Consider the following 72089-nt stretch of genomic DNA (forward strand, 5'->3'; position numbering starts at 1 on the left):
CCTCTTGTGCGGCCGTTTATGAAATCTGAGAGTTGGCCAGTCGTCGGCTTCTACCCCCTCGTAGCTAGTACAGGGGTGTTCGGAATAAATCTAAACACTCTTTATCCAAATTTTTGGTCCTTTAAGGAGGTGTTTAACGCAACGAACAAGGCAATCAGACTATACAGCTTTATCACCCTCACTTAGCCATAGGAGTTCTATAATTTTAAATTTTGGAGTAGCCCCTGGTATTCGGAAGGCCGAAGTTGGGGCGCTATACACGCCTAATCGGACAAAAACCGATTCCTCACAGGAAGCAGAAAAAATCTCTAGCGATTTGAAAACCTCTCGAACAGCTGACCAGCTCTCGCCGCATCATGACAGTCAGTTTTCGGTTTTCTCTACTGAGGCGCTCGTCCGGAAGAACCGGGACACAATCGCAGTAGTTCTCCCTTTACTACCCTAGCCGATATAGCGGAACGCAGGGTAGCAAGCACAGGAGCCGGGCAACCCAACTATTGACCAAAGACATGATTCGGAGCCGATGCATATAATGCTATAAGTTCGGGGTGCCGAACTATACTGTAAAAGTGTTCGGACTTTCTTGCCGTGTTATGGGGTACAATGAAGCCCCTGGCGAATTAAGGCGTACCAGGATGTACGGGTGCAATTGAAAATAAAATAGACAAGGAAAAGTTTAAGTAATGAGCAGACGCTGCAGATTATTTTTCATTGTAAGTTGATTGATACGTCAAGGCGTATCTGTGCAAAGTAGTGCAATAAGCAAATAAGGTTATTTAACATGCCAGGACCAAGAGCGAGCTGCGTGCGGGTATATAAAACAAGTATGGCGATCGTTTAGCAAAGACCACCTAGGTATTCCCTTGTACGTCCGAGCCCCTAGCTTTCTTGGTGTATACGTCCCACGATGGGTCCGGCCGGTGATCAGGTTTATCAGAAAAAGCCTTGAGAGGTGAAAAAACCTGAAAGAAAAAGGAACGGTGAAGGTCTAGCAATGCCTCCGTCCATGCCCATGGTATTTTAAGTGCATAGTTGTGTACGCGCGGCACGAATGTCCCCGCTTTATTGGGGCTAGGACGAAGGCCGAATTGCTAGCTGAGCTCTGGACGAGCCGGACGGTTCTGTTGCAGAGTAGCTCGGACTCGCTTGAAGGAGTCTAGGGGCTTTATTGCCGAATTAAGGTTTTGCCTAAAAAGGCTATTCTGTACCTCTGCTGCAAGGGCCGCAGTGTGCTCCTCAGTATGGAGGGAGCGCTCCATATTTCCATTGACTGTTATAACACCGCGAGGTCTGGGCATTTTGAGCTTAAGGTAAGCATAGTGCGTCACCGCATTGAAACGAGCGAATGCGGTTTGTCCGAGCAGTGCGTGATAACCACTGCGGAAGGGGACGATGTCGAAGAGTAATTCTTCGCTTCGGAAATTATCCGGGGATCCGAAGACCACTTCCAGTGTGATTGAGCCCGTACAGCAGGCCTCTACACCTGGTGTGACACCTTTAAAGGTGGATTTTGTGGGCTTGATCCTTGAGGGATCAATACCCAGTTTGCGCACTATATCCTGATAGAGCAAGTTCAGGCTACTACCGCCGTCCATGAGGACACGTGTGAGGTGGAATCCGTCAATGATAGGGTCTAGTACCAGCGCGGCTGAACCACCATGACGGATACTAGTCGGGTGGTCCCTTCGATCAAAAGTGATCGAACAGGAGGACCACGGGTTGTATTTTGGGGCGACTGGCTCCATGGCGTAGACGTCCCTTAGTGCGCGTTTCCGTTCCCTTTTGGGGATATGGGTAGAATATATCATATTCAACGCTTTAACTTGGGGAGGAAACTTCTTCTGTCCCACTATGTTCGGCGGCCGGGGTTCCTCGTCGTCGTCACTTTGCGATCCCTTTTCCTTGTTTTCAGCATTTAACTTGTCGGCCTGTTTGAAGACCCAACATTCTCTGTTGGTATGATTGGCTGGTTTATCGGGGTGCCGTGGATTTGGCATGGACGATCGAGTATGCGGTCCAGACTGGACGGGCCCGGCTTGTTTCGTTTAAATCGATTTTTCCGCTGACCGGACTTGGAGCCACTGAATCCGGTATTGACGGTCGTGTCTTCGATGTTATCGTCATTATTTCGACGCTTGTGTCTGTTGCGTTGGGGCTTGCCGTTGCTATCTCTGGCTTCAGAAGTGCCAAGTTTGCTTGAGGTGCTGTTGCTACGAGCTAGCCAGCTATCCTCGCCCGCACAAAAGCGAGTCATGAGCGTCGTAAGGGCTGCCGTGGACTTCGGCTTCTCTTGCCGAGGTGTCGGGCGAGCCACTCGTCGCGGATGTTATGCTTAAAGGCCACTAGGGCTTCGGCATCCGGACAGTCGACGATTTGGTTCTTTTTAGATAAGAACCGAGTCCAGAATTTCTTGGCTGACTCTCCGGGCTGTTGGATTATATGACTTAGGTCATCGGCATCTGGAGGTCGGACATAAGTGCCCTGGAAGTTGTCAAGGAATGCATCTTCCAGGTTCTCCCAACTGCCAATATTGTTTTTGGGCAGACTGTTCAACCAGTGCCTAGCTGGTCCCTTGAGTTTTAGCGGGAGGTACTTGATGGCATGGAGTCATCGCCGTGGGCCATATGTATATGGATAAGGAAGTCCTCGATCCATACCGTGGGATCTGTTGTTCCATCATATGATTCAATGTTTACGGGTTTAAACCCTTCTGGGAATTCATGCTCCATTACTTCATCAGTGAAGCAGAGGGGGTGTGCGGCACCTCTGTGTCGGGCTATGTCGGGACGTAGGTCGGATGGAGCCGGTCTGCGGTATTCGGCCCGGACAGTTTTGTGCTTGTTATATCCGGCTTGGTGGCCGTCGTTGCACGTTGGGGCGCACCCCCGTAATCCGTAGATCGATCTGGTTTGTCCTGCTCTATTTTCCAAATCGTACCGCAGGTCATGTGTGTATCCCCGAGCTGTTGTGTTTATATTTGTTCGGCGAGGCAGTGCCGGCTGGTGCTCGGGCTGAATTGCCATTTTATCTCGGCCACGCGGTGGTCGATCAGCCGCATTATGCGCTAGTAGTGCTGGCTCCAACGCCTCGTCATCAAATTGAGGTAGCAATTTGCGCTTCGGGTAAATTTTGGTTGGGCGTTCGAGTCCGTATTCCTCGGCTGCCAGGACTTCGGTCCATCTACCAGTGAGCAGATCTTGATCAGCTCGAAGCTGCTGCTGCTTCTTCTTCAGGCTTTTTGTAGTGGCTATAAGCCGGCGCTTGAAACGCTCCTGCTCAAGGGGATCCTCAGGGACGATAAATTCTTCGTCGCCGAGGCTCACCTCGTCCTCGGAGAGGGGCATATAATTGCTGTCTTCCGAGTCGTCGTTCACGGCCTGTTCATCGGGGCTGGCTCACCCATCTTCCCGTCCAGCCTGTTCGAAACTTGGCCTGGCGGGGTCTTCATTTTCTTCGGCATCGTCCGGAGTGCTATTCTCTCTTGTGCCGGTATCGCTGTTTTTACCATGGCGTGATTTAGAGCGGCGTCGCTGACGTCGGCGCTTAGACTGCTTCTCAGGAAGTTTATCCTCCACTGGATCTTTTATGTCATCGCCATTGTCTTCTTTGGGTATATCCACCATGTATATATCGTATGAGGAGGTGGCTGTCCACCGCCCTGTGGGCGGTGGTTCCTGTTCTTCTCCGGCATCGTCGTCCATACCGTCGATGTTTTCGGAGTCGAAGTCAAGCATGTCGGTCAAATCATCGACAGTGGCTATCAAGTGGGTGGTGGGTGGGTAACGAAGTTCTTCGTCGTCCGCTTCCCACTCAAGCCGGACATAGTTCGACCAAGGATCTCCTGACAAGGAGAGAGACTTTAATGAGTTTAACACATCGCCTAAGGGTGAGTGTTGGAAGATGTCTGCGGAGCTGAACTCTAAGATCGGCGCCCCGTCAGATTCGATGGGTGCGGATACACGCGGTCCGGAGCCTATGGCCGGAGATGAGTCCGAGGTTCCGATGACACATGCCTCGTTGGAGGTCAGATCTGTGTTTGGCTCTAGCGCCGTTGAGTCCACGGCTTCTGTGGTGAGGTTGAGCCTCCCTCCCTCGGATGGCACGCTCTGCTCTGGATCTAGGGCCAGTGCGGTTACAGGCGCGATCTCCCGCACATAGTCCGATGACAGATTTAGGTCATGTTCACTGTGGCGGCGGGGCGCGGCTATCATAGGCTCGAATCCGTCGAAGATCAAGTCTCCGCGGATGTCGGCGGTGTAGTTCAAGCTTCCAAACCTGACCTGATGGTCAGGGGTGTAGCTGTCGGTCTGCTCCAGATGGCCAAGCGAGTTCGCCCGCAGTGCGAAGCCGCCGAATACGAAGATCTGTCCGGGGAGAAAACCTCCACCCTGGATGGCGTTGTTGTAGATGATTGAAGGAGCCATCAAGCCTTATGGTGGCGACACAGTGGAACTCTCAATGAAAGCACCAATGTCGGTGTCAAAACCGACGGATCTCGGGTAGGGAGTCCCGAACTGTGCGTCTAAGGCTGATGGTAACAGGAGGCGGGGGACACAATGTTTACCCAGGTTCGGGCCCTCTAGATGGAGGTAATACCCTACTTCCTGCTTGATTGATCTTGATGATATGAGTATTACAAGAGTTGATCTACCACGAGATCGTAGAGGCTAAACCCTAGAAGCTAGCCTATGGTTGTGATTGTTGTTGTCCTACGGACTAAACCCTCCGGTTTATATAGACACCGGAGGGGCCTAGGGTTACACAGAGTCGGTTACAGATAAAGGAATCTTCACATCCGAATCGTCAAGCTTGCCTTCCACGCAAAGGAGAGTCCCAACCGGACACGGGACGAAGTCTTCTATCTTGTATCTTCATAGCCCAACAGTCCGGCATACGCATATAGTCCGGCTGTCCGAGGTCCCCTTAATCCAGGACTCCCTCAACGGGGTCCCACGCCGGATCGCCTGGAAACCAGCGGTCCGACGGACGTCTCCTCTGGTGCGGGTGTGAACGCCGCGTGGCACTGTTCCGGCTCGCCGCCCGAGGCCAAATTTGGCTATTTAACCCTGTTGTCGTCCCCCAGCCCTAGCCCATCCACCTCCTCTCTCCCGTTCAAGGGCTCTTCCCACGCTCTCCAGCTTCGCCATGGTCCGGAAGAAGATAACCGCCTACGCTATGCTCATGCCGGGCGCCGGTACCAGATCGAGCGGGAGGTCCGTGCGAGGCACGTCGTGCGCGCCGCGCTCATAACTGTCGTGCTGCCTCCGGACTCGCCGGAGCCGGAGGAGGAGGAGAAGTAGCAGGAGGAGGAGGAGGAGGAGGAAGCAGCAGCCGGCTCTGATGGAGGTGGCGGATCCGGAGGAGGCCGAGGCGGAGCAGCCGGAGCAGGAGATCTCGTCGGCTCTTGTCTTCAACATGGAGGACGCGGAGGCGGAGTTTGCCATCCCCCAAGTGGACAACATGGTGGATTAGCATGCCATTTTGGAGTCTATCCAGGATGAGGCATATGTGGAGGCCAACCAGCGCTTCATCCGGCAGGAATGGGTGGCGACCGACGCCCTCTTCGACGAGGTCGAAGCAGAGATGGATACAGAGGCCGACGCAGAGGAGCCAGGGCGGCGGCTGCCTCCCATGTATCCGGAGCCGGGCACAAAGATAGTGGACATATGTGACGATGACTAGGCTAGTTGACCTACGTAACGTGGATTTTTTTTTCTTTGCATGCTTTTGTATGAATTTAAGATTTTTAGTATGAGATATCCAGATGCAGATGAACACATTTGAGGACGGACCTGCCCGCGCACGTGTCCGGTCATTTAAGGGTCCGGATTTGCCTAGCCCGACCCTAAATGTTGTAATTAGGGTTAGTACTGAAGACACATTTATCCACTCATCTCTCTTTGAGAATCTACGTTTAGGCTTCCTTTGGTTTGTAGGATAGGAATTTTATGGAAATAGGAAAATCATAGGAAGTAAGATGACATGCATCTCAATTTCAATAGAGAAAGAAATGTCGTTTAATGAATAGGATAGGAATTTTTTCATTAAGCCTAGGCTAATGTTTTTTTCCTCTAAAATGTGAAGGATTGATTCCTATCCTACAGGAATATGAATCCATTCTATAAACCAAAAGGCTTCAAAGGAATTTTTCCTTTGCAAATCCTATCCTATAAAATTCTTACGAAATTCCTACAAACTAAAGAAGGTCTTAACGTTTTGCTTCCAACATGGCATGTGAACCAAGGATCCGTGTAACGGGCGCGGTTAGTGCGTGGTCTCCCGCGTGGGAATCCATTTGTTTTTGAGGGAATCCTGACACTGTTATTTTTCTAGAGTACCTTTTCCCTGGATACCGTGTCACACGCATGACCAGGCAAGCCGTACGTGTCGCCTAAACCCGGTGCAAAAGTTAGTCCCCCGACATGTAGATATCTCACTTTGTCTGCTTCCCTGGCTTCGAATTTTTTAAGCCCCCCTACTTTCTAACTTTTGAATGCCGACTTTATTTTTTTCTCGACTTCAATAATAGTACATATTGAGAATTAAAAAAAATTAAAATTTGATATTTCAAGTTTTTTAGAAGTTAAACTTTCAGAATTTTAGTTTTTTAGGGATTCCAAACTTTTGGGAAAAAAATCAACTCTCTCAATATTGACACTTTCAAATACAAATTCATATAAGAGAGACACAGATGGTGGCATCCGCTAGATTGTAACCATTTGCATGCTTGTAAAGAGAGTGCAGGAGGGATAAGAGCATCTACAGCCGTATTGGGTAAATTCGACCACACAAACGCCTGCGAACGCGTTCGGGAGTGTCCATGGGTACTGACCGGACACGCTTTATATTTGGTCTTTCACACTCGCGTCCCTCGTATTCTAAACCTCAAAGCTATGCAGTTCATGCAACACTACGTAAAACGCATGACCATAGTGCAGTTCATCGGATTTGCCGGACAAAAGAAACATGATTCATCGGAGTTTAATGGCGGACAGTGCAAATCCAAATTACAAACTTGTGAAACATAGATAAAATATAAACAGAACGAGGAAGGGCGGAGGAAATCACCATTTTCACGCTGGCCCCTTCCCCTTCCGGCCGTCGGCGTGGTTGTGCCCCTCCTCCATGTAGGCGTCGGCGTGCGGAGGCGCGTCGTCGTAGGAGCTGGAGGTGGAGCCGTCCGTCATATCCAATTTGGAGCTGCACCTCGTGCTCGACAGCCTACGGAGCAAGCGGTGCTACTCCTTCGCATGGCGGGCTGCCGCCTCCTTTGTTGCCTTGCGCTTTGACATCTTGATAGCGAGTCGGAGCGCCTTGGAACCATGCATCTGTCTCCATGGTCATGAGTGACCGGCGGAGGACAGAAGCGAGGAGCGTTGCCTCAGGACCGACCGGCGCTCACGCGCAGACGGTGCGCGGACATCGAGTCGGACGCCACTGCCCTCTCCCTCGCCCGCTGCCACTCGGGTCGGGCTGCTCGTGCCTCTGACTCGGGCGTCCGAGTGCGCGCCGACCCCACCGCGGGCACGAGGACCCAGCGGTGGCCGGGCACCACCTCCGGAGCAGAGGGTGCTGGTGGTGGGCGGTGTACCTGGAGGAGCGGAGCGGAGTTGCCAGAGCTGCGCGCCGGGCAGAAAGGGCCGGCGACGTCGCCGATGCTGCGTTGACGGGTGTCGGGTGCTAACGAAGTGGATCCGCCGCTGCCGTATCCTCCTTGGTCGACGACCGAACGCCTCAATGCGATGCGGAGGGCGACCTCCTCCACATCGTTGGGGTCTGCTTCGCGCAGCAGGCTAGACCAGTCGTCGTCGGAGCCGGAGTCCCCACCGAAGACAGCGCTGCTTCGGACAACGGCCATCGGATGCGTTTGGAGGGGATCGGAAGTGGAGTGGACGGAGAGGGGAGTGAAGTGGAGTCCAGATTGACTGCGGTCTAGGGTTTTCCGGACGGCGATATTAGTGGGGCAGCCGTGGGCCAGGCTGGGCCAAGTCGACGTGGCGGGCGCGCCCGGACCTTCTCATATTCGCCCCATATTTGGGCTGGATATGAGGGGTGCCGGTCAGCCCGGGCGTTTGAGGGCGGTTTGAGAGACCCGGTTGGGTCGAAATGTACCGCGGGTGACCTGCCCGGGCGTTTGGGACGAGTTTGAGGGGTCCGGTTGTAGATGCTCTAAGGGCAACTCCAAAGCGACGACCCGTTTCGTCCGCTCACGTCTGTTTGGGTTGCTGCAAACAAAAATGCTGGCCCAATACGCCGATCCATTCCCAAAACGCGTCCGCACAAACCCATTTCTGGCCCATATTTGGGCCAGAAATGTGTCGGCACGGACATGCCACGCGTCCGCTCGGTGTCTGCCGCGTCCCCACATGGCAGCCGGTCAACTACCTCCCGCGTCTTTATTAATGACGACCATCGACCGCAGGCCCACGCGTCAACGACGACAGGCATCTTTTTTTATCCGAGCGTGCGGGGGGGGGGGGGGGGGAGGGGGCGGCCTCATCCTCTTCCACCCTCCCGTCCCCATCTAGCCACCCTGCTGCTCCCCCGCCGATGACAACCCTGGCCTAGCGTGCACCACCATGGGCTTCTTCGGCGACAAGAACAAGGGCAAGGCCCCCACCGGCTCTTTGCGCGCGCACGCGCTTCCCCCGCCTCCGCCGGCGTCTGCCCGCCCGGCGAGGCGGAGGCTCAACGTCCCAGTGCACCAGGCGAGGTGGCACTGGGAGAACCGTGTCCCCCTCCCGTACCCCGACGTGACCCTGCCACATGGTTGGCATTTGGATCCAGAGAGGATCCCAGTGCCGCGGTTGGCGCGGGTGGAAACGGAGGAGGTGCAGTGCCGGCGGGAGCTACTCACCCTGGAGCAGCGCCTCAACCCCGTCTACACACCAGACTCTCCTGATTGGGAGGTCTGGTTCACCCTCGAGCACGAGGAGCAGCACCGGCGCAACGTCCAGCACGTGCGAGCTGGCACCCTGCCGCCCCCTCCCGTCGTGCGCGATGAGGACCTGGAGGAGGGCGCCGCCTACCAGGCGACGCTGGTGGCTTCCCTACAGGAAAGCGCTGAGGAGGAGCGGTGCAAAGCGGAGGAGGAGGAGGCTACGTACCAGGCGCGCCTGTCGGAGGCCATCATACTCTCCGATTCTGGGGACTGCATCCTGCCGCTGTCCCCTGCAAGCATGAGTCGGCGCCGTTCCTTGTGTCAGCGCCCCAGTGGTTCAGCTAGGATGGAGTGGTGTGCCAGTGGGTCAGCGCGCCACTGATCTAGCTTGGGGCGATGCCGACGGGGGAGAAGCTCCGGCTCCGGTGAGGGCAGGGCTCCGGCGGCGCTCGAGTCTTGGGCGCGGCAAGGGCAGAGGCTCCGGCGGCGACGAGGGGGGAAGAAGAGAGTGGGGAATTGGGGAGGAATAGGAAGAGAAAGGGAGCCCGGGCTGTGGCCAAGGGCAACAAGGCATTGGGTGGCGGGGGCTTGCCTTGGATGTGCTAGCAGCTGGCTAATGGAAAAATTGAGCAAGGATTTCCTTTTTTGGGGGTGAGGCTCTTGCCTCTTTTCTACCTCTTGATCTTTTTGTACAGTTGTTTTTGTTGTGTTGATATTTTTGGCTTGTGCCTTCTTGATTGCTGATTGCGAGTGACGCGGGTTATACTTTCTTTTGCCTAAAATAATGTACATGCGATTAAAAAGTTGAAATGAATAAGATCATTTCAGAAAATACCCCCGATTCATAATAATTGTCGCTGTTTTGAACTAAACCGAGTTCAAAACTGCGACACTTATTTTGGATTGGAGGGAGTAATACATATGAGTATGACAGAATAGATAACCCGGTACTCCCTCCGTTTCTAAATAGAAGTCTTTTTAGAGATTTCAATATGGATTACAATACGGATGTATATTACTACATACGGAGTAAAATGAGTGAAATCTCTAAAAAGACTTATATTTAGGGACGGTGGGAGTAGTTCATAAGTTAGTGCAACCAGGTTGCTCATAACTCAATACAAACGACCGTCATGACAGTAGATGATGATGAAGGTGGGGAGGTTAGTTGACGAGTACCACGCGGAGATCTTGCTCCTATGCATATACGAGTGTAAAGCACAACATATGCAGAGATCGAACCATCATCATACAGAGCGCCATACGACTTTGTGTATCCGGGCAAGTAATTTTTCTCCAAAACTTCAAATGTTCAACTGAACTTAGAGAAAATTTTGATTTTGATTTGAAGAATTGGCAGTTGAATTTGAAATCGAATTCCTAAGCAACGATGTTTCGGATCACACGTAGACATAGTCATGCTGATTTAGGATGGGAGGTTAAGGAGGTAACTGAAGCATCGTGTGCTGTTCGATTGCGTTTTCAGAAAAAGAAAAGATAATCGATTCAGAAACAAGCAGGCAGTACTGTGTTGATAATTGAAATCGATTTCTCAATAGAACAGAAAAAAGGCCCAGTCGTGATGATTGGAGGGATTAAGGACAGTAGGCAGAGTGTAGTCCAGCCAGGAATATTCTCTGGGACTATGATGGCCGTATGATGGTGGCCAAGATGACTGATCAAACAAAGACTTTTGCAAAGCAACTGAATAGAGTTTTATAGTACGTACTATGATGAGTTGCTAATGATGGTTAGAGGGATTGTCTAGTACAGTATAACACTTTTTGTGTCATGGAGTGTGGAGCAATTTGTTTGCTATGCCTTTGGTCCCTTTGGCACTCTGCAATTCTGCATTGTGCGCTTGCTTTTGGTCCATCGGCTCAGATCTGAAAGAAAAACTTGTCCCTAGGCCACACCACACTCGCCTGCTTTATCCCCCGTCTTATCCTTTCATCCTGTCAGGATTAGCATGAAGGAATCTCTTTCCATAGTCACCGACTCAATCGACTCAACATGCTGAATTTTGCTATGCGTCTGGATCCATGTACCTGGTTCTCTCAGAGAACTAGTGCTTGAACAGAGGCATCTTCAGCAGTAGTTAAACTAAAATCTGAATCGAGTTTAGTGTTCTTCTCTTCTGCATGTGCACAACCAAGTTACGGCCGTGTTTTCCTCTCTCACGTCTGTGCACAACCAAACTTTTTTTTGGCAATTGCATGCATGCAGATGTTTTCTTTTTCATGCAGGGACGTAACTTTGACATTGCTTTGGCCCCGTTTGCACGCAGTGCACTTTTTGCCTCATGTTGTCATTGGTCTATCAAATTGGTTTCACTTTTGTATTGGCTCATCATTTTCGCAAGTGGGATCTCGATTTTGTTTCCCACTCCCTCCGTTCCATAATGTACTAGTGATTGGCTAGTAGCCTTTGCTTGAGTTTACCTTCTGCCGGATCGCCTGGTGGTTTCCATGTTTTCCCCCCTTTAATCACCTTCCTCCGCTTTCTTGTGCGTCCTTTTCGCTTTGATTTTCACGGCATCCACGTTATTCCTTTTGAGCATGCTAACCGACAAAACAGGGCACTAAACAATTTCTAACTATATGATGATTTGGCTAGGATCATCAACAGAACTTTTTAAAAAGTTTAATTACTGAACCTCGTTAGATTCTTTTTTTAGGGTTTGATATAACTCTGCTCTGCCTCATAGTCCCTCTGTAAACAAAAGATCTTATATGTGTTTATAGAGGGAGTACTTTTATCTATGTGATGGACAGAGTATAATGTATCCTTCCGTTTGCGTGCAGTCTCACGCGTCCCTGATGGTGGAGGAGCGGGGCACGTTGTGCCGGTGGTTAAAATACGAGAAGCTGACTCTGAAGGCGTGCAAGGACCCGGCAAAAAACCGACGGATCCTGATAAGAACGGCCGTGCAGGTGCTATCCTCGCAGCAGCCGCCCAAGTTTGGGACTCGGGAGCTCGCTGTCAGCACTGAACGAGGAGATGGAGACGCTAAGGCTGAGGGTGTGTTTGGATTGCAACCAATAGCAACCATACAAAAAATTTGCAAGCCCATAAAAATTGGTTACTGTGCTACTAGAAAATCTTTTTCTTTCCCTTAGCCCATGTGCTGCTCCTGTAGGCAGCCCGGGTGCCAACCTAACCGCCACCATCCCTCAAAAAGAAAAAAAAACCTAACCGCTGCAGTGCCGGGCTCCACTCCTGCACCGGCTCTCCTTCCCTCGACGACAACATAGTGGCATGGATTTGGGTTAAGTGTTATCTCAGTTATCTGCATAAGGTTTCAAGAAGAGAGGTCGAGCTGCCAACAACGGTGATAAGTGCTCATCTAGTTTCAAAAATGGCTCAGACACTTTAAAATGTTTGCGAATTAAAAAATGTGCTTTAATGTTTAAAAAAATCTAGTTTTTAACATGTTCCCATGGTTAAAAAAGGAAAAAGGAAAAATAAAAGATTAGAAACCAGAAACAAAAGAAATCCTGAAGAAAACACAAAAAACTGATAAGAGAACCAGTGGAAACCAAACACAATAAAAATCATTAAATTGGCCGGCTAATATGAGACCGGCTATGTCTCGTTTATAATGAGCCACAAGCTCGACTTGCATCAGGCATCTTTACCAGCTGACCCAAGTAGCTTGCTGTAGGTTTGTTTATTTTTCTTCTCATTTTTTTTCATTTTTTTCTTTCTTCATATTTTTGTAAACATTATGAGTGTATATATTCAAGAACTTAAAATTTACATAAATATATATAAACCATGAATTTAATAAATGTTAGCACAGTGTAAAAAAGTTATTAGCGTTATTTTAAAAATGTTGTGGCATTTAAAAAATGTTCATGCGTTTCAAAAGAAATGTGTGTGACATATCTAAAAAAGCTATACAATGTAAAACAATGTTCATGTAATTCGAAAAAATGTTTTGTACTATTGGAAATGTACATTGCATTCACTAAAAATGTTATGAATTTCAGAAATATGTTCATGGCATTATTAAGATATGTTTATAAATGGTAAACAAACGTTCAAATAGTAAAAATGTGTTTTTATCATTAAAAATAAATTTTAACTTGTTTTTTACTTTTTAACATGTATTCAAAATAGTAAAACATGTATTTGGAAAAATTATGTATTTAAAACTATTAAGGATATGTAAAAAATGTTTTAGTTGTATACGAAAAAATGTACAAGTGTATATGATAAAAAATAGATATCAAAACATATGTTTGAGAAAATAATATAATCATGTATTTGATAATACTAAACGGGTGTAAAAAAATTCCTAATGCATCCAAAAAATATGGAATGGGTTGAAAAAATATGAAAAATAAAATAAAATGAACTTTTTTAAAAATCTAAAAAAACACAGAAGAAATGAAGAAAAGGAAGAAAAAAATGAGAAAAACGATAAAACGAGCAAGAAAGATAAGCTGTGAAAAAATGATTAAACAACCACAGGGAAAAGAAAACTAGTGGGCATCTACAGTACTGGGTTGGTCCAGTAGCGACGCGCCAAAGGTGTGCCAGAACTACATTTCGTAACGAAAGAGAAATCGCCCTGGCGAGACAATACGAGAGATGCTAGACCTACGTAAATATTGCTACGTAATTAATGTAATGAACCAGGTGGACGAATATGATTGGAGATTAGAGGAGGACGGGCGATCCCTGAAATTGGGGCCTCCTAGGATCGCAATTCCTGACGCTTCAGGCGCTAAAAGGTAATCTTTATGTCTCGCTTATAACGAGACGTAGGGAAGGCTCAGTACAAGAGCTGCTGTCCGAATGGGCCCTCCCAGTAGAGGCCCGGCCTCTACTGCATTTTTCTTCTTCTTCTTCTTCCTTTTTTCGCTTTTCTGCTTTTTTCACTTTTACATGGATTTCAAAATATACTAAATATATCATTATAAAAATTACTTTACATACATAATTGAAAAAATTACTTTACATGGAACCCACAACCTACCATACTAAATGTAACAACAACACCCAGCTGCTCTAGCTCCCTTTGCTGATTCCACAGGAGTTACATATCTTCTTGAGACGAGATTGAAAAAAAAGACAGCGCTCAATAATTGAAAATCGAAACCAGTGGCCTCATTTGTCCGGGTTTTAGGACTATACGCCCTAGTTCCATCATTTTTTCTGCACGTTTCACGCCGGTTCACAAACCTGATCATCCCCTTCCCTCCTTTTCAGATGCAAATTACCACAATATTTTCACCTAAGTTATCAACTTTGTTGGTCGTATATTACCATGTTATTTACATAGGAGTCAATGAGGGGTATTTTTCAACAACTTTTTCACCCTTGGTTAAATTTAACGTGGTGTCTTATGTAAGTTATCAGGTATGTGGTTCGTATATTACCGTGCTATTTTCACATAAGTAACCGGGATATGTTTTTTAAATATTTTCCCCTTTGATCAAATTTACCATGGTGTTTGTAAGTAACTTATAGGGTATGCGGCTCATGTATTACCGTGCTATTTTCACATAATTTACTGGGGGTATATTTTTCAATAACTTTTCCCCCTCCTTGCTCGAAGTTCTCACGGTGTTTATACATACTTATCGGGTATGCGGTTCGTACATTACCGTGTTATTTTCACATAAGTTATTAGGAGTATGTTTTTCAAGAACTTTTTCCCCTTCTTGGTCAAATTTACCATGGTATTTGTACCTAAGTTATCAGGTATATGGTTCATATATTATCATGTTATTTTCACAAAAGCTACCAAGGGTATATTTTCAATAACATTTTTCCACTGTTCAAAGTTACCTCGGTGTTTTTATGTATGTTATCGGGTATCGGTTCATAAATTACTGTGCTATTTTCACATAAGTTACTGGGACTATGTTTTTCAACAACTTGTTCCCCTCCTTGGACAGAGTTACCGTGGTGTTTGACCTAAGTTATCAAGTATGTTGCTCATATATTACCATGCTATTTTTATATAAGTTATCCAGAGTATGTTTTTCAACAACCACATGCTATTTTATATAATCTATGGGTCGATTCCATGAGTTTTGGGTCTTCTATGATTTTGTTTTTTGATTCACTAGTTCCATGAATGAACAACCACATGGATTGGTCAATCTTAGCACAAGCATGATGTACTTGACCTGGTTAGCGTGGTCAGAATTTCCCACTGACCAGGCTAGGTCATGGGTCGATGCACCATGTCAGCATCACGAAGGAATGCATCATCACGAAGGACATGCCAGATGCGACCACAACCCGACTTCAGGTAAAATCAATCAAAGTCGATCAGTGGCAAGCCATGTTGTGCATAATGTAGCAAGCAATTCAAAAGCATGATGGTTGGTTGGTTTCTTACGGAGTACATGAAAGTGATGATCTGGAACTTGCTGGAGATGGTCTAGCCGGTGAGGTTGCGCTGCACGGTGACCTGGATGAAGCTGAAGACCACGCCTATGTAGAAGGTGATCACCATGGCGCCGTCTAGCGAGACGAGCGTGCTGGCGAGCTTGGTGGCACCGATGGCCGCCCTGAGGTTGAGCGACTCGGAGCGGGTGACTACAATGAGCACGAAGGAATGCTGGGGGGTGGCCATCCGACGGCTGGAGAAGCCCGTGTTAATGAGGCTCTCCGCCATCTGATAAGATAAAGAGAAATGTGGTTTATCAGGTCGAAACAATACAAAGTTATCGGCCAAAACAAATACAAGTTATTGTGCTGACACATCATAAATTATCATGCTAAAATGAAGTTACCATGCCAAAAAATAGAATGAGTTCAACATGTTGACAAAGTGTGAGTTAAATGTGGTGACACTTCAAAGTTATCAAGCTGACATATTGCTATCATGCTCAGTTTGCATAATTATCGGGTTGAAAGTAAAAAAACTGTTCAAAGCAGATCGGATTAAAAATGCTGACACTGTATAAATTATTAGGCTAAAACAATATGAATTATCAATCAAAAAAATTTCAAGTTACCATGTTGAAAAAAATAGAATGAGTTAAATAGGCTAACAAAGTGATTCTTACCATGTTGACACACTAGAATTTATTCAGGCCGACATACTATAAATTATCAGGTTCAAGCCGCATAAGTCATCAAGTTGAAGTAAAACATGAGTGTTCAAACCAGTTAGAGTTAACATTTTGATACATCACAAGTTATTAGGCTGAAGTTTCATAAGTTATCTGGTTAAAATAAAAAAGAATAAGTATTCAAAGCGGTTCGAGTTAAACTGTTGGCACGATATAATTTATCAAGCTAAATCAATATGAATTATTAGGTGGAAGTAATTGAATTACTATGCTGAAAAATAAAATGAGTTAGACAGGTTAGCAAAGTGATCGTTATCATGCTGATCCACTAGAAGTGACTAAGCTGACACTATAAGTTATAAGGTTCAGACTTTATACTTCCTCGGAACAAAATACTCATCATGTCAACTGGTCTCAAGGCCAAGAACAGAAGGAAACGCAAGTACCTGAATGGTCAGCCCCAAGATCGATGGCGCCATGTTTGTGCAGCTTTCGGAAGGTCTTGAGGCCCTTTCACAATATGTAGCTGAAACGGTGCACGTCGATGTCAATCTCAGGCCATTGGTGATGTACAATTGATTACCACATATCACACAATTTAAGAATAGCAACCAAATGGGTTGATCGAGCAACGCACTTCAGTTCTGATGGACCCCATAGAGGATGAGCGCAATTACAGCACCATGATCAGGAACCTGTTACATACACATACAATTGAAAATAATTTATTCAGCCTCATAGGTATAATTACAAACAAGTTGAGGGCACTCATACCACGACAAAAATAGATGACAATTTGGAATTTTTGAAGACTTCTGTCCATTAAAAGTAGGACTTCAGAGAAGGAATTTTTCAATTTCCATAGTAACTGATTCCATGCTATATTGTTTGAACAAAATTGAGAGAGAAAAGAGGATGATTGCGCTAGTGGAAACTTTCCTCGGAATGGTCAAAGGAGGCACTCACCATAAGCTCACCTGTCGACGTAGTAGGCGGCGACGGTGGATCTTCCATTTGATGAGCGGCGGCGGTGGTCAGAGGTGGCGGATGGGGTGGCGAAGGCACACGACGCGCGGGGTTGGCCCGACGATGACTTGTGGACTCGGGGAGATGGTGGGAGGTTGGGGATAGAGAGCAGCGGCGGTGGGCATGGATGCTGCGGTCGTGCGACAGGAGGCTGACGGCGGTTGTGCACCGAATCGGCCGTCGCGGCACGGCAGAAGCCCGGGGGGAGATGGGGGCGGGACGGCGCCGGCTGGGAGCAGGGGAGGAGATGGGTGCGTGGCGATGGCGGAGCTGGGTAGGAGAGGAAATGGGTGCGAGCGAGGAGATAAGGCTCCTGTCAGCTTTCCTTCTTCTCCTGTGCAGATCGTCAGCAGCCGCGTGATCACGATCGAAGCGTTCTCAATTCGTGTGGTCGTTTTTGCAATCTGCCACACAGTTGCCACATACATATTTTGTTAAATAAAAGTTCGAATGTGTATAAAAAACATCTCTGTTTCTATACAAAAGGAGAAATAAAAAAACCGATAGAAACCAAGGAGAGAAGCAAAGTAAACAAAGAAAACCAAAGTAAATGGAACAAAGGAAACGAAATAAAAAATTAAATCAAAAGACAACCAAAAACAGTACAAAAGGAATGTAAAAATAGTGAAAATTTAGAAAGAAGCAAAGAAAAACGAAGAATAGCGATGAAAACCAAAAAATAAACAAAGGAAAATGAAGAATACTGATGAAAGACAAAAAAATAAACAAAGAAAAAAAGAGAGAAAGAAAGAAAATTAAAACCTAGTGAAAACCGAGAAAGAAATAAAGAAAAATGAAGAAGCACAAATAGAAAAAAGAAACTAGTGAAAACAGAAAAGAAACAAAAAAAGTGATGGAAAAGCAAAGAACAAAAACTGGAAAACCAGTGAAGAAACAATAAAAGAAAGCAGAAATAAAAAACCAAAGAACCTAGAAGAAATGAGTGAGCGAACATCGAGCGAGCGTCTCGTTCGATCAAGCTGCGAAAAACCCGACAAATTGGCTGGCCCAGTAGTTGTAGAGAGAGGAAACCCCTTCACAACAAGCGTACGATCCATCTCACTATAAGCGAGGTATAGTTCTCCCGTTGACTGGAGCTGCCAGCATTCACACGCTTCTTCCTCGTTTTTTCGAGTTGCTCGGTGTTCCCTTTGCTCAGTTCACTTGTTGAATGGTTCCGTTGACCGCCTGACTGTTGACTGGGAGATATGTGTTTCGGGCCGGCCCAGTTCGCTAGCAAAGGATAGAGCGTGAAGTTCACTTAGATGCCCTGCGTGCATGGGGAATCCTATACGGCGCGTAGATCACCCTCGAGCGACTGTGTTCACACTTTGTTCATCAGATTTAAAAAATGTTCACCAAAATTCAAAATTTGTTCAGTGAATTTTTTTTCATCAAATTCGAAATTTATTAATCGGTTTGAAAGGTCTCCATCAAATTCAAAATTTGTTCCTCCAATTTTCGAAAAAGTTCTTCAATACAATTTTTTTCATCAAGTTTAAAAAATGTTCATCGAATACAAAACAGATGTTCATCATTATTAAGAAACTTTCGTAATTTTGTTTCATAGAAATATCAAAATTTAATTAAAATTAATTTTTTTTTCATTCTTTTGAATCATGAACAGTTTTTAATTCAAAATCTTTTTTTGAAAATTTACATTTTTAGAAATTTTAGAACCTTTTTGTAGTCACGAATTATTTTAATATAGAATAAAAATAAAAACGAAAAAAGGACCGTCGAATCCGGCAAATGGGCTGGCCCTAACTGTTCGCTCGACCCCGTTTTCTATCTAGGCCGTGAAGTTCTCTCAACAGGACGTGAAGAAGTCCAGGAGAAGATTCTCAAAGCCTTTCAAAGAAAAGGAAGATTCTCAAACAGGTGGCGACTCCAGGGTGGCGGCGGATCTTGTGTCCGCCCTCGCCGCGCATTGGTGGACGGCGGCGGGCGGCGCGCCCGTCAGTGCCCGTGCGCCCCAAGCCGGTGCGGACCGCGACTGCGCGTAGGCATGCGGACTACCTGGTAAGCTTCGATCAATCCACTCTGAATCTGCTCTGTCCAGTTTGCAGTTCGTTACTCTAGGTCGCGTCCAAACCCCAACTTGATTGACTGATTGCCAGTGACTTTTACTCTTGTGAAGTTATTGATGCGCTGCAGCGATAGGCTGCCCCCTCCTCCGCCTGTTAGGTTGCCGTGGCGTCGAAGTGTAGTGTCTACAGGCCACAGGGATAAAAAGTTCAGTTGTTCCAAGTGTTACCTGACGTTTTGCTGAAGGAAAAACATCGGATAGTTACAACTTAAGCTAGTATGCTGAGATTTACTGTCGGTAGATGAGTTCTGCCAGTTTATATGCCCACATTAACATCGGATAGTAACAAATCAAATTAAGCAAGTCTGAGTAGAAGTAGCTGCATACGAGTTAGACATAAATACTCAGCAGGACATTAGTTGGCAACTCCAAGCTGAATTGATACACCAGCAAGCACAATGTGGATGCCCACTGCGCCAGTTATTATTACAAATCCGCAAAGGAAACAAAGGAAGAAAAAACAACAAGCAAACAACACATCGAGAATTCAACACCCGTTCCAGTATTTTTAACATGCAAAGATACTCTGTGATGCAGCAATCACGGTATTGGTGCACTGGCAGGCACAATGTTGATAGTGATACCCAGAGCCTGTTTCCTCTGTGCCAAAAGATCTTCAGCATTTTTAGCAAGAACAGAAGAAAGAGGCTTCAGAGGAACCCCGTAGCAGTCACGATCAACACCAGCGAAAAGCATGTTGCTCTCAACACAGTCCATCACCTCTGAAGCCTCCAGTAATGTGGCAATGATATTGTGTCTGTCTATCATTTCGACATTTCGATCATGCTTGATGAATTCTATAACCAGCTCACAAGTAAGCTTTTGTATCGCCAGGCATGCAGGGGTGGCATACATGTTGTCCTCCACCATCTTCTTCAGCCTCATCACAAAGTCTTCCAGGGTATCCGGCGGCGTCTGCGAAAGTAAGATTCCTGCAAGATTAAGATTGTTGTTTGCACGAATTGCTGCGACGAGTGATAACAGCTCCGTTTGCAGAATCCTATCCCCACACTGCTTGTTGTGGTTCCCTGAAGTGAAAGGCTCGTCTTGTTCTACTCGAATCAATTCTCCAAATACCTGCAATGGAATACACATATTATTTAGCTTAGGAAAAGTTCAATAAGAGGATTTTAGAAATGCAAAGATGAGTGAGTAAGTTTCTACTTACCTAATTACCTATCTTAAAACATTCTCAGAAAGTTATATGCATCATGTTCTAACATGAGCATCTAGAAAAATCATACGAACATATTGTCAAATATACCTTGTAAAAAAAGTTGTAGGGTAACAGCAACCACTTGTCTTTCTTGTAGAGAGCAAGTATGATCATATTTTTGCATGAAATTTCTTTGGTGCTAATGTTATAACATCATGCATACTTATATGTGATAAAAACTCAAGCACCCACCCTTCCATGTACATTTATTTTTGCAAAAGTTTATTGCCGAAAACTTTTGGCGTGTAGGAGTAGGTGTGGTCAGCCATACCTTCCGTAAGGTTGGTGCCTTGACGTAGTTGCTCAAATTCTTCAAGATGACTCCTACGCTAATACGACAATCCGTGTTGATATCTATTTCCACAGTATCAGCTGTACTTATTTTGCATTTGATGCTCTTGATATTGCAGTCGAGCAATTCAGTAAGACGATGGATATCATCATCGCATCCTGTGAAGCTCTTGATAGCCTCTGAATCACTGGACAGCATGGCCAATGCTTCACCTGCCTTTTCTTTAAGACGGCTTGCAGTTTTCTGAACTTCTTTCATCTTCTTTTCCACACGCGTTTCTCTTGCTTGTTTGGCCCTCTTCTCTTTGACCTTTTTAATGAGATTATCAATACATCTTCCCATTGACGGTATTGGCGAAGTGTTTTTTTGGCTTAGAGTTGGTTTCTCAATCTTCTTTTTTTCATCTTTCAAATAATCTTCCATCCAATCTGCAGCAAGGAAGATGTGTAACGCCCTCTCAATAAGTTTTTCTCTTCGCATCATAAAAGAAGCACTTGCTGGATGATGCAAGGCTAGTTGTGTAAGAACCTCTATAGCTCGCATCTGTAGCTCTATGATACCACTGTTGCTCTTAATATCCATTTCCAGAACAACCTCCAAGTTTTTGACTGCATTACGATTGTTTGCAATTAGTCTGCACATGTTTTTGCCGGTGCGTCCTGAAGAACCCATGAGGCGGCTAACCACTTTCAGTGACCCATCTGCTACCTTGTTCCATGCAGCGCTGCTCTTGATATCTTCTACAAATTCGTTGGAGCTGACAGGTGCAACAATTTTTGAAAGAAGGCCCTTGGAGTTGTATATCAGTGTGCAGTTAGTTGTGTCATGCGCCAGATTCTCTAGAATTCTCAAGCCTGGCAAAAGAAGATCCTTATCAATTCCTTCACCATCCTCCCTTTGCCCAGGTACAAATGGTAAATGGAGAATTTTGTGGTTGAGGAGGGAGGATATGCATTCCAATGCTCCTGGAAAGTGAGCAAGGTTGAGGTCGCTAGCGAGATGCTCCACAATTCTCGCTGCAAGCCATATCATCTCTTGGTCGGCTGGGCTTCTCCAAGCAAGGGTGCCGATCAGCTTCTGAATTCTTTGTCTGGGTGACCTGATCAGCAGCCGTCTTACCTGTAATGGTACATCCTTATCAATCAGCATTGTTAGTACCCTCCCTCCAGCCGCATATTCTTCTGGTAAGCTGGAATCCAGCAAGCCGGCACCATATGTGATCAAATTCCAGCTTGTTGCAGACGTTTTGTTCTTTAGACACATGTCTTTAGTTTTGCGCAAATATGCACGAATTACCTTGGGGCTGAAACCATGTTGGTCGCTGACAATAACCTCGATCCACGTATTAGCCCCCGCTTGAGCCGTCATCCACAATGCGGATATGGCGCCGTGAGCAAATGCTGCGCCGTAGAATAAGTTTAGCGCCCGCTTCATATTTGCTTTAAATGCCTCCCCGTCCGCGATGCCATGGTCTTGCCTTATTGCACGACTCGACAGTTTCATGGAAACCAATGGTGCACTAACAGCGAGGACCGCCACTAGGTCAGATCGCACGGACAGAGTGATAAATATTAGAAATGACACGACATTTTGTATTTGTTTCTTCGACCATTGTCTCATAGGCAACTGGTTAAGTTCACACCGACACTTTTGTAACCAATATTTAATGTCCGGTCCATTACAAAAAAACCAATCCAAATATAAATCCATGCCAGCAAATCCGATTGCTTCGAATACCCTGTGTTGTTCCAGTTAAAAACAGGACATGATGTCAACAAGAAAATTAAAAATTGGTAAACAAAAGGAACGGGACTACATTTCGCATCTCCAACACTGACCCTCAAATTTCCTCCCGCATCCGACAAGTCCGCGGACACGGATGCAGGAGCCGACCATCCAAAGCTAGCCGCATATGTTTGGATATATTTCAAATGAAATTCAACGAAAATGAACAAATTTGATTCGGACTCAAACAAATCGGATGATATTCATTCACACTTGCATGATTTTTACATAAAACCAGATGATAGTACGTCTGGTGAACTAAAAACCTTAAACAAATACAACCTTATAGTACCGTATACTTGACGGTGGCCTTGTAGGCCATGTCGGCCTGCCTGGCTGGCTCCTCTATCATCGTTGCCGGGGCCGTTGTTGTAGTTGTCGGAGTTGGGCTTGGGGCGGCGAAAGGGCGCGGCGTGGCTTCCCGGTAGCCGCCTGCCGCTCGCGGATGATCCTCTCCGCTTCCTCCCGTGCCTTACATGGTGTGGCTGCAACCACCGACGACGTGGGCGGGAGAGAGGGCGGTGGGCCTTGGAGGAGGTGGCGGTGGCGGCGGTCTCACTGAGAGACCACTACTCAGCGAAGACGACACTTGCTCCGGGTCTAGGCGTACGCCAGTTCCGGGTCCGCCACGATGTGTGGCGGCCGGATGTCTGAGTCCATGAACTCCGACCGGCGCGCCGCGTTGCACCGGTCCCGCCGTCACCGCTCCCTATTGGCGTACTCTACCGCCGTTCGGGTGCTCTGGAAGGACGAGTTGTTGCCACTGTCGAGGTAGTGGCGAAGGCAACCACACGCCTTCGCGGCGATCGCGTGGGGCAGGGGCGGCGGCAAGCGCCACTCCTCCTTGACGCGGTGCGGCGGCGGAGGGCATCACTCCTTCTTCACGCGATGGGGCGGCGACGAGAGCCACTCCTTGACACGCAGGGGAGGTGACGAGAGGGGCTCCTCTTAGACGTGGCATCCGATTTGGATGTCATGATTGCGCCGGGGAGAGTGGGGAGGGGACGCAAGCTCCAGCTTGACATCGAGGTGTTGGGTAATGTTGCATGGGAAACAAAAAAATTCCTACGCTCGCCATGATCAATCTAGGAGATGAACATCTATGAGAGGAGAGATTGGATCTACATACCCTTGTAAATCGCTAAGCGAAAGCGTTAAGAAACATGGTTGATGTAGTCATACTCTTCACGATCCAATCGTGATCCAATCCGATCTAGCGCCGAACGAATGGCACCTTCGCGTTCAGCACACATGCGGCTCGATGACGTCTCCTCCTTCTTGATCCAACAAGAGAGGGAGGAGAAGTAGATGGGATCTCAACCAGCACGGCGGCATGGTGGAGATGATGGTGGAGCAATCCCAGCAGGGCTTCACCAAGCGCCTCCGGAACTACGAATGAGGAAGAACGGGAGAGATGGGAGGCCACATGGGCATGGGAATTGTTGTCTCCAGCCCTTGCGCCTCCTTCCTACTATATATAGGGGTGTTGGAGGGCTGGCGGTGCAGCGCTAGCCCCTCCCCCAAGGAGGGGAGGCGGCTAAAGGGGGAGGAGTGCCCTCCAAGCCAAGTGGAGGGCCCTCTCCCTTAGGGTTTCCCTTCCCCTAGGCGGATGGGCCTTAGGGGGCTGGTGCGCCTGGCCCAATAAGGCTAGGACACCCCCTATAGCCCATGCACGCCCTAGGTGCTGGAGGGATCCTTCCGGGCTCCTCAGGAACCTTCTAGAACCTTTGGGAACCTTCCGGAAGCTTCCCGGTATAGTACGAGTAAAACCAGAAACTTTTCCGGTAGCCAAAATATGACTTCCCATATATAAAAATTTACCTCTGGACCATTCCGGAGCTCCTCGTGACATTCGAGATCTCATCCGGGACTCCGAACGACATTCGGTCACCAACACGAATATCCCAATACTATTCTAGCTTCACCGAACGTTAAGCATGCGAACCCTATGGGTTCGAGAATCATGTGGACATGACCGAGACACCTCTCCAGTCAACAACCAATAGCGGGACCTGGATGCCCATATTAGTTCCCACATATTAGACGAAGATCTTTATCGGTCGAACCACGATGCCAAGGATTCAATCAATCCCGTATGCGGTTCCCTTTGTCTAGAGGTATGTTACTTGTCCGAGATTCAATTGTCGGTATCTCCATACCTAGTTCAATCTCGTTACAGGCAAGTCTCTTTACTCGTTACATAATACAAGATCCCGCGACTAACTCCTTAGTCACATTGCTTGCAAGCTTCTTGTGATGTTGTATTACCAAGAGGGCCTAGAGATACCTCTCCGTCATACGGAGTGACAAAACCCAGTCTCGATCCATGCCAACCCAACAGACACCCTCGGAGATACTTGTAGATTACCTTTATGATCACCCAGTTACGAAGTAAAGTTTGATACACACAAGGCATCCCTCCGGTGCCAGGGAGTTGCATGATCTCATGGTCTTAGGAACAGCTACTTGACATGAAGAAAGCAATAGCAATAAACTAATACGATCAAATGCTATGCTTATGGTTGGGTCTTGTCCATCACATCATTCTCCTATTGATGTGATCCCGTTATCAAATGACAACTCATGTCTATGGTTAGGAAACCTTAACCATCTTTGATCAACGAGCTAGTCTAGTAGAGGCTCACTAGGGACACGTTGTTGTCTATGTATCCACACATGTATCTGAGTTTCCGATCAATACAATTCTAGCATGGATAATAAATAATTATCATGAACAGGGAAATATGATAATAACCAATTTATTATTGCCTCTAGGGCATATTTCCAACAGGAGGAGCGTCTTCGGTGGCGCCGCCGGGCCGTTGAGGTGGAGTACGGACAAACGGAGCATGACCTCCATCTGCTAATCGTACTCCTCGTTCATCACACGTAGACCGTGCCCTGCGTTACTGGTTGTTGCTGCGCCGCCGACTGCTACTGTGGCGGTTGGTACTCCTCGTTGCCAGGGGAAATGACGATCTCCGCCATCGCCGAGGAGCCGGCCACCGGTGAGGGGGGCGCCCTCGGAGTTTGAGGGCGGGCTTCGGAGCCGCCACTGAGGCCCATGAATTTCCCCTCGCCAGAGTTGTGGAGAAAGAGTGGAGGTGAGGACGATGACGTGCAGAGCGATGCGGTGAATATGATGTGGACGCCGCCGGAGCACGGCTTATATAGCCTCGGTTAGGCCATGCGAACAGACGGTCAGGCGCTTCAATGTGGCACAACGGCCAGAGTTGGTTCCTCCGCTGCATCGAAGCAGCGGCTCCCGAGATGTCGCGTCAGTTAGCGCTGCACTCCCGGCCGGTCACATCACGCGGCATCAATGTCGGCCATTGCATGCTCTGGGCCACGCTACATCGAACGAAAAGCGCGGGAGAGGTGGGTGGGAGATTTTGGTGGGCCACACTATTCAGGAATCAGGAGCGGGCGTGGTAGTGGTCCGGACGCCCGTAAAGCCCCCTTAGTTTTCTTTGATTTGCGGGGAAAAACACGTCCGGACCGCCGAGCGGACTGATAGAGGACTGAGCTGGATAGCAAAACACTTCCGCACCGCACGGTTTGAATGGTTGCAGACGGTTTGAGGGTCGGAGTATGCCCTTAAAACCTCTTTTTCTCTATTTTGTGTCAATTTTTTTAGATTATAAAATATGCCATTATAGTAGACTTTTTTTATTTACAGAATGTCAAGAAGTTCACCGGGTACTTTTTATTAGAATTGAAAAACATGTACCTTTACCATGTGTAGCGGAAAAACACTCCACTAGGTTAAGAATGGACACTCGGTATATTAATAGTTTATACTTATTTTTTTCTTGAAAAACACCTGGCAAAGAATTGGGCATGTGTTCATTCTAAGCGCGATTGGCAGCAGACGGTAAACTGATGTTTGCTGGCTGCGTTATGCTATAGCATTGAATAAATTGGCTGGATAGAGAAATTAATATAAATGCCATGGTTTTGAACGGGAGTAGTATGCATTTATAAACAGTGTTTTTATAAAAGTGTTATTCTCATGTTAGGGTAGTAGTGTAAATATTTATTTGGGATAGGTCTCGTAAAAGTAACACTTGTTTCTTTTATCTTTTGGAGAACTTCTAGTCTCACTTATGGATAGAAGTGCACTTTGTTTATTTATATGGTCTCACATGTAAACTCATTATCAACTCCAACCTTTATATGTAGGAAAGATACATTAACTAGTTCATCATATCCAAAATCACACGCAACATGTGATGTAGCAAGTTTAGCAATAAACAGTGCACGACCAAACAAAACAAAACATGATCAAATGACCATCGGTCATGAAGAAATCAAGCAACATCCTCATTGTGGTGAAGATCGTCGCCACCACCACCGGCCTTGGCACCTCAATCGCCATCCACATTTACCGGAGAATAAGCAATCCCATCTTCATCCACATTGACTGGAGAATGAGCACCACCGTCATCAGAACACCGTTTGTCGAAGCACCACCACCACCTCCACCACCATTGTTAAAAGCTTCACCACCACCACCACCCCCAATGTCGAAGCCAACGCCACCTCTAAACCCTCCTCTACCACCATTGCTGAAGCCACCACCACTTCCAAACCCTCCACCACCACCACCGTCAAAGCCATCACCACCTCCAAACCCTCCACCACCACCATTGCCGAAGCCACCACCACCATCAAAATTGCCGAAAGCAAAACTCCTTCCAAACCCAACACCACCACCATTGCCCAGCCCACTGGTCACGAGGTTTTGAAGCTCCATCTTTCTCTGGCACATGATCTTCATTCTTCTCAATTCCCAAAATACTTTTTTCGTTGCATCCATGCCCTCCAGATTCATCAACATGAAACAGTCTTCCTCGAGGTGGTCTTCTCATCCGTCCACTTTTGCTCTTCTAGGGCAATCTTGCGCTCTTCGAAGGCACACCTTTCTCCCACTTCTCCTTGTGTTTCTCTTTCTTCTCGGCCATGGCCACCTTAGCATCCCAATGCTTGCTTAACATGGTCTCTTTTATCTTCGCCATATCAGCAATTTGTTCTCTCAAAGTGGTTGCCTCGGTTGTCCTCTTCACTCTCGCTTTCTTCTTGTTTCCTTCTGATTGGTGATGTGATCCTACACATGGACATTGAGGCAAATATTACCTCAAACTTTAATCAACTCGACCAAACTCAACAAAATGAAGAAACACTCACATAATCATCAATAGTGACGCCAATTGAGGGTGCATTCCACACTTGCTGGAAGCACCCACTCCAATGGCCACAAGTTTTCTTGATCACGTCCCTGCGGCCTTTGAGTGACTTCAAAGACCGGCCGGAGGGGAATGACAAGATCCAGTGATACTTGTCCTCGATCCTTCGCCAATAATTCCCAAAGGTTTGATCCTTGCCGATCACCGCATAAAGTTATACACTCTCCCATGCTTGTATCAAGCACACATCCTCCGTCTCCGTGTAGTTGTCGGTCCTCCCCACCCTAGCATCATACACGGCCTCCTCAATCACTTCCACTTTGTCACCACCATCATCAGCTTGATCCACCTCCGCCTCGACCTCCACGTGTGGTGTATCAAAATCGTCAAGGGGAGCACTCAAATTCACCGCATTCTCCTCCAACATTTCGGTATATGTTGTGTGCATGTTTTGGCTACAAAATTCAATGGGCAAGCGTAAACAAGTGCTTCAAAGTTGAACCAAAGATCACCGAAGCGTTTTAAGCAAAAGAATTGTTTTTATCTCCCGAACGTTTTTCATCAAACATGTGGTAGGCGTGACCGGTCAAGTGGCCATGATTGGGGAGAATGTGGCCAACCGGAGGCCGAGGAGGAGCCTGGCCTCTTGCCGCGACAACCTTCTTCCTTGGGGGCTCCGCCCGAATGCCGTCCAGTCCGGTGGAGGCAGTCTCCTTCCTTGCACCGGCGACCGCGACGGGAGGAACCGGAGCAGGGGTAGAAGGAGGTGGTGTCGTGCTGCCTACGCCCCCTTGAACGAGGTGATTCCCTTGCCGCTTCCTCTTGCTGTTGGCAACAGAAGGTGTTGGGGCGGCGCTGGCATGCACGGCTGAGGGAGACGCGGGAGGACGAAGCGGCGGCATACTTGGTGGGGGCAGCACATGAAATGCTGCACCCGAAGGCTGCGGGTACTCCATAGGGTCGGTTGGCAACGCGGTGAGGGACAGCGATATCCGAGGTGGCGGCGGCGCGTGAGGCGGGAACAAAAAGCGGCGAAAGTTTTCTTCGTGCCAAGGATAGGGGAACCAGAAAAAAGAGGGAGGGATCCCGCAGATATGGCGGAACCGGCCCGGACTTTGCAGGTTCCCATAAAAAAATTATGAGACGGCCGGAAAAAATGTGCTCGTCCGCTAAATCGGCAGTGATATTACCGAATGACCTCTTTTGCAGGATCTGTTAGAGATGCTCTTATAGAAGTGCTAGCTCCGTCACTGCGCACGAACTCTCCCATCTCCAGACATGTCGCAACTGCTCCGGCGCGGCGGGGGGGGGGGGGGGGGGGGGGGGGTCTGAGGCAGTGGCTCCTAGGTTGTCCGCGGGAGCGACATGGGAGAGAACCTACAGATTTTATCGTTTCAAAATCATGGAGAACTTCACGTCACACTTAACATCGACAATACAAATTTAACAGAAAATATTTAGGGGCCGCCTAAGATAGGTAGTGGTGCTACTTCTTCTTCGGCGATCACAGGATGAACTAAGAAAAAGTGAACGACACTTTGAATAATTCCAGGGACCTAAAAAATAGCAAAACCGGAAAAAGATTGCATTCAGGAAGAGCTGAATACTAAGCACTAACCCGGCAGCCTGCACGAATGCTATGATGGTCACAGACCAAAAATCGTCCTTCTTCATCGACGAGACGAAGCCGCCGAGTAGGACCACGGTGGCCCACAAAAGCAGCAAGGCCCCGATGGATTTCAGGGTAATTCTGACGTACGCCGCAAGGACGGCATACTTGTTGATGATCCTTACTTCTGGCCGCCGTCGAAGCTCCTCCGAGAAAGCGTCAACCTCATCTCCCATGCTCCGGAGCTGCCGCTTCTCGTGCTGGTTTCCTCCGTGGAATGCTAATGGTGGTGGAGCGGGGGATTTGTGGTTTCTCTTCAGTTTGCTAGTCAAACAGTCTACTGGTTTCTCCTCCATTTGCTAGTTTTCATTTGGCTGGCTCGACTGCCGGGCTTGGTAGTTTAAGAGAGTGCAGTGAGGGGGGAGAGGGTATGCATGCGCGCGCCATGGGAAATCGCGAGCTCACGTGCAGGCAACCAAAAAGTTTTACTGATAAAAGAATCCGATTTAGATGTGTTAACCCGATGAGAAGCTAGCGCGATATTTCGTGTTGGACTGGGTGCAGTTGCCCGTTACTCTTGCCCGGCCGATCGCATGGTGCAGCCCCGCAACGATTTCCTTCAAGTTCCGCATATCACCGAGCTAGTGTGTGAAGATTGATCAGAGACTGGCATGCGCGTATGTACTAGTACTATACTTATATTACTCCCTTCGTTCCTAAATATAAGTCTTTCTAAAGATTTTAATATGAACTATATATATAGATGTTGTTTAGAGTGTAGATTCACTCATTTTGCTTCATATGTAGTTTATATTGAAATCACTAAAAAGACTTATATTTAGGAACGATGAGAGTATGAAATAATGAATTCCACTTTCCTAACAACCATCTGAAGCAAATTTCTCAGGAAATATTACTGATTATTGCTACCTTTAATTCGCATAGTATATTATTCAACAATTGGTTGAAATACACTGTGTTGCTTTAAAAAAAAATGGACTCACTATTGGTTGTGTTGTTTATGCATAATTTAAGGTTGGCACGTACGTATGATTGATCTTGCAGTTGTGACGTGTACAATTATAGAAGATCTAAAAAGCTTAATCGGTCTGAGTAGTCATAAAGATCTAACGACCATGGTCAATTTTTAGTACAATTACGAAAACGAAAATGCGGCGATAAGTTTGGTACAATTTATGGATATTTGCCAGCTTAGATAAATCTATTAATTCCTCTAAAAAAGATGGACCTATTAATTATAAAAGGATTCAATCAACGACGGGGTGTTTTGTTTTTGCCAACAATTTCTAATGATGTCTCTATTTATCTGTTGTGGTGTATTGTTCTTACATAAAGAATAATTGATAGACAGTAAAAGCACGAGTCACGAGTTATGTCAAAGTCAAACTACTAGGCTTTCTCCTAGAAAGTCACTTTGGAGGATGAGCTCCAGTGAACCCTATATTTTAAATAGCGGCGAATAGATATTTTGAAGTTCCCAAAATTTCTAAAATAAGCGACATGTTAATTTGGATGTATATTACACACATGCAAATTTTTGATGCTGAAATAAGTAACCATGTGAGTCACACAAACATGACAAAGTAATGATTTTTGAAAGATGAACAGTGCATTTATTATTCACTATTTAGAAATCATCATTTTTCTGGAATACGCACGAGTGTGCGTATCATCTATTAGAAATCATCATTTTGTCATTTTTGTATAGCTCATATGTTTACTTATTTCATCACCAAACTTTACACATGTGTATATACATCCATATGATCATGTAAAAAAAAGTTTAGCATTCTTTTTGAAAATTTAAATGTGATTTTTGAACTATTTAAAATAAAATCCTCCAACGCACCCGGGCTCAAAAATCCCCCCTCTCTCTCTCTCCTCGATTTTTATACTCAGGGCGGCTATGAGGCAGACTCCAGTTGTTGCTACTGGCGTTTGTCTCCGAGTATTTGTTTCAGCGCAGGGCGGGAAGACGGGAATGATTCCTGCGTGCTACTTTTGGCGGCAGCGTGGTCGCGCACCTCGCTGGGCAGTGCCGTTCACAAAGGACGCGACATGCCTGACAGCCATTCGGTGAATCAGGTGAGTGGATCTCGATCCAAACAAGCCTAGGGACATTGACGACATGCTCGGGAGACCGAATCTTAGGTGAAACAATAGATGATGTTTTCTATGCCCAAGAGGAAGAAGAGGGGCAAGAGGGTTAGCCACTATGAGACTCCACGTTTTGCTTGGAAAAACCTTTGGTACGTGAACCAAGGCTCCATGCAATAGCTTAATTAAGAGGGAACAGTCAGGTGAGCTGGAAAAGGTACGCATGCATGCATGTCATGGGAAACCGCGTGCTCACGTGCAAGCAACCTGCGGGAGTATTATCCCATAAAAGATTCCAGTTTAGGTAGGAGTACGTATGAAACCCGTTGAGAATCTACCAAGATATTTCGTGGTGGACCGGGTGCAGTCGCTCTCACTGCTAGGTCTTCGCCCGGTCGTCTTGCCCGATTGCATCTTCAACTTAAAGCTACCCGCCTGCAGCTCAACGTCGATATGTTGCAAGCTCACCGGTCCTCTGATCAAAGACCGAGCTACTGCCTACGATCGATCGGAGACTGGCTGTGCATACGTACTAGAGTACGGGAGTACGGTTGTAGATTGTGAGAGAGTGAATACCCCGACGTCCTTGGAGATGGAAGGAAATTTATGGGACACGATTAAAATCTACTCTCTTCGTCCGAAAATACTTGTCATTAAAATGAATAAAAAAAAATGTATCTAGAACTAAAATACGTCTAGATACATCCTCTTTTGTTTATTTTGATGACAACTATTTCCGGAGGGAGGGAGTAGAATATGAAGTTGATAAAAGCAAATGGGCGGTAACCACATTTGCCACCCCCCTCCGCCCCCCCCCCCCCCCCGAGCCGCTCCTGCGAGCGTCCTCGGGGAACCCTAGTGCGCCGCCACTCATCTCCCCCGTCGGCCTCTCCCCCTCCCGCCGCCACCGGGAGGCGCCGGCCGGGCTTTGGCGGCGGGGATCTCACCCTCTTCCTCGCGGTCAGCTGCTGGCGCGGGATGGCGCAGCCGCGGGAGGGCATTGGGCTGTGCGGGGCCCGGCGGCGCGGTGGCGGGCGTGCTGGGTGGCGGCGGTGCAGCAGCGACCTGGGGCCCTCTTGGCGTGCGGCGGCAGCGGTGTGTCTTCCTCTGGTGGTGACACGCAGGACGGCCCCGGCCAGATCTGGCCGATTTGGCTCTGGCGGCCCTGCTGCGGGGGCAGCGGGCTGCCTGGGCCACTGGCGTCTGGTTCTGCCATGGCCACGGCTGGCGGAGCAGGAGGCGTGGCGGCGGCGGTGGATGGTGCGCATCCAGGCGGGCGGGTGGCGGCTCAGTTGCTTGCTCTGCCCTGTGATGGCGCGGGCCGTGTGTGGCTTGGGTCGCGGGCTGCTGGCGTTGCGTGCTTAGGGGTGGCGATGCTGGTGGCGTGGTTGCGGTGGTGGCGGTGCGTACGTGTCCTGGGGTCCGGCCGGGCCTTCGTCCCGGACGGGGTGACGGCGTGTGGCGCGGGCGGACAGTCCATGGGCCCTTCCTTGGCTGCGGTAGCGGCGATCCTTTCCCCTATCTTCGTCGGATGGGCAGCCGTCGGTGGCCTCTCGCCGGTCTGTGCCAGGGGTAGTGGTGAGGCGAAACCGGGTGCTTCGGGTGGGAAGGCCAGTAGGAGGGATGGGGGCTTGAAGTGGTGCCCCCGTCTTCGGCACAAGCGTGTGCCGCTCCTCCCTTCCCGCTTCCTCACCCCAGTGCTTGCTGGTCGCTGACTCGACGTTGCCTGAGGCGGGATGGTTTGTTGCTTTCGGCGGTGGTTGGGGTTTGTGTTGTCCAAAGCTTGCTCCTTTGATGTTCTCGAGGCTGTCTGGATGCAGCGCGGCGGCCCTAGCGGTGGGAGGCGCGCTGATCTTGGGCAGATTGCGCGGCTCGGGTGCGGGTGGGCAGTCATGGCCTCTCGGGCGGCATGGTTGCGGAAGGTTGGCGGAGCTGGGATGCGTCGGAGGGATCGGTGCACCAGGGTACATCACCTGCCTAATCCCGGCCAACGGTGGCGGCGTCCGGGGACGTCGTTTCCTCCTTGCAGGCTCCGTCGTGGTGCTCCCACTCCCTTCGGATTACTCCGGGTGAAAACTTGATCTACGTGATCGGACGGTGGCGGCTATGGTCGTGCCCTTCTTGAAGGCACCGTTTTGGAGTCCTCGCTCCGCCGTCGGCCTCTCACCTCTCCTAGGTATCGCTCTCGGTGATCTCCGTCGGCTCAAGGCGGTGCTCCTTTGCTTATCCTTTGTGTGCTTTGTAGTCGTTGGAGTGGTGTGTTGGTGCCCAGCATCCTTGTATCTTGCCCTGGGTGTGTGTTGTGTGCGGTGTTGGGTGGTGTGTGTTTGTATCGTTCTCTCGGGTGTACTGCGATATTGCTTTATATATAAAATGGGGGACCCTTTTTCGTAATATGAAGTTGATAGGTATACTCACATGACCACGCTCCCATACGGCGCCATATTAAGTCCCATGAACCCAGTAGCATGTAGTATGCGAAATGAAACTGGAAGTATCAAGAAACAACGTACAAATTCATGAATGTGGAAAACAATCAATCTGGCACATGATAAAAGGCACAATCCTTAATCCAGGATGCGACCAGAGATAAATCGTTCAACTTAGTCTCCCTGGATCCCTCCTAGGTATTACCGAAAAGCCTAACACACCTAGAAAAAAGGGAAAGAAGAAAGTCGGGCAGAGGGAAAGGTGAGTATGGAAAGGTACAAAAGACACGTGCTCACGTGCAAGCAAAGATGAAGTTCTCGTAAAACAAGATGACTCCGACCTCGATTTGTGAGACCTGTTTAGATTGTGTCTCGCCGAGTCTGAATAGATGTGGGAAGAGGAGGCTGCAAGCAGAGCTCATAACCCATTCAACAGGACATTGACCGGCTCCAAGCTGAACTTGTTACTGGCAGGCTCAATTGTGATGCATACTATAGAGACTTGTAGCTTGCCATGATGCAGAAGTTGGATTTAAATCTTAATGCACAAACGAGTTCAGTTCTGTAGATAATGAAAGGATTACACTCCCTGTCTCTACACCCGAAGGTGAACACAATTCACTATTACAGTTTACAAAGGCCCACAAGTTCGCAAAAGTTAACAAAGGAAGAAAAAAACAGCAAGCATAGACCGAGAATTCAGTACTGCAATGGAACGTTCATGGTGGTGGTGCACCAGCAGGGCAAGAGAGGACAGGCCCGCTGATGTGTAACGCCATCCTTCTGCAAAGCGCTCCCTAGTGCATGCAAGAGAGGACATAATATTGCTGATGTGTATGCAGCAGCTTCCTAGTGCGAAGTGCTCCCTGCGAATGTGTGCACGAACTGCAGTTGGCGAACTGCGAATGTGTACAAAAGGAACGGCGATTTTTCCTCTGTATAAAAGAACATATTGCGATGGAAAAAGCATCTGAATAGTAGAAGAACTGAACTTCTGAAAGCTAAGTTTTCCTTCATTAACAAAAGTAAAACGATGGAAACGGGGGAAATTTTTTCTTCTGCGTGCAGTTCCACGCTGTGCCTTGCCTTGGCTACAAGAAGCGGACCCTGGAAAGCAGGGGGGCTGGACTCTGTAACCTTGGTATACTTGTGATCAAGAATCGAGACAGAAACCGCTTGGCAAGACCAAAAATGGCACGGTTGTTTGTAAGCACACAAATTCGACGGTATCATTGCAATATATTTCAATTCCAAGTGTCGCCTTACCTTTGTCGCTTCGTTTGTTCCCAATGATTAAAAACCTCCAAATCACTTCCTGGAACGTGCGAGGGCTAGGTAGGGCCAAAAAATGTACAGATGTTAAGGCAGCTATTTCTGCTTCAAACTGTTCGGTCTTCTGCTGTCAAGAAACTAAGCTTCAGGACCTCTCTTCCTTCAAAGCGATCTCCTTTCTCCCTCCAAATCTCAGAAACTACCACTGCATCCCGTCTAATGGTGCCTCGGGTGGGATTCTTACCGCCTGGGATTGCAATCTTTGGAGTTGCTCTATCGTTTCCAAAGGGCAGTTCACTTTATCCTGCTGGCTTGAATCTACGTCCGATGATCTAGCTTTCGTGATTTCAAACGTTTATGGTCCCTGTGATTCGGCCTCTAAACCGGTCTTTTTGCAAGAACTTATGGACCTCTCTGTATCCATGTCTTGCCCTTGGGTCATCGTCGGTGATTTTAACTTGACACTTCGCCCAGCCGACAAATCCTCGGATAACTCCAACATGCACGAAGCACTTCTCTTTTCTTCGGCTATCCAATCCATGCAACTGCAGGATCTCCCCCTTCTGGACAGGAGATTTACTTGGTCCAATAGCCGGACGTGCCGATTTTAGTTCGTCTAGACAGGGCGTTGGTTAATGTGGCTTGGACTCAAATGTTCCCAGACAGCTCTCTCTCGTCCTCTACTAGGTCGACCTCTGACCACGTTCCAATCTGCCTATCGGCTGCTACTCAAATCCCGAAGCCCTCTGTCTTTCGTTTTAACAACTCTCTTCTGAGCAACAATTTATTTAAGCTTCGGGTTTCGTCCAATTGGGCAAGTGTTGGGCCGCGACATTGCCACTTGGGTTTGGTGGGCAAGCTTTCTCTTCGGATCAAGAGAACCAGAGACATGGCGAAAAAATGGGCGGCTACCTCCAGATCTCCTACTGTTCTGGCAAAAACTGCAATACTACCATCAATCTCCTTGACAAGTTGGAGGAATTTCGACCTCTATCCACTATTGAACTGAACCTTACGACTGCGGTTAAACTTGCCCTTTTTTTTTTAGAACGAAGACGCTAGGAGCGTCCGGCTTTAAATTAATAAAGCCCACATCATAGGCAGCGTAACAGACAGTGTTAGGACCTCGAACACGAGCACGTAGGCTCAGACATAAGTTTCGAACCAGAGCACGGAGGCTCAGACCTCGACGGCACGAAGGCGCACAAGTCTAGACCAGGCCAGCAGTAGCACGCAGAAAATACAGGCCCGGAGGCAGAGCATAGAGCACGCAGGCTCGCTCGCAAGACAAAAGGGTCACTTCACGGCGCAGAGGTGGCAGATGGCTCCCTAGCCAAAACATAGATCTGACGAAGGCGATCTTGGGCGAGATTCAGTTTTTCAGCATCCTTGCGCTTCGCCAACGGACTCCACTGCTGCAGAAGAAGGTTGCATTTGTAGATTATGTTAGCAGGGTGAGATGGGAAGATACCCTCGATAGCTAGTTTGTTCCTAGTGAGCCAGACTGCCCAGGTCAAGGCGCCGAAACAGCTCCAGAGCACTCGGTTGTTGCCACCGTGAAACGAGCCTACTATGGTTGCGAGGTCAAACGCTGACCGGGGATCCCAGGAGGAGTTGGCCGCTGCACGAACGGCGCTCCAAGCAAAACGTGCCAGAGGACATTGGAAAAAAACATGGGTCGCGTCCTCCAGGACGTTACATATCGCACACAGGCCTGTCGACGGCCCATTGCGTTTGGCGACGTTAGCCGAAGTGGGCAGTCTATTGCGGAACAGTTGCCAGAAAAACACCTTAATCCTAAGCGGAAGGCGCGCGTTCCACAAGCCCTTTGGCATCTGTAAGGATGGGCCCTGGCACAGCTTACGGTAAAGATACTTGATCGAAAACTTGCCAGACGGGGTGAGGGCCCAGGTGACTGTGTCCGCCGTCGACGACAGCGAGACCGGCGCAATGGTATCAAGCAATTCCGTTAGGTGTGCTTGTTCTACTTGCGATAATTCTCTCCGAAAATGCAATGCCGGAGGGGAAGAGGCAAGCGCCGTGGCAACTGAGATCTCCGGGTTGACAGCCAGGGTATAGAGGTTCTGGAAGTCGACCCAGAGGGGTTGGGCTCCCACCCAGTGATCTAGCCAGAAGCGAGCCGAGCGTCCATTACCAATGGAGAACTTGGCTCCCTGAGCAAAAGCTGGCCGGACCGCTTGGAGATCGTTCCAGAAAGGAGATCCCCTCGCCACGCCCTCGAAAAAATTCCCGTTCGGGAAGTACTTGGCCCGCAGCAGATCAACCCATAGACCCGTCGCTCCCTGCGAGAGTTTCCAAATCCATTTGCACAAGAGTGCAATGTTCTGGATTCTGGTGTTTGTGATCCCAAGCCCTCCCAGATCCTTGGGGCGGCACACCGCAGCCCACTTAACCATGTGGTACTTGCGTTTTGGTCCCGAGCCTTCCCAAAAGAAACGGGACCGCGGTGTGTCCATCTTGGCGTGTACCCCTTCCGCCAGGAGGAACAGACCCATTGCGAATTGCGGCAGCGAGGAGAGGCTCGCATTCGTGAGCACCAGCCTAGCTGCAGAGGAGAGGAACTTCCCCCTCCACGGACTGACCCGCTCTCCCACCTTGGTCCAGAGCGGAGCCCACCCGTCGATCTTGATGCGTTTGGCATCCAACGGGAGACCTAGGTAGGTAAACGGCATATTGCCAAGTTTGCAATTGAGCAGGTCCGCGATGCGTCTACTTTCATCCGCCACCAATCCCATGGGCATCACTTCACACTTGTGAAAGTTGATCTTAAGCCCTGACATAAGCTCGAAGCTAATCAGTAAGGCTTTGACCGTAGCCACACTATGGAGGTCGGGCTGGAACAGCAGTAGCGTATCGTCTGCATATTGCAGGTGCGAAATCCCCCCTGGGATGAGGTGTCCCAACACCCCTTTTATGTGGCCTGCCTCCGTTGCTTTCCGCAGCATAGCTGCCAACGCATCAGCGACGAAGTTGAACAAGAGCGGCGACATGGGGTCGCCTTGGCGTAAGCCACGCTTGTTCCTGAAGAAGTGCCCTACTTCTCCATTCACCGAGACCGCAGTTTGGCCCCCCGAGACCAATTGCATGACTCGGTGCACCCATAACGGCGAGAATCCTCGACTGGTGAGGATCTGCCTGAGGAAGTCCCAATTAACTCGGTCGTAGGCCTTCTCAAAGTCTAGTTTAAGGAGAATCGCAGGTTCGTGTGTGCGCTTAAGCTCATGAAGGGTCTCTTGCAGCGCTAGTGGTCCCTCCAGAATGTTCCTACCCCTAATGAACGCCGACTGGGCACGACTAATGGTGCGATGGGCGATCGGCGAGAGCCGGGTGGCACAACTTTTGGCGCAGATTTTAAACGGAACGTTAATCAGCGCGATAGGTCTGTACTGGCGTATGTTGTCCGCCCCTGGCACTTTTGGGATAAGCGATAGGACGCCGTAGTTTAACCTAGCAATATCCACGAAGCCACGCATGAAGACATTACACACCGCGTAGATGGGATCGCGCAGCAATGGCCAAAAGTGCTTAAACATCGCCACCGGCCACCCGTCCGGCACCGGAGCCGTGTCGGTTCTCATGCTTAGGAGAGCGTCGTCAATCTCCTTAGGGAGAAACGCGAGCCCCAACTCTTCGTTCTCGCTGTGTAGTACCTTTTGGCACGGGAGCCACACCTCCGTGCTGAGACGCGCTTGTTGTGCCTCGTCGGTCCCCATCAGACTTATGTAGAAGTCGTAGATATGATGGGTGATTTCCGAGTGTTGTAGAAGAAGCCCCTGCTCCGACTGCAACCTAAGAATTGAGCATTTCCTACGTCTGCCATTCGCGTATGCGTGGAAATACTGAGTGTTCGCGTCTCCTTTGAGCGTCCACTTGAGGCCACCCCTGCGCCTCCAATATTCCTCCTCTGACCGCAGCAGAGCTTCGACTTGCCCTTCCAAGGCGTATCGATGCGCCCATTCTTGCTCTGAGAAAGGACGAGTGTCCGCTTGATTGTCAAGGACGGTTATTTCAGCAAGAAGCCTCTCCCTGAGGATCTTGTCAGCACACCCCTGGTTCGCGCCCCATCCCTTTAGGCTTGCGCCGAGGCGGCCCCCGACAGCGATCCAAAACTCCATTGGGCCGCGTTGCTGGCCTGCGAGTTGGACGCTTCGCAACCATCTCTCCCTAAAGATGGAGTCGAAATTTGGGACCTCAAACCACGCGGTTTCGAAGAAGAACCGCGGGCTGCGGCGAATCCTGTCCTCCCCTGAGGATAAGATGAGGGTCACATGGTCCGAACCAATCCTGGTTTCTGCAAGGAGCGAGCAGAGTGGAAACACTACTTCCCAGTCTGGAGACATGAAAACCCGATCCAAGACGGATCGCACCGGGGCTAGTTGCTTGTTAGTCCAAGTATACCTTGCCCCAGTTCTGGCCACTTCCCTAAGTGCCATAGATGCAACAGCATTGTTGAACATAGCCACCCTTGGCCAATTGATATTATCGTTGTTTTTGTCTGCTCCTGACCGAATCAGGTTAAAATCACCTCCCACCATTAACGGGAGTTGGGCTACCGAAACCTCCCTCACCTTGGCTTCAAGTTCTCCCAAGAACTCGGCCGATCGTGAGTGATCTGCTGGTCCATAGACTTGCACGATCACAAGCTCGCGAAGCGACGCTCGCACGCGGATGTTGGCAGCAATGAAAAAGATGCCGACCTCCCAGGTCAGCACCTCGAATGTGGCGCTGCAGAACCCAAGCAGCATACCACCCGAATGGCCCGTTGCCGGCTTATGGTGCCAGACAAAGCGCTCAAGGGGATCTATGGCTAGGATATCATGATGTCTAAACTCTGATCTAATCGTTTCTTGGAGACCAACGATATCAATGGCTTCTTTCCTAATGTAATCTTTAAGTTGGGTGCGCCGACCTGCGTGACCGAAGCCACGGATGTTCCAAAGAAGCGCACGCATCTAGATGACGCGATTGCGCAGGCGCACCCCCCTTGAGGTGATCGCCTTGGCCACACGCCTCACCTTGCCGCAGCGAGGCGAGGAAGGAGCAGCAACCCCTGTTGCTGTCTCCCCTTCGGGCCGGATCGCTAGCGAAGTCGAGGGCTCAGCCTCAAGTGCCAGACGATCCGCGTGTTGAGCAGCCGCCGCTGCTAGCGCCGCCTGCGCCATCTCCTTCGCATGCACCAGTGAGATGAGTTCGCTCATCCCTCCCTCACCCATCGGTTCAACCCCACTCTCTCCCAAGACCTCGCTCAAGTGATCATCCGAAAAGGAGTCGAGAATCGTAAAACGAGGCAAGGGATTACCTGAGGTTTCGAGGTTCTTCTGTGCTTGTAGGAGTTGGGCACGTTGGAGAGACGGAAGATTCCCTTTGGCACCCTTGGCCCGAGCGTTGACCCGCACAGGGGCCGGCTGCACCTCCACCACGGCCTTGGAACGCTTGGCCTTCGGGAAGGACGCCGTCTTGGTCGCCTCCGGAGCGGGCGGGCCGGGGACAGGCACCGCCTGGCGCGGCGTCGCCGGCGCTCCTAAGAGCTCCGCTGCACGCCCGGCCTTCGCGGTGACCTTGCGCACCGCCACCTTCTTGAGCTGCTTCACCGTGCCAAGCTTGTTGCTGCTGCGGCCGCCTTGGGTCGGGGAACGCGAGGAGAGAGGCAGCGAGTCTACCAACGCCACACCCGGGGTGCGGGCATCGGCCTGCGTCTCCACCATCATGTCCGAAACCACCCCAGCCGCCATCCTCGCCGGAGGGGACGTGACGGACCCCAGGTTGGAGCCGTACTGGTTTGGGATCGAGAGCTCCAGCTCCACGGACCCCCCCCACCAGGGGCTGCTCCATCATAGGCATCTGCACTTGGTCCGCCGCCCCTCCTTTGTCGGTGATGCCCAACTTCTCCCACGCCGCCGTATCGATGGAGTCATCCTCCATACTAGCATCAAGGTCCTTGTCGCCGTCACGCCCCGGCCCATCCGGGTCCTGGCCACGGTTGGGGGGAGGGGGGTTGGGGGAAGGGAGGGCTGGTGCCGCGAGTTGCTCCGGGGGAAGCTCGGGCTCGATGGAGATGTTGAAGCCTTCGCCGTTGAACCAAATCTGGACCTGACCACGGAGCTTGCTTGGATTGCGGCAGGCGAAGCGCATGCGGACCGGCCCCGGACGGGTCAAGGACTCCTCCTCGACCAACAGGGGACGGCCGAGCATAGTGGTAGCCGCCATGAGCCGGTCGGAGCGGCGGTGCTTGGGTGGGACGCCACCCAGCTTGACCCACACCTCCGGCATGGCCAGACCCTTGGGCGCGTCGAGGACCACATTGCGGATGTCCACCATGAGGTTGTTGAGGGAGAGGAAGAGCTTGCCGCTCCGCGTAGCCATCCTGAGCATTATGGGATCTGGGAACACCACCAGGAACGCGCCGCCGTTGATAGGAGAGATCTGCCAGTCCCAGGCTCCCTCAAAGAGGTGTGGCAGCTCCACTTCTAGGATCTCTTGCGTGAGCGCACCCGAAGGCATGGAGAGCACCGCCGAGTTGGCCCCCTCAGAATCTGCGGCTCCTCCGACGTCTCTTCCGGGAACTGGAGGCAGAAGAAGCCCTCTCCAGATATGGCGTGGCCCATGGTTTGGAGGAGCAGGGGCTTGCCGCGGGTCGGGCACTGCGCCGAAGTGTGCCCCTCCTTGGTGCACACCACGCACAGCGGCTTGAAAGTGCAGAGGTTCTGGAAGTGGCCCGTGCGACCACATTTGAAGCACTCCGGGCCGTCTGCTTCCTCGATGGGGATCGGCTCCTCCTCCGTGCCCTTGGACGAGCCAGGTGCCGCAGATCTGAGCGGGAGGGGCGGTTTGGGAGCCGCCGCCCCCGCAGGCTTGAACTTCTGCTTCTTCACAGAGGGGTCGCCGACGCGGTCGCCACCCGCAGCGGACTGCTGCCCCTTGCGCTTGAGCTCGAGGCCGTGCTTCTTGTACTCTTCCTTCTTCTTCTTCTTACGCTCCTGCTCCTTGATCCACCAGGCGGGAGGCGGACCCCATCCGCGCTCTTCGTCGGCCCGCCCGATGTTGCGATCCCGCGGCGGCTCCATGGGCGGCTTCTCCCCCCGGCGGTCTTGCTTGGATCCCATCGCCACCACCTCCGCGAAAGATCTCACCAGAGGAGGTGGGGAAGGAGAGGGTGAGGGAGTGGGGGAGAGAAAGCGGGCGGAGTGGCCGAAGCGCCGCACTTCCGAAATGGAGGCCGGAAACCCTAACGCAGTGTTTAGGGTTCCACGGGGAAGCCAGAGCCATTTATATGGCTGCGCGGATCGGGCGGGCCTGGGCTAGGCCTCCACCAGTGGGCCAGGCTGTGACCTGAGGGCCGGCGAGGCTCCCTGCGCCACAGACTCGACCCGAGGCTGGGCCGCCGCACGCGCGAGTCCCGCACTTGGGCCGCAATCACCCCGTTGGATCTGGCCCACCAGCGCCCCGGGCGTGTCGTCCCCAACCCTAGCCTGCGCTCCGCCCGAATCCGCCGCCGCCGCCGCCGTGGCCGCGGGGGCCGCCCACACCGAGCAGCGCAGCGACTGCGCAGGCTGCAGGAGCAGCCCCGCTGCGGACGCTTCAGGGCTACCTCGACCCTCGCCCCGCGGAGATGCGCGCGGCGCCCTGCCCCCTGGCAGCGCGGTCCGCCTTGGGCCATGGCCTCCGGGCACAAAAGCGCGCCGGCGTCCGGCCTTGAAGGAGCCCCCGAGCTCCTCCGCGCGCGACACGAAGTCGCCAAAGGAGCAGGGCGCACGGCCGCCCGCCCCTAACCGCGCCTCGCCACTCGACTCCACCTCCTCTTCGTCGTCAGAAACCTCATCTGCCAGGGCCCAGAAACGACTCCCCGACCGCTTGGTCGCTCCCTGAGCAGGCGCGACCGCCCGCCTGACCGTCGGCGAGGCAGCCGCCGACCAGCCTCCCTCCAAGGCCTGAGAACCTGAGCCGTCGGGAGCAAGGCCAGGCGCGAGATCGCCACCGTCGGCGCCCGGGACGCCCGCAGTCGCCTCCGCAGTCGCCTTGGGCATCTTCCCCCTTCGCGACCGTCCACACCTCTCCTAAACTTGCCCTTCATCGCCTGAATGCTACCATTGCTGGGTACTGGAGGCAACGGGCCAAGATTAGGGACTGTGTTCTCGGCCATGAAAACTCGGCCTACCTTCATGTTTGTGCCTCTGTTAGGTATCGCAAAAACCAAATCAAATCTCTGACGGTTGCCGACTCTTCTTTTTCCGCTCATGCCGATAAAGAGCTGATCCTTCTCAATTTCTTCAAAGGCTTGGTTGGTACGCCATCACCTTGCAACTTCACCTTTGACCTTACCAACCTACTCCCTCCGTTCGGAATTACTTGTCACAGAAATGGATGCATCTAGACGTATTTTAGTTGTAGATACATCCATTTTTATCCACTTTTGAGACAAGTAATTTGGAACGGAGGGAGTATTAGCGAACTCTTCCCTCCCTCCGAGCCTTGCTTCGGACCTGATTAAGCTTTTCTCCCTTGACGAGATTAAGGGTGCCCTCTGGGCTATGGACGACAACGCTAGTCCGGGACGTGACGGGTTTGGTCCCGCTTTCTTCAAATCTAACTGGGATTTAGTTAAAACGGATCTGTACAACCTCATGTCGGATTTTCACTCTGGTTCCGCTGACCTGAGGCGCATCAATAGGGCGTTCATCGTGCTGCTTCCCAAAAAATGGGAGCCAACCATCCAGAGGATTACCGTCCAATCTCCCTCCAGAACTGTGCGGTCAAAATTGCTTCCAAATGTCTTGCTAACAGGATCCAACCCCTTATGCCTTTTTTAATCCACTGCGGCCAGTCGGGCTTTATCCATGGCCGCGGCATTGCAGACAATTTCCTTCTCGCTGCGGATATCGTTCAAACTTGTCATAAGCGAAAAATCCCGGCTATCGTTCTTAAATTAGACTTCAAAAAGGCCTTTGACTTGGTTTCATGGGAAGCCTTATCTCTCATTGTGCGCGCCAAAGGGCTCCCTTCTATTTGGGAACGTTGGATCCATAATCTTAATTCCACTAGGAATTCTGCCGTCCTCCTAAATGGGAAGTCGGGGCCTTGGTTTCAGTGCCGGCATGGCCTTCGCCAAGGGGATTCAATGTCTCCCTATCTATTCATTATTATAGCCACTGTTCAAGAAACCTTCGCGATTAATCTTCCGATTTATCTCTACTCATGGGGTGACCGATAAGATTATGCCTTATCTTCACCGTTTATCTTTTAGACCGATTTATCACTCTGACAAGCGATTTATCGGGAATCTACACATAAATCGGACCTATTCATAGTAGTATGTTTGTAAAACCTATGTTTATTTGTGTTTTGTGGACCTTGTTACGCAATATGTATTGTTGTCCAATTCTGTTTGTCATTATACGAAGATTCAAAGGCTAGGAATCAAGGTAACACTTCTATCAAATATTGTTTTGGTGTTGAATATACGTATTTTAGTGTTGATGACCTAGGATTTGCAAAAAAAAATGTCCGATTAATAGTTGACCGATAAAATCGATTAATCGATTGATTTCCAATTAATCTCTAATCCTTAGTTGACCGAGACGCTAACGATAAGCGATATCCTCAACATTGATTATAGCCGATGTCCTCCAACGCCTTATTATCAAAGCTTCTGATGTCGGCTTCCTGTCTCACCCTATTGATCACACGTTGCCTTGCCCGGTGCTTCAGTACGCTGACGACACCCTGATTGTCCTTCCGGCCGAGGCTTCTCAGCTTCTACACCTTAAGAACCTGCCGTCGCAGTTCTCTGAGGCCACGGGCCTTTTGATAAACTTCCACAAAAGTACGTTCGCCCCAATCCATGTTAGTCAGGAGGTTTCTGCTGGATTGGGGCAATCCTGGGGTGTCCGGTGGCTTCCTTCCCTCAATCTTACCTAGGTCTGCCCTTATCTACGACTAAGCTTAATCTCTCGGCTTTTTTCTTCATCATCGACAAGATTGACCGGCGGCTGGCTGGGTGGCGGGGGCTGCTTCTCTCCTTTGTTGGCAGGGCCATTTTGGTTAGGGCTACCTTACACGCCCTTCCGATTTATGCTATGAGTACGTTGTTGCTTCCAATTGGAACTCTGCAGGAGATTGACAAACGATGTCGGGCGTTTTTCTGGTCTGGGGTAGATGAGACTACGGGCGGTCAGTGCAAAGTGGCTTGGGATCTCGTGTGCACCCCTTTCTCTCATGGGGGTTTAGGTTTCTCCTCTCTTAAACACATGAACCTCTGTTTGCTCCTTAAACATCTATCCAAACTTCATGACTCGGGTATTTCTCCCGCACATTCATACCTCATAAATAATTATGGCTGGTCCCCGGTTCGGGACTTAGGGTCGCCATCTTTGTCCTCCACCCCAGTCTCGCAGGATATCTTCAAAGGTCTGGATTTCTTTCGATCCATTACCAAGGTCATTATTGGCAATGGTTCCAGTACCTCCTTTTGGGCGGATCTTTGGATTCCTAACTCCGAGCAAACTCTGGCTCAAAAATTCTCGGCCCTCTTCTCACACTCTCTTAGTCAGTCGGCCTCTGTTGCTAGGGTTTTGGCTTCCCCTCACCTAACCCTCACCCTAGCCCCCAGATTATCTCATGCGGCGGAAAGCGAACTTGCTCAATTACGTGCTATTATGGCTTTGATTAACTTGAATTCACAGGTCACCGACAGGCGAATTGGCAGGCACGATGGCAAGCCACTAACTGCTAAATCGGCTTATCAGGCGCTATGGGCAGCAAGGCCAACCAACCCACTTGCCATGGCTATATGGAAGAATTATGCACCCAACAAATGACGAATCTTCATCTGGCTAGCACACAAGGACAGGGTTTTCACAAATGATAGGCGTTTCCGACACTCTATCGCCACCTCGGATGCCTGCCCTTTCTGCGGATTTCGCGTATCCATCGATCATCTTCTCTTCCAGTGCTGCCATCTACAACCCCTTTGGGATGAGTTGCAATCACTATATGCTGGGAGGCCTCCAGATTTGCTCTCTATCTGGCTTGGGGCTACATCTAATAAGGTTCGCTTAACTGTGATCATTGCTCTTCTTTGGAACATATGGAAACGCCGAAATGACAAGGTCTTTCGGAACAGATCCCAAGGTTTACATCACACTACTCGGGCAGCTGCTGAGGACCTGTCGCTCTGGTCCAATCGATGTAATGGGGCAGAGAAGAAGCTTTTACTCCAGGACTGGGGCACCATGTTGTTACACCTTGCTGGGAGAATGCAGTCCTATTGTAATTTCTTTTGCTCTCCTGTTCCTTCTCTCAAAACCCCCTTATATCTCTCACATGCATCTCGCATGCTGTAATTGCTTCTGCTTTGGTAATATACGGTTCAGGCCGGCGTAAGCCCGCCGTTGACGCGTGAAAAAAAAGCACACAAATTCGAGTCGCCGAACAGCTGCGAGTATATCGACATGGACCAGTTCCGACGGCGAGCCTGAGCTAGCAAGAGGCGAAGAAGTGAATTAATCAGTAATATACGATGATTGACAACGTTTTTCTTTTTCCTTTTTCATTTTTTTTACTTTTACTGTTTCCTTTTTCTCTTTTCAGAGTTGTGTTTTCTTCTGTTTTTGTCTTTTGGCACATTTTCTTTTCCAGTTCTTGCAATATACAGTAAACATTTTTCTCAAATACACACTGAACTTTTGTTAGCATACTGTGAACACTTTTCATACATGAACATTTACAATATATGATGAATATTTTCGTAATATAAACTGATTTTTTATACGCATTGACCATTTTTTTAATATACACTGAACTTATTTATAAAACTTATAGTAAACAATTTTCTAGATTATTAAACATTTAGGACCAGAAAAACAACAGCCGTTTTGTGTGTGTGAAAAACTGACTAAAAAACCTACCCTCGTCATAATTAAACAAGACAGCGACGGCATGGGTGGATATAGATTTGGGTCTCCTGTGCTCGTGTTTCCAGCTGCACGACATTTTCATGTCGGAAACATATACGATGTGCGGTTGCATGTCCTTTCGTCCAATCAACCAGCTCCATCGGGAAAAGAAAACCAATGCAGCATGTTGTCTAGTGAAGACACGTCAGATCGTATGTACAAAGATCGTGTGCAAAGCAATTTCGATCTTCATACTAGGCTTTTCTCAGTTTTGTGTCATTTTTCTGAACTGCCCTGCCTGAATCTGAATCTGAATGGATCTCTCTGTTCTGCCGTGAAGCGGTGGCGACTATAGCGTGGGCGTGGTGAAGCGGCGAGCGCGCGTCAGTGCCCGTGCGCCCCGGCCGGTGCGGACTGCGACTGCGCGTAGGGTGCCAGCAGCAGCTTGCCGGGCGGCCTGCCTGCCTGCCTGGTAAGCTTCCATCGAGCCACCGTGAATCTGCTTGTTCTTGCAATCTTTCCCTTTCCAGTTTGGGGGTCATTAGACTCTTCCGAAACTGATTGACCGATTGACCGCTAGTGAATTTACTCTTCCGAAACTGATTGAGCTTAGTTTCAGAGATACCTATTTCACGTCATTCCTGGTTTTTCCAAAGACTCCCTCCTCTCCAAAAACACCACTGTCAATCAGATTCATCAGAATGGAATAGTTAAGAATGAATATCACATCCTCATTTCTCACAAGATAGGGAGAGCCATATATATATATATCATGCTACACACTGGTACAGAAATACATCATTGCCACAAATGCAGAACATAGACCAGAATGTTTAATGAACACAAGGGTTCAGTTCTTTTTCGATAACTTGAGTACTATACTCCTGGTCTCTCCACCCAAAAGGTGCACACGCTCCATTATTACAGTGTCTCACGTACAAATTCGCACAGAAACAAAAGAAAAAGCAGCAGTCATACAACAAACTTAGAATTCAATACCCGTTTCAGTATTTTTAACATAAAAAGATACTCCGTAATGCAGCAATCATGGTGTTGATACACCGGCAGGCGCATTGTTGATGCCCTGAACCAGAGCCTGTTTCCTCTGCGTCAAAACATCTTCTGCATTTTTAGCGAGAACGGACAAGAGAGGCTTCAGAGGAACCCCGTGGCAGTCCTGACGGACGCCAGCGAAAAGCATGCTGCTCTCAAGCCCGGCCATCGCCTTTGAAGCCTCCAGTAATGTGTCAATGATCTTGTGCTTGTCTATCACTTTGAAGAGTTCATCATGTTGGAGGACATCCGTAATCATCTTGCAGGTAAGCTTCTGTATCGCCAGGCACGCAGGGGTGGCGTACATGTTCTCTTCCACAATCTTCTTGAGCCTCACCCCCAATTTCTCCGGGGCATCTGGATCCGGCCGCAACTGTGAAATTAAGACTTCTGCAAAGACAAGATTGTTGGTTGGACGAATCGCTGCGAGGAGTGATAACAGCTCTGCTTGCAGCCTCCTCTTCCCACACTGCTGGATTTGGTGGCTCGGTGAATCGGAAGTCTCATCTTTTCGACCATCACTTGGGTTTTCTATGTTGATTATGGTTGCTGTAATGCAACCGGTGACACACTCCCAGCACCTGGGTGTGGTTGTACTATTCGCTTCTGCTTGTATAGGAAGCAATTCTTCGAGTACCTGCAATGATATGCACACATATTATTTTAGCTCAAGAAAGTTAATGGTCGAAAACTTAAGGAGTGCAGTTAGTGCCATAAGGAATTTGATTACTTTAATTAATTATTAGAGAAAAGGAATTACTTAAGGCATACCTTTTGTAAGGTTGTTTCCTGGTCGTAGTTGCCCAAATGCTTCAAGATGACTGCTGCACTAATACGGCAGCCCATATTAATTTTTATTTCCACATCAGGTATATTGCATTGGATGGTCTTGATCTTGGAATCGAGCAATGCAGTGAGAGAACCGACAACATCATCACATCCTGTGAATCTCATAATAACATTTGAGTCATCGGACTGCAATAGCATGGCTAATGCTTCACCGGCCTTTTCATTAAGTCGGCTTATAGATTCCTGAACTTCTTTCATCTTTTTGTCCATTTGTGCTTTTGCAGCTTGTTCGATCATCTCCTCTTTTGCCTGTTCTCCACTGAGTTTCTTAACGAGATTATCCATCCATGTTCCCATTGACAGTCTTGGTAAAGTAGTTTGTTGCCTTGCAGTTTGGTGCTCGATCTTCATTTTCTCATCTTCTAAATATTTCCCCATCCATTTTGTATTAAGGAACATCTCTAGCGCCTTCGTGATAATATTTTCTCTTCTCTTCATAACAGAAGTATTTGCTCGATCATGCTCATGAAGGGCTAAAAATGTAAGAACCTCTATAGCTCGCATCTGTAGCTCTATGATACTGCTGCTTCTTTCCTCTATGATGCCCAGAACGGCCTCCAAGCTTTCGACTGCAATATTATGTTTTGCAACTAGGTTGCACATATTCTTGCCAGTGGTTCCTGAAGAACCCATGAGCCGGCTAACCACATTTAGTGATGCGCCTACTACCTTGGTCCATGCAGTGTTGCTCTTGATATCTTCGATTAATTCGTTGGAGCTGACTGGTGTAACTATTTTTGAAATAAGATCATTGGTGTTGTATATCAGTGCGCAGTTATGCTGGTCGTGAGCCAGGTTCTCTAGGATTCTCAAACCTGGCAAAACCAGATCCTCATCAATTATTTCACTATTCTCCATCTGCTTCCTGTCTTGCTCAAGTACACCAACATTCTCCGGAACACTGTATCTCTTGCGAATCTTTTCTAGGATCGTGAGTAGGCCTCCCCCATTGTTCAGGTTAACATCATTATCTTCACGTGGGTCACCAACAACTTTTTTGTGTAGGTGTCCTGTTCTTTTCCTCTGCTTGCTAATAAGTTCAAGTACAACTCTCAAATAGGGAGCTTCTTGATCACCATAATTATGATATGAGGTGTCAAAGAGTGAGGATATGCATTCCAATGCTCCTGGAAAGTGAGCAAGGTTGAGGTGACTAGCGAGATGCTCCACAATCCTCGCTGCAAACCATCTCATCTCTCTTTCGGCTGGGCTTCTCCAGGCAAGGGTTCCAATCAGCTTCTGAATTCTTTGTGGTGACCTAATCAGCAGCCTTGTTATCGGAACTGGTATATCTTGATCGATCAGCATAGTTAGTACCCTTCCTCCAGATGCATTGTCCTGTGGTAACTGGGAATCCAGCAAGTCAGCACCATATGTGATCAAATTCCAGTTCATTGTGGAAGCTGGGTTGTCTACACACATCTGCTTGGTTTTGCGCAAGTATGCTTTAACTACTTGGGGGCTGAAGCCATATTGTTGGCTAACAGTAACCACAAACTTTTCATCAGCAGCGATTTCAACGCCCGTACACACTGTGCATATTACGGCGTGAGCAATAGATAGATAGTAGAATAGGTTCATTGCCCGCTTCAAATTTGCTTTACTTGCATCTCCATCGGCTATCCCATAGTCTTGCTTGACTACACGAAACAACGATATCCAAAGGCAGACCATTTGTCCATTAGTAGCGAAGAACACCACTGGGGTAAATGTCGCGATCAGACTGATATTTATTATTCGTCTCTTCAGAGATTGTCTCATAGGCAGCTGGGTACCATCATGCCTTTCTCCCAAAGAATTAATGTTCCGTAAAAGAGATCCTATCCACTGCTGAAAGTACAGAAAGCCATCATTTCCCATCGCGTCCAATAACCTGTATTTGTTCGATCAGAGCAGGACATAAGAACCACATGATAATCCCATTTACACCCAAGGCCATCTGTTTTTTACCAGTATTTTTCTTGTCTAAGGGCATCTCTAGCTGATCCCCTAAAACCGGTTAGTGGAGTAAAATTCCTGTTCTTCTCGTCTGCTGTTTTTTTTTAGTGTTTTTGGTGCAACAAAAACAGATATTTTCCACGAACAAAAAAATAAGATAAAAACAGTATATTTTGGGACCAGAAGAGAGACTACGCCAGATGCAGGCTGCCAGGAGCCCACACACCCCCTTGGCACAGGAAAGGCCTAGGGCACGTCATTGGCCCGTGTGAGGCCTGCAGGAGGCTTCTCATCCGCATCTTAGAGCATCTCCAGCCGTTCGGCCTCCAGGGCGGCGAAAAAAAGCCGCCTGGGGGCGAACTGGCGCAAGTTTGGTGCTTGGGGGCGACTCGGTCCCCAGTCGTCCCCCACCAGGTCGCCCTGAGTTCGGTGAAACTATGTAGAAACTTGTGCAAACTCGGCGATCTGGTACGAACTTGGCGAAATTTCATTGAAATTTGTACAAAAAAAGTAAAAACATGCAAACTACGGCAAACTACGCCAGCCACTACGCCGCGTCCACCGCCCGCCATCTACATGCCGAGAAACCTGTAGAAGCGGGTGTAGTCGTTGCCGTCGTTGTCGTCGTCGTCACGCGCCCCGCCGGAGCCACCCCCGTCCCTGCTACAACCCTGCCCAGGGTCGCCGACGCGCGACCGAGCACTGGACGGCCCGGCCTCGTCCTCCTGTCGCTGTCGCTGTCGAGAACGATGACGCCGCCCTCCTCGCGGCCGCGTCGCCGAGCCTGGAGCTCCGCGTACGCCTGGCGCTGGCGGCGCACCTGCTCGCGGACGTAGTCCTCCTTCGCCCATTTTAGGGCGGCCTCGTCATCGGGGGCCACCATGTCGGTGTGATCCCGCTTCACGGGGAGCAGGCCCGGCTCGGGCTTCGGCCGGACCATGCGAAGGGAGAGCGGGGAGGGCGGGCACCCTCGTTGATGACGAGGGCGCCGCTGCGGGTGCGGCGCCGCTGCGGTGTCTCCTCCGGCTATGGCTTGACAGGACGGAGAGCCGGCGAGCCGGAGGAGAGCGAGCCGGAGCCCGACACCGAGGACGTCGGCTCCATTCGCCGCGGCGTCCAGAACTGCCGCGGCGGCGAGAGAAGGACGGCCGCGTCGGGCACTCGAGGCGCGGCACGTTGCCGGTCTCGATGTGGTGGAGGACGGCCTTGAGGGTGCGCCGGGGACGCCCCACCACTCGCGCCGTCCTTCAGCGTTGAGGCGGTCGCGGGGAATGATGCCATTGAGGGAGGCGATCTGCTCCTCGCGGCGGCGCTCGAAGCACATCGTCCACAGAGTTTCGTTGTCGAGCGCATACCTCGGCTCGTTCCACTGTTCCTCCGTCAAGGAGGAGCGGATGCGGGCGATCTCCGCCCGCCATGCCGCCCCTTCGGGCACCGGCGGCACCAGGACGCCGCCGGCGCTCAGCCTCCACGCCCCCGGCACGCGCATGTCAGGGGGCGCCGGGTACTCGTCCTCGTAGAGGAGGCGCGCCTCCGGCTCTTGGAGGTGGCGGCGGCCGAAGCCGTTCGCCGCCGCGCCATCGCCTGGAAACCTCTCGGCCATCTCCTCTTTGCTCGTCGGTAGGAAGGAGGGAGAGGGCTGCTTTTGCGAGAGCGGATGCAGGGGGAGGTTATGGCGTTCACCGGCGGGGAGGGGTCACCTTTTATAGCCCCAGCGGGGCGGTGGGGAGGCTGCATGCCGGGCGATGCGTGGCAGGAGTGGGCGGGACGCGCGTCGGCGGCGCCTTCACTGCGCCGTCCGTGAGGCATCAATGGAGCATCAATGGAGGCTGACCGGCGCGACAGCGTGGCAGCCTTGGCATTGATTTCCGCGGGAACCGAGGCGATGAGGGCGACAAGCGGTGTCTCGCTGACTGGGCGGGCCCGCCCCGTTCGCGCCAAAACCACTCGCCCCGGCGCCCCCGGGTGCCCCCCAGGGCGCCGGGTTCAGCATGGGTCCGCCGGCGCGAAATTCGGCCCAAACCGGCGAAAAACGGGCTCTTGGGGGCGCGACTGGGCCGTTTTTTCAGTGCCGGCGCGAAGAAATCGCCTTGGGGGGCCGTGTTGGGGGCGCGGCTGGAGATGCTCTTAGTTCCATACTGAACTTATGATGTTCGCTGACCTTTACGATTAGGGAAGACCGCGCTGTCCGGATCGCGGAAGCCATCCAACGCCGATCTGAATCGGTCTGCGGCGTAGTCCGGACACGATTTCTCCTGCAAACTGGAGACAAATGTGGGGTAGGTTTATGGGAGTCCGGACCGATCCCAGGCATGCTTCTGACTACCCTAGCCCAGCAAAAACCCGTCACCTGCCCCTCGCGCGCTTTCCTTCCGATGCACGCCCGCTTACTGTCGGTGTCAAAACCGGCAGATCTCGGGTAGTGGGGTCCAATCTGTATGTCTGAGGACCAGTGGTAACTATGGACAAAGGACACCGTATTTACCCAGGTTCGAGCCCTCTTAATGGAGGTAAAACACTACTCCTGCTTGATTATATTCGAAGGGTATAGGGGTCAAGAGTTGATCTACCTCAAGATCGATTCGGCTAACCCTAGATCAGCTAGCCTAGCAATGTTGTGATTCTGCCTCCGATCTATCCTCTGGTTTATATAGACACCGGAGGGGCTTAGGGCTGTACAAAGTCGGTTTTATAGAAAGGAATAAAATATCTAGACACCTATACTTACCATCCACGCATACGGGAGTCCCCACCGGACACGAGAGGTGATCTTCTGCATTCTATCTCGAGGGTCCATCAGTCCGACCCACATCCAATAGACCGGACGCCCGAGGACCCCCTAGTCCAGGACTCCCACAGTAGCCCTGGAACCTGTGTTCAATGATGATATACTCGGCGTTCAGATTGTCTTCGGCATTGCAAGCACTACAGGAATCAGCTATTTTGCCGTCTGCCATGGCGGACGGCAAAGGCATGAACGGCGGACGGCAAAGGCCTTTGCCGTCAGCCGCGGACGGCAAAAGGCTCCGGCAAAGTAGGCTACGGTAAACACCTTCTTTGCCGTCTGCTTTTTGCAGCGGACGGCAAAGAGGCCTTTGCCGTCAGTGGCGGACGGCAAAGAAAATGGATGGCAAATAGTGGGTGTTAGCCACGGTAGGTGCTAACGGAGGCTTTGCCGTCCGCCAAACTAATGTTTTGCCGTCTGCCGACTAATAACAGACGGCAAAAATGTCCATCTACACGTTTATTACAATCAGAGACATCAAAGGATTTTGTTTATTAAAATATAGTGAACCAGCAGCCCAAGTGCACCACAGTATCCATCTACGCTTTGTTCCAACAATCGACGACGAATGAACAAATTTCACAATATCAAATTAGTCTATTTACACAGAATAGATTTTCATCTGCTCCATCTACACAAAATTACTCTTTTTCATGAACACCACATTATCCATGTACACAAAGTCAGCACAAAAACCACAGTATCCACCGCCACCATGGACGCCCGAGGACCTACCGCTGCTCCTTGAGGCAGAATATGGTGCGGCGTCGAGGGAGGGTGACGGCGCCGGGGCCGACAGAGGCCTGGGGGGACGGGGACGACAGAGGCCTGGGGGGACGGGGCCGAGGCCTGCGTGGGCGATAGGCGACGGGGCGCGGAGGCCGCCGGTGGCGACAGGCGACGGGGCGCGGAGGTCACCCGGGCGAAAGGCGACGGGGCGAGGAGGCCGACGGGGGCGAGAGGCGACGGGGCGTAGAGGTATCAGCCGTGGGCGACGGGGCCGAGGCCTGCGGGCGCGATAGGCGACAGGGCGCGGAGGCCGCCGGTGGCGACAGGCGACGGGACGGGGCGCGGAGGTCACCCGGGCGAAAGGCGACGGGGCGAGGAGGCCGACGGGGCGCAGAGGAATCAGCCGGGGGCGACGGGCGACGGGGCCGGGCTATGGCCGGCGGGCGCGATGGCGGCCAGCGAGGCCGGGGACTGCCGGCGAGGTGGTGGCGAGCGCTTGCGGGGGAAGTGGATCGAGAGCAGGGAGAGAGATGAGAGAGAGATGTGGTGGGGTGGGGGTGAGAAGTGGATAAGGCAGACTGTGGGGTGGGGTGAGACGTGGGGCGCGTGGGTGGGGATGCCATGTCATCGATCCGCATGATCGATCCAGGTGTTGTGCTTCTTCTTTGCCGTCCGCCCCGGCTTTGCCGTCTGCTATTTGATGTTTGCCGTCTGCTAGCAGACGGCAAAGGTTGGGCATTGCCGTCCGCTAGCAGACGGCAAAAAAGTTAACCTCTTTGCCGTCTGCTGGCGGACGGCAAAGAAGTTGACCTAGCCACGCCGTGCCCCATGGGGCCCACTAGGCTCTTTGCCGTCTGCCTTTTTCCTCTTTGTCGTCAGCCAGCAGACGGCAAAGAGCCAGCTGATGGCAAACAGTCTCTTTGCCATCCGCCAGCTCTTTGCCGTCCGCTATCCCAAGGCAGACGGCAAAGAGCCTCTTTGCCATCAGCTAGCAGACGGCAAATAGCTGGCAGATGGCAAAGTAGCAGATTCCAGTAGTGAAGGCGGGTTCCTTGAAGAATACACATCGGCGTACCTTTGTAAAAAAATTGTATCCGGCTTTTCATAATGAACACAACCCTTAGCCGCGAAGCCAGGATATATAAAAAATGAGAACAATGTCTTTTACTGACAATTTTTTCGGCGAAGCGTCAGACTTGACCATTCAGCATTTTGAACCGTTTTCCCACCCCGCGTTCCGTGTTTCGAGGCCACGCCTCATTGGCACGTCCTGTCAAAACAGAGATCATGCCCACTTAATACGAGATTGCACATCAATGATATTTGGGTAATCCAACCATTTGTGGCGCACGCTTTCATTGGGAATAGGCGAGATTCAAGGCACAAGTGGGGGGCGGTTGGCATTTTTACTGCCTATAAGAGGGCAATGATTCTTTACTTTCTCCCCCACGCCTTCACATCTCCTTAGCCTTCCAATCTCCCAAGCTCTCTGCGCCCACAAAGTTTTCGTCTTTCTCACCACCACCACCACCATCACCACCTCCTATGACCATGGCCGGATCTGGCTCCAAAGGCAAGTGGGAGGCCTCCTCCGTCACAGAGAAGGAGATAAAAGATCTCAGGAGTGCGGGGTACCTCGCCGCCAACATCAAGCATAGGCTTCCCGCCGAAGGTCAAGTCATTCCCACTCCGTCTTTCTTACCCACTTCCTTAGAGGATTAGGTTTTCCACTCCACCCATTCGTCCGTGGGCTCATGTACTACTACGGTCTAGATTTCCACGATCTAGCCCCGAACTCTTTCCTCCTCATCTCGGCGTTCATCATCGTGTGTGAGGCTCTCCTCCACGTCCACCCACACTTCGGCCTATGGCTCAAGGTCTTCAACGTGAAGCCGAAGGTGGTCGACGAGCAGCACGCGGACTATGGAGGAGCTATGATCAGCAAGCTACCGAACACCACATGGCCCAAGGGGGCCTTCGTGGAGACCGTGAAGATCTGGCAACAGGAGTGGTTCTACATCACTGAGCCGCGCCACACTAAGTGGGCGGCGATTCCGGAGTTCAGATTCGGACCCCCCATGAGGCTCACCTCCCGGAACGCAAAGGGCCACGACTAGGGGGTCCCAGACGGAGGTGCAGGCACTGCAAATGCGCATCACCAACGTGCCGGGGAAGAACATTGGTCTAACCCACGTGGTTCAAATTATGCTCTTCCGCTGCATTCTCCCCTGCTAGCGCCGGGCTTCCCCCATGTGGGAATTCAAGCCGGAGGAGCCATAGACTCTACAACATTTCCTCGACACCACGCACGAGGGAATGTGGAAGCTGCTCTTGAAGGCGCAGAAGAGCTGGCCCATGGAGACCAAAGACGTAGGCCTCAATGCCACGAATCCGGCCTCTCCGATAAGTATTTGATATCTCCGAAGACATACCTAGTTTATATATATATATATATATATATATCTGTGTGTGTGTGTGTGTGTGTGTGTGTTTTCGATCTATGCCGAATTCATCAACCCATCCTTTTGTTACAGGGCTGGACCAAGAAGTCGAAGCGGATCAAGAGTCCGGCTCCGTTGCCTGAAGACCCAGTCACTCCTGAGCTGGAGGAGATGCTGGTCCCGGCGCCTTATAAGGCGCCGGAGAAGAAGGCCAAGAAGAAGAGCAAGGGGCCCAAGGATGGGCCCCGCCGCAAAGGTCCTCCGGAAGCTGTGTCCGGAGAGACCGAGCCTGTCTCCTCCCACGAGGAAGACGAGGACGAAGAGGAGGAGGAGGAGGAGGAGGAGGAAGAGGAAGTGGAGAGCGACTACCACCTCAAGACGAGGAGGGGAAAGAGGATAGCCTTCGAGAACCTGGAGGGGGCGACGCCGAAGAAGGGGAGGGTGGTCCTCTCGGATAGTTCGGACTCACAGTCCGAACACAGCTCGGAGAGGGTCCAAAGGGAGAAGCCCCTAGCCGAAACGTAAGTGTCAGAAACTTACTCGTTTAATTATCGCTTTAATCTGTCTCTGTCATGCCCAATCTTTTTATGCTTTTCAGCCCTCCGCGCGAGATCCCGATTCCCTCCTCTTTGGAGGGGAACTCTTTTGCCCCTAGAGAGGCGGAGAGTAACGGGCCATCTCGCGCCCTCTCTCCCCTGCCATGGAGGACACCGAGGTGTCGTCCCAAAGGCCATCTCCTGGCCGGGGAGGAGCAGACGAGACCGTCTAGAAGGCGCCCGAGGACAACACCTCGGACGCAGTAGAGCGGGGCATGGCGACCCCCATGACCACCGAGGGTGGGGGGGCCTCAACCATCCGGGCCCTCGCCGAACACCGTCCCGGAGACCAGTACGGCTCCGGGTTTGGACCAACAACCCCCTTCGAAAGAGGGGGGAGGAGCAGGAGTTCCATCGGTGGCCTCTGTCAATCCGGAGGCCGCTGACACTCTGCAGGAGGCACTGCAATGTGTCTCCATCATGGAGGAACACTGCACCCTGATGGGTGCGGTCATGGAAAAGGTTCGGTCCGCGAAGAACGGACTGACCAAAGCCTTCAACAGCCTACTGATGGGCTTTGAGGTATGCGATGTAATACTCTTTACAAGTTTTTTTGTGTGTGTATATATATGTGTGTGTGTGTGTGTGTGTGTGTGTGTGTGTGTGTGTGTGTGTGTGAGGCGAAGCCCATGTGCAGACAATAGCCCCTGAGACTCTGTCCGGATTAGAATAATCCAAACAGAGGATCTCAAACAAGTATATAATGCATTGTATATGTTATTTGACAGGTTTCTATGCTGGCGGCTACTGCTCAGGCCGCATAGATTGCCAAGCTCAATCGTAAGCTTCGGCTATCCGATGAGGAACTTGACCGCATCAACAAGCGGTTCAACGAAACCCAAGGTATGCGGCATTACGACATATCCAAAAATTATATGCGTGTTAGTCCTTTTAAACTGACTAAAAATGTTATAAATATACTCACAGTTTGCGCAACCGAGGTCGAGTCCCTCAAGAGCGCCGTCGCCGAAGCCAAGAAAGAGGCGGAGGCGAGCAAGGCGGCCGCGGACAAAGCGGCCAAGGAGTTAGAGGTGGAGCAAACCGTCCGCCGCAGACACGAGGCGCGGGTGGAGGAGGTCGAACAGGAGCTCAAGGATACCATCGCCAAGTGCGAGTCCTTGGAGCAAAAGAGTTCGGAACAGGCCTCCGAGCTCACTAAAGCTCTTGAGAGCATGAAGAAAGCCCGGGTTGATGCCTAGGGCGCTTGCCAGGAGGTCCAAGAGGCGAGGCAGATTGCGGCTTGGTAAGGCCTTTATCATGTAGAGTAGATTTACTAGCAAGACATATATATTTTACTGACCCGAGTTTGGAGTTCTCCAGGCGCCTTTGCGGATCTGCTGAGGAGTATTGAGGATGCCGCCGCATTCTTCTGAGCTGAAGAGGGGAGCTCGATGGAGAAGTTGTTCTGGTCGCAGTACCTTGCGCTAGAACTTCTAGTGCCCCTGAGTGACCAGCTGAAGCAGTTGTCCGAGCTGCACAGGGTGGCCAGACTAGCCATGAAGGACATAATAGTCCGTCTATGGCCGACCGAGGCCATACCTAGCAGTCACTTCGGCCTCGTGAAGCGGCCGGTGGATGCGCTTCCTCGGATCAATACCCTCAAGCGGTCGTCCTGCATAGAAGGTGCCCGGATGGCCTTCGCCCGTGTCAAGGTGTAGTGGGCGAAGATGAAGGCCACTGAGATTGCCACCGCAGGGCCACCTGAAGGCAAAGAGCACCGGCGGCTGGAGAAGTACTTTGATGAGGTCCTCGAGGGAGCCCGGATTGTAGAGGGCCAGTGCTCAAAGGACGTCATATTTGAATAGTTGAGTCCGGTTTGTAAGAGTCGTGTAATGAACTCGTGATTTATAATAGCTATGCTTTATGATTAGTTTATCCTCCTATTTGGCCGTTTATATGTCTGAAAGTTTACCAGTCGTCGGCTTCAGCCCCCATGTAAATATTACCGGGGTGTTCGGGAACGCATGACCGGACTTTATCCAACGTCTTGGTCCGATATAGGAGGCATCTTGCAAGGTGAACTAGGCAATCAGACTAGCGGCTTTAGTGCTTTCACTTAGCCATAAGAGTCCATTGGTGGCGCTAAGTACTAGCCCCTTGTTGCGTGAACGGCAATCTAGAGTATGGCACCTTTGCAACGTGGCTGGTCGAAAGCCCAGCCCCTCGTATAACACAGCATAAATCCTGAACGATTTGTAGTATAACACTAAGTCACCGGATTGCTGACCCGCTCTCACCTATCATGACAGTCAGTTTTCGGCTTTCTCTACTGAGGTACTTAACCTGACGAACTAGACAATCGCAGTAGTTCTCCCTTTACTACCTTAGCCGAACTTGCGGAACGTAAGGTGGCAAACGCAGGAGCCGGGCAACCCAACTATAAACCAAAGACATGATTCAGAGCCGATGCATATAATGCAATGTCCGGGACGCCGAAGAGTTCCCTATAGGTGTTCGGACTTAAGAGTTTTACAGGCTAAATACAACCCCTGGTATGAAGGCCATGTCGAACCACACATGTCAGTCGAACGTGGGGGGGGGGGGGGACACAGATGACAAGGTAATACCAGGACCCAACCAAAGAAGGTGATGATCATCTGCTTCCTTTTTATCTTTATTGATATGCCATTCAATATTAAGGTTATATTACATGCCCAAAGAAAAAAAAGAAAAGGTTTTACATAAGGGAAAGTCTAACACAGGGCCTAACGATCATAGTTCGAAAAAATAAACTCTAGTGATGCCCTGCCGCACGTCTGCGCCATTTCTCCTTAGTAATAAGTCCTTTGAGAGGAGTATTTGATGGTTGGGAAACGCTAGCCTTAAGAGTATCTCCTGCAACAACCATCTAGCAAGTAGGGCTCTTGATGAACCTGTAGTAAGAGGAAAAGGATGTATGCGGTCCAGATAGGGTCAAGCCGTACAATGGACCTCTTCTGCAGTGTGCCTCTGGCGCCGCCCAAGGTATTTTTAGTGCATAATTATGTACGCGCGGTACACAAGCCGCAACCTAGTGGGGCGATCGGCGGAGGCCGAACTGCTAATCAAGGTCCGGATTCGTTGATTTATCGCTATTGTGCGCGGACCGGACTCGTTTGGGCGCATCGTTGGCTTTATTGTCCGGTGAACTATTCGGCTTGATAAGGCCGCCATATACTTCGGCTGCAAGGGCCACTGTGTGCTCTTCAATACGGACGGAGCGCTCCATGTTACTATTGAATGTAATAACGCCACGAGGTCTAGACATTTTAAGCTTCAAGTAAGCGTGTGCGGGACTGCATTGAAGCGGGCGAAAGCAGTTCGTCCGAGCAGTGCTTGGTAGCCACGCGGAAAGGGACGATGTCGAAGATTAACTCTTCGCCGCAAAAGTTATCTGGGGAGCCGAATACTACCTCCAGTGTAAGCGATCCCGTGCAACGTGCCTCCACGCCTGGTATCACACCTTTAAAGGTAGTGTTACTAGGCTTGATTCTTGATGGGCCAATGCTAATCTTACGGATAGTGTCTTGATAAATCAAGTTGAGACTGCTACCTCCGTCCATAAGGAATCTAGTGAGGTGGTATCCGTCAATAATTGGATCAAGTACTAGGGCGGCCAAACACCCGTGGCAGATACTGGTCGAGTGATCCCTGCGATCGAAGGTGATCGGACCGGCTGACCATGGGTTGAACTTGGGCCCGACAGGCTCTACAGCGTAGACGTCCCGAAGTGCGCGCTTGCGCTCCCTTTTGGGAATGTGAGTGACATAGATCATGTTCACTATCTTTACTTCAGGGGGAGACTACTTCTGACCCCTGGTGTTCGGCTGACGGGGCTCATCATCATCTTCGCTTGGAGGTCCCTTTCCCTTGTGTTCGGTGTTTATCTTACCGGCCTGTTTCAAAACCCAACAATTCCTGTTGGTGTGGTTCGCAGGCTTATCGGGTGTGCCATGAATCTGACAGGGCCTCTCAGGGATTTTATCCAAGGTGGATTGCCCGTCTTTGTTGCCTTTGAAAGGTTTCTTCCGCTGACCGGACTTAGGGCCGCTGAATCATGCATTGATTGCCGTATCATCTACGTCGTCGTTGTTATTCCAACGTTTGTTTTTATTGCGGCGAGGTTTACCATTGCCGTCCCGCACCTCGGAAGTGCCGGGGTCACCCAAGTTGTTTCTTCTACGAGCCAACCAACTGTCTTCGCCCACACAGAAGCGGGTCATAAGTGCAGTTAAGGCTGCCATGGTCTTCGGCTTTTCCTGCCCAAGGTGTCGGGCGAGCCATTCGTCGCGGACGCTGTGTTTGAAGGCCGCTAAGGCTTCGGCGTCCGGACAGTCCGCGATCTAGTTCTTTTTAGTTAAGAACCGATTCCAAAGCTTGCGAGCTGATTCGCCTGGCTGCTGAATTATGTGACTCAAGTCGTCAGCATCCGGTGGCCAGAATAAGTGCCCTGAAAGTTGGCTCGAAAAGCATCTTACAAGTCTTCCCAGGTTCCAATGGAGTTTTCTGGGAGGCTGTTTAGCCAGTGCCGTGCTGGTCCTTTCAGCTTTAGAGGAAGATATTTGATGGCGTGAAGGTCATCTTCTCAAGCCATGTCATGTGGAGAAGAAAATCTTCAATCCAGACAGCCGGATCCGTCGTTGCATCGTACTGTTCGATGTTTATGGGTTTAAATCCTTCTAGAAATTGGTGTTCCATGACTTCATCGGTAAATCATAAAGGTTGTGCGGCCCCTCTATATCGTGCAATATCGCGGCGGAGATCTGCTGACATCTAAGTTCGGTTCTGATCCTGATTATAGTAATGGTCGTCACGCCGGGCTTCATAGCCATTGTCTCGCGCCGGGGCACGACCCCTAGATCCGTAGATTGATCTAGTCTGACCAGCTTTATTGGCTAGGTCATGTTGTAAGTCATATGTGTATCCCGCAGCTGATGTCTCCCTGCCTCTTCGGCGAGGAGGTGCGGGTTGGTGTTCGGCTTGATATGCCGCTTTATCCCGTCCACATGGTGGTCGGTCTGGTTGTTCTGCCTGATTGTATTTCGACGGTATTAGCTCAAGGGCTTTGTCGTCGAACTATGGCAGCAACTTGTTGGGAATCGTAGCATAATTTAAAATTTTCCTACGCTCACCAAGATGCATCTATGGAGTCTACTAGCAACGAGGGGAAAGGAGTGGATCTACATACCCTTGTAGATCGCGAGCGGAAGCGTTCCAATGAACGTGGATGACGGAGTCGTACTCGCCGTGATCCAAATCACCGATGACCGAGTGCCGAACGGACGGCACCTCCGCGTTCAACACACGTACGGTGCAGCGACGTCTCCTCCTTCTTGATCCAGCAAGGGGGAAGGAGAGGTTGATGGAGATCCAACAGCACGACGGCGTGGTGGTGGATGTAGCGGGTCTCCGGCAGGGCTTCGCCGAGCTTCTGCGAGAGAGAGAGAGGTGTTGCAGGGGAGGAGGGAGGCGCCCAAGGCTTAGATCTTGCTGCCCTCCCTTCCCCCCACTATATATAGGGCCAAGGGAGAGGGGGGGCGCAGCCTTGCCCCTTCCTTCAAGGAAGGGTGCGGCCAGGGGGGAGTCCTTCCCCCCCAAGGCACCTCGGAGGTGCCTTCCCCCTTTAGGACTCTCCCTTCTTTCTTATCTCTTGCGCATGGGCCTCTTGGGGCTGGTGCCCTTGGCCCATATAGGCCAAGGCGCACCCCTTACAGCCCATGTGGCCCCCCGGGGCTGGTGGACCCCCTTGGTGGACCCCCGGACCCCTTTCGGCACTCCCGGTACAATACCGATAAAGCGCGAAACCTTTCCGGCGACCAAAATAAGACTTCCCATATATAAATCTTTACCTCCGGACCATTCCGGAACCTCTCGTGACGTCCGGGATCTCATCCGGGACTCCGAACAACTTTCGGGTTTCCGCATACATATATCTCTACAACCCTAGCGTCACCGGACCTTAAGTGTGTAGACCCTACGGGTTCGGGAGACATGCAGACATGACCGAGACGCCTCTCCGGTCAATAACCAACAGCGGGATCTGGATACCCATGTTGGCTCCCACATGTTCCACGATGATATCATCGGATGAACCACGGTGTCGAGGATTCAATCAATCCGTATGCAATTCCCTTTATCAATCGGTATGTTACTTGCCCGAGATTCGATCGTCGGTATCCCAATACCTTGTTCAATCTCGTTACCGGCAAGTCTCTTTACTCGTACCGCAATGCATGATCCCGTGACTAACGCCTTAGTCATATTGAGCTCATTATGATGATGCATTACCGAGTGGGCCCAGAGATACCTCTCCGTCACACGGAGTGACAAATCCCAGTCTCGATCCGTGCCAACCCAACAGACACTTTTGGAGATACCCGTAATGCACCTTTATAGTCACCCAGTTACGTTGTGACGTTTGGCACATCCAAAGCACTCCTACGGTATCCGGGAGTTGCACGATCTCATGGTCCAAGGAAAAGATACTTGACATTGGAAAAGCTCTAGCAAACGAAACTACACGATCTTTTATGCTATGCTTAGGATTGGGTCTTGTCCATCACATCATTCTCCTAATGATGTGATCCCGTTATCAATGACATCCAATGTCCATAGTCAGGAAACCATGACTATCTATTGATCAACGAGCTAGTCAACTAGAGGCTTACTAGGGACAGGTTGTGGTCTATGTATTCACACATGTATCATGATTTCCGGACAATACAATTATAGCATGAATAATAGACAATTACCATGAACAAAGAAATATAATAATAACCATTTATTATTGCCTCTAGGGCATATTTCCAACAGTCTCCCACTTGCACTAGAGTCAATAATCTAGTTACATTGTGATGAATCGAACACCCATTGCGTCCTGGTGTTGATCATGTTTTGCCCTAGGGAGAGGTTTAGTCAACGGATCTGCTACATTCAGGTCCGTGTGCACTTTACAAATATCTATGTCTCCATTTTGAACACTTTCACGAATGGAGTTGAAGTGACACTTGATATGTCTGGTCTTCCTGTGAAACCTGGGCTCCTTCGCAAGGGCAATAGCTCCAGCGTTGTCACAAAAGAGAGTCATTGGGCCCGACGCATTGGGAATCACCCCTAGGTCGGTAATGAACTCCTTCATCCAGACTGCTTCCTGTGCTGCCTCCGAGGCTGCTATGTACTCCGCTTCACATGTAGATCCCGCCACGACGCTTTGCTTGCAACTGCACCAGCTTACTGCTCCTCTATTCAATATATACACGTATCCGGTCTGTGACTTCGAGTCATCCAGATCTGTGTCGAAGCTAGCGTCGACGTAACCCTTTACGACGAGCTCTTCGTCACCTCCATAAACGAGAAACATATCCTTAGTCTTCTTCAGGTACTTCAGGATATTCTTGACCGCTGTCCAGTGTTCCTTGCCGGGATTACTTTGGTACCTTCCTACCAAACTTACGGCAAGGTTTACATCAGGTCTGGTACACAGCATGGCATACATAATAGACCCTATGGACGAGGCATAGGGGATGACACTCATCTCTTCTATATCTTCTGCCGTGGTCGGGCATTGAGCCGTGCTCAATTGCACACCTTGCAATACAGGCAAGAACCCCTTCTTGGACTGATCCATACTGAACTTCTTCAATATCTTGTCAAGGTATGTACTCTGTGAAAGACCAATGAGGCGTCTTGATCTATCTCTATAGATTTTGATGCCTAATATATAAGCAGCTTCTCCAAGGTCCTTCATTGAAAAACACTTATTCAAATAGGCCTTTATACTTTCCAATAATTCTACATCATTTCCCATCAATAATATGCCATCCACATATAGTATGAGAAATGCTACAGAGCTCCCACTCACTTTCTTGTAAACACAGGCTTCTCCATAAGTCTGTGTAAACCCAAACGCTTTGATCATCTCATCAAAGCGAATGTTCCAACTCCGAGATGCTTGCACCAGCCCATAGATTGAGCGTTGGAGCTTGCATACTTTGTTAGCATTCTTAGGATCGACAAAACCTTCCGGCTGCATCATATACAACTCTTCCTTAAGGAAGCCGTTAAGGAATGCCGTTTTGACGTCCATCTGCCATATCTCATAATCATAGTATGCGGCAATTGCTAACATGATTCGGACGGACTTCAGCTTCGCTACGGGTGAGAAAGTCTCATCGTAGTCAACCCCTTGAACTTGTCGATAACCCTTAGCGACAAGTCGAGCTTTGTAGATGGTCACATTACCATCTGCGTCCGTCTTCTTCTTAAAGATCCATTTGTTTTCTATGGCTCGCCGCTCATCGGGCAAGTCAGTCAAAGTCCATACTTTGTTTTCATACATGGATTCTATCTCGGATTTCATGGCTTCTAGCCATTTGTCGGAATCCGGGCCCGCCATCGCTTCTTCATAGTTCGAAGGTTCACCGTTGTCTAACAACATGATTTCAAGGACAGGGTTGCCGTACCACTCTGGTGCGGAACGTGTCCTTGTGGACCTACGAAGTTCAGCAACTTGATCTGAAGCTTCATGATCATCATCATTAACTTCCTCCCCAGTCGGTGTAGGCACCACAGGAACATTTTCCCGCGCTGCGCTACTTTCCGGTTCGGAAGGGGTGACTATCACCTCATCAAGTTCCACTTTCCTCCCACTCAATTCTTTCGAGAGAAACTCCTTCTCTAGAAAGGACCCGTTCTTTGCAACGAAGATCTTGCCTTCGGATCTGAGGTAGAAGGTACACCCAATAGTTTCCTTAGGGTATCCTATGAAGACGCATTTTTCCGATTTGGGTTCGAGCTTTTCAGGTTGAAGTTTCTTGACATAAGCATCGCATCCCCAAACTTTTAGAAACGACAGCTTAGGTTTCTTCCCAAACCATAATTCATACGGTGTCGTCTCAACGGATTTAGACGGTGCCCTATTTAAAGTGAACGCGGCAGTCTCTAAAGCATAACCCCAAAATGAGAGCGGTAAATCGGTAAGAGACATCATAGACCGCACCATATCCAATAGAGTGCGATTACGACGTTCGGACACACCATTTCTCTGAGGTGTTCCAGGCGGCGTGAGTTGTGAAACTATTCCACATTTCCTTAAGTGTGTACCAAATTCGTGACTTAAATATTCTCCACCACGATCTGATCGTAAGAATTTTATTTTCCTGTCACGTTGATTCTCGACTTCACTCTGAAATTCCTTGAACTTTTCAAAGGTTTCAGACTTGTGTTTCATTAGGTAGACATACCCATATCTACTTAAGTCATCAGTGAGAGTGAGAACATAACGATATCCTCCGCGAGCCTCAACACTCATTGGACCACACACATCGGTATGTATGATTTCCAATAAGTTGGTTGCTCGCTCCATTGTTCCGGAGAACGGAGTCTTGGTCATCTTACCCATGAGGCATGGTTTGCACGTGTCAAATGATTCGTAATCAAGAGACTCCAAAAGTCCATCTGCATGGAGCTTCTTCATGCGCTTGACACCAATGTGACCAAGGCGGCAGTGCCACAAGTATGTGGGACTATCGTTATCAACTTTACATCTTTTGGTATTCACACTATGAACATGTGTAACATCACGTTCGAGATTTATCAAAAATAAACCATTGACCAGCGGGGCATGACCATAAAACATATCTCTCAAATAAATAGAACAACCATTATTCTCAGATTTAAATGAGTAGCCATCTCGAATTAAACGAGATCCAGATACAATGTTCATGCTCAAAGCTGGCACTAAATAACAATTATTGAGGTTTAAAACTAATCCCGTGGGTAGATGCAGAGGTAGCGTGCCGACGGCGATCACATCGACCTTGGAACCATTCCCGACGCGCATCGTCACCTCGTCCTTTGCCAGTCTCCGTTTATTCCGTAGTTCCTGTTTTGAGTTACAAATATGAGCAACCGCACCGGTATCAGATACCCAGGAGCTACTACGAGTACTGGTAAGGTACACATCAATTACTTGTATATCACATATACCTTGGGTGTTGCCGGCCTTCTTCTTGTCCGCTAAATATTTGGGGCAGTTCCGCTTCCAGTGACCACTTCCCTTGCAGTAAAAGCACTCAGTCTCGGGCTTGGGTCCATTCTTTGACTTCTTCCCGGTAACTGGCTTACCGGGCGCGGCAACTCCCTTGCCGTCCTTCTTGAAGTTCTTCTTACCCTTGCCCTTCTTGAACTTAGTGGTTTTATTCACCATCAACACTTGATGTTCTTTTCTGATCTCTACCTCAGCTGATTTCAGCATTGAATATACCTCGGGAATGGTCTTTTCCATCCCCTGCATATTGTAGTTCATCACAAAGCTCTTGTAGCTTGGTGGAAGCGACTGGAGGATTCTGTCAATAACCGCGTCATCCGGGAGATTAACTCCCAGCTGAGACAAGCGGTTGTGCAACCCAGACATTCTGAGTATGTGCTCACTAACAGAACTGTTCTCCTCCATTTTACAGCTAAAGAACTTGTCGGAGACATCATATCTCTCGACCCGGGCATGAGCTTGAAAAACCAGTTTCAGCTCCTCGAACATCTCATATGCTCCATGTTTCTCAAAACGCTTTTGGAGACCCGGTTCTAAGCTGTAAAGCATGCCGCACTGAACGAGGGAGTAATCATCAGCACGCTGCTGCCAAGCGTTCATAACGTCTTGGTTCTCAGGGATTGGTGCTTCACCTAGCGGTGCTTCTAAGACATAATCTTTCTTGGCTGCTATGAGGATGATCCTCAGGTTCCGGACCTAGTCCGTATAGTTGCTGCCATCATCTTTCAGCTTGGTTTTCTCTAGGAACGCGTTGAAATTGAGGACAACGTGGGCCATTTGATCTACAATACATAGTGTAAAGATTTTAGACTAAGTTCATGATAATTAAGTTCATATAATCAAATTATTTAATGAACTCCCACTCAGATAGACATCCCTCTCGTCATCTAAGTGAAACATGATCCGAGTTCAACTAGGCCGTGTCCGATCATCACGTGAGACGGACTAGTCAAGATCGGTGAACATCTCCATGTTGATCGTATCTTCTATACGACTCATGCTCGACCTTTCGGTCCTCCATGTTCCGAGGCCATGTCTGTACATGCTAGGCTCGTCAAGTCAACCTAAGTGTATTGCGTGTGTTCCGAGGCCATGTCTGTACATGCTAGGCTCGTCAACACCCGTTGTATTCGAACGTTAGGATCTATCACACCCGATCATCACGTGGTGCTTCGAAACAACGAACCTTCGCAACGGTGCACAGTTAGGGTGAACACTTTCTTGAAATTATTATAAGGGATCATCTTACTTACTACCGTCGTTCTAAGCAAATAAGATGCAAAAACATGATAAACATCACATGCAATCATATAGTGACATGATATGGCCAATATCATCATGCTCCTTTGATCTCCATCTTCGGGGCACCATGATCATCTTCTTCACCGGCATGACACCATGATCTCCATCATCATGATCTCCATCATTGTGTCTTCATGAAGTCGTCACGCCAATGATTACTTCTACTTGTATGGCTAACGCGTTTAGCAACAAAGTAAAGTAAATTACATGGCGTTATTCAATGACACGCAGGTCATGCAAAATAATAAAGACAACTCCTATGGCTCCTGCCGGTTGTCATACTCATCGACATGCAAGTCGTGATTCCTATTACAAGAATATGATCAATCTCATACATCACATATATCATTCATCACATCTTCTGGCCATATCATATCACATATATCACTTGCTGCAAAAACAAGTTAGACGTCCTCTAATTGTTGTTGCAAGTTTTACGTGGTTTGTAGGTTTCTAACAAGAACGTTTTCTTACCTACGTATGACCACAACGTGATTTGCCAATTTCTATTTACCCTTCATAAGGACCCTTTTCATCGAATCCGTTCCGACTAAAGTAGGAGAGACAGACACCCGCTAGCCACCTTATGCAACTAGTGCATGTCAATCGGTGGAACCTGTCTCACGTAAGCGTACGTGTAAGGTCGGTCCGGGCCGCTTCATCCTACAATGCCGCCGAAACAAGAAACGACTAGTAGCGGCAAGAAGAATTGGCAACATCAACGCCCACAACTTCTTTGTGTTCTACTCGTGCATAGTAACTACGCATAGGCCTGGCTCTGATACCACTGTTGGGAATCGTAGCATAATTTAAAATTTTCCTACGCTCACCAAGATGCATCTATGGAGTCTACTAGCAACGAGGGGAAAGGAGTGGATCTACATACCCTTGTAGATCGCGAGCGGAAGCGTTCCAATGAACGTGGATGACGGAGTCGTACTCGCCGTGATCCAAATCACCGATGACCGAGTGCCGAACGGACGGCACCTCCGCGTTCAACACACGTACGGTGCAGCGACGTCTCCTCCTTCTTGATCCAGCAAGGGGGAAGGAGAGGTTGATGGAGATCCAACAGCACGACGGCGTGGTGGTGGATGTAGCGGGTCTCCGGCAGGGCTTCGCCGAGCTTCTGCGAGAGAGAGAGAGGTGTTGCAGGGGAGGAGGGAGGCGCCCAAGGCTTAGATCTTGCTGCCCTCCCTTCCCCCCACTATATATAGGGCCAAGGGAGAGGGGGGGGGGGCGCAGCCTTGCCCCTTCCTTCAAGGAAGGGTGCGGCCAGTGGGGAGTCCTTCCCCCCCAAGGCACCTCGGAGGTGCCTTCCCCCTTTAGGACTCTCCCTTCTTTCTTATCTCTTGCGCATGGGCCTCTTGGGGCTGGTGCCCTTGGCCCATATAGGCCAAGGCGCACCCCTTACAGCCCATGTGGCCCCCCGGGGCTGGTGGACCCCCTTGGTGGACCCCCGGACCCCTTTCGGCACTCCCGGTACAATACCGATAAAGCGCGAAACCTTTCCGGCGACCAAAATAAGACTTCCCATATATAAATCTTTACCTCCGGACCATTCCGGAACCTCTCGTGACGTCCGGGATCTCATCCGGGACTCCGAACAACTTTCGGCTTTCCGCATACATATATCTCTACAACCCTAGCGTCACCGGACCTTAAGTGTGTAGACCCTACGGGTTCGGGAGACATGCAGACATGACCGAGACGCCTCTCCGGTCAATAACCAACAGCGGGATCTGGATACCCATGTTGGCTCCCACATGTTCCACGATGATATCATCGGATGAACCACGGTGTCGAGGATTCAATCAATCCGTATGCAATTCCCTTTATCAATCGGTATGTTACTTGCCCGAGATTCGATCGTGGGTATCCCAATACCTTGTTCAATCTCGTTACCGGCAAGTCTCTTTACTCGTACCGCAATGCATGATCCCGTGACTAACGCCTTAGTCATATTGAGCTCATTATGATGATGCATTACCGAGTGGGCCCAGAGATACCTCTCCGTCACACGGAGTGACAAATCCCACTCTCGATCCGTGCCAACCCAACAGACACTTTCGGAGATACCCGTAATGCACCTTTATAGTCACCCAGTTACGTTGTGACGTTTGGCACATCCAAAGCACTCCTACGGTATCCGGGAGTTGCACGATCTCATGGTCCAAGGAAAAGATACTTGACATTGGAAAAGCTCTAGCAAACGAAACTACACGATCTTTTATGCTATGCTTAGGATTGGGTCTTGTCCATCACATCATTCTCCTAATGATGTGATCCCGTTATCAATGACATCCAATGTCCATAGTCAGGAAACCATGACTATCTGTTGATCAACGAGCTAGTCAACTAGAGGCTTACTAGGGACAGGTTGTGGTCTATGTATTCACACATGTATCACGATTTCCGGACAATACAATTATAGCATGAATAATAGACAATTACCATGAACAAAGAAATATAATAATAACCATTTATTATTGCCTCTAGGGCATATTTCCAACACAACTTGCCCTTGGTGTAACTTTTAACAGGTCGCTCGTGGCCATATTCCTCAGCGGCCAGGACCTTAGTTCACCTTTCATTAAGCGTATCTTGTTCGGCTTTGAGCTGCTGCTGCTTCTTTTTCAGGCTCCGTGCTGTAGCAATGAGCTGTCGCTTGAAGTGTTCTTGATCGAGGGGTTCCTCTGGGACGATAAAATCTTCGTCGCTGAGGCTGACCTCCTCTTCGGATAGTTGTTGTCCTACGAATCTTCGTGATCAGCGTGTTCGGGACAACGCTCACCCTCTTCCCTCTCGTCTTGTTCAGACATGGGCTTGACGGGGTATTCATGATCTTCGGCATCATCTGGACTCTCATTGTCTCCGGTGCCAGTGTTACTGTCCTTCGGCCGACGCGATCATGAGCGGCGCCACTGACGTCGGCGCTTTGGTGGTTTATTGACGGGTTTGTCCTCATCGGGGTTCTGATCGTCCTCATCGTCCTTTTTATCCGGAGTGTCCACCATGTACACATCATAGGTTGAGGTGGCCGTCCAACGCCCCGTGACGGGTGGGACTTGGCTTGGTTTGGCGTGGGCATCATCGTCCATGTTGTCGATGTCCTCGGACGCATAGTCTAGCTTGTCGGTTAATTCCTCGACGATGGCTATTAAGTGGGTGGTGGGTGGGGCGTAAAATTCCTCGCTCTCAGCCCCAGCCCAAGCTGGGTATAGTTCGGAGGCAAAGCCTCCGTGATGGCGAGAGACTGCATTAACTCCAATGCTTCATCTAGGAGCGAAAGTGGGACCGGAAACTGTGGATCTGCTGGGCTGAGTTCGGCATGGGACACCTAATCGGACCCACTGAGTGGCAGACCTCGGCAGTTCGAGATGGTTGCCCAGAGCCAAATCTAGGATTGCATCTGGGTCTTCGGTCGGCAGTTCCACAAGGGGAAGAAGTCCGGCGGGGCTCACGCTCCCATCTTCGGACAATGAGACCTACCCCGGATCTAAGGCCGAGGTGGGTA

The 72089-nt window shown here is 49.9% G+C and overlaps 1 protein-coding gene across 1 annotated transcript; it reads right to left on the bottom strand.

Moving 5' to 3' along the window:
* Nucleotides 1–19388: 19388 nt before the first annotated feature.
* On the bottom strand, nt 19389–29477 carry LOC120974286 (uncharacterized). The gene is made up of 3 exons (XM_045233689.2): nt 29131–29477; nt 20521–22279; nt 19389–20110 (listed from the first exon to the last, which is right to left on the bottom strand). Exons 1-3 carry the CDS (start codon nt 29475–29477, stop codon nt 19574–19576), a joined length of 2643 nt encoding a protein of 880 aa, XP_045089624.2. The 3' UTR covers nt 19389–19573.
* Between the last annotated feature and the right edge of the window lie 42612 nt (nt 29478–72089).

Source organism: Aegilops tauschii, chromosome 2, assembly GCF_002575655.3.
Source record: "Aegilops tauschii subsp. strangulata cultivar AL8/78 chromosome 2, Aet v6.0, whole genome shotgun sequence".
Lineage (NCBI taxonomy): Eukaryota > Viridiplantae > Streptophyta > Magnoliopsida > Poales > Poaceae > Aegilops > Aegilops tauschii.

Bases quoted from the DNA above. Each gene is read 5' to 3' on its own strand.
- LOC120974286 (XM_045233689.2), bottom strand. From the start codon at position 29,477: ATGGAGGAGAAACCAGTAGACTGTTTGACTAGCAAACTGAAGAGAAAC. The intron at 22,280-29,130 runs GTTAGTGCTTAG...GGAACAACACAG, and splicing joins GCATTCGTGCAGGCTGCCGG to GGTATTCGAAGCAATCGGAT. The intron at 20,111-20,520 runs GTATGGCTGACC...ATTCCATTGCAG, and splicing joins AGGCACCAACCTTACGGAAG to GTATTTGGAGAATTGATTCG.